This window comes from Oculina patagonica, chromosome 2 (assembly GCF_052425735.1).
Source record: "Oculina patagonica isolate OP01 chromosome 2, crgOcupat, whole genome shotgun sequence".
NCBI lineage: Eukaryota > Metazoa > Cnidaria > Anthozoa > Scleractinia > Oculinidae > Oculina > Oculina patagonica.
In genome coordinates this window covers 26,912,092-26,984,180 of record NC_135759.1, presented here as the reverse complement: position 1 = coordinate 26,984,180, position 72,089 = coordinate 26,912,092, and the positions used below count along the sequence as shown (strand labels likewise).

The 72,089-nt window shown below is 38.7% G+C and overlaps 3 protein-coding genes and 1 long non-coding RNA gene across 4 annotated transcripts in view; all 4 read left to right on the top strand.

Annotated features, from left to right (window-relative positions):
- LOC144638424 (scavenger receptor cysteine-rich domain superfamily protein-like) overlaps positions 1 to 7,865 on the top strand; it is an 87,217-nt gene extending 79,352 nt beyond the window's left edge. The window contains exons 8-10 of the mRNA XM_078497625.1: positions 3,334 to 3,450; positions 5,768 to 5,884; positions 7,612 to 7,865. Of these exons, the coding sequence (XP_078353751.1) occupies positions 3,334 to 3,450; positions 5,768 to 5,884; positions 7,612 to 7,865 (488 nt within the window). The remainder of the gene's footprint in view (positions 1 to 3,333; positions 3,451 to 5,767; positions 5,885 to 7,611) is intronic.
- A 9,066-nt stretch (positions 7,866 to 16,931) lies between these two features.
- LOC144638415 (scavenger receptor cysteine-rich type 1 protein M130-like) lies at positions 16,932 to 42,238 on the top strand. Its single transcript, XM_078497615.1, has 8 exons — positions 16,932 to 16,989; positions 19,847 to 20,203; positions 24,805 to 25,143; positions 32,021 to 32,341; positions 33,001 to 33,366; positions 34,742 to 35,098; positions 40,717 to 41,034; positions 42,234 to 42,238. Exons 1-8 carry the CDS (start codon positions 16,932 to 16,934, stop codon positions 42,236 to 42,238), a joined length of 2,121 nt encoding a protein of 706 aa, XP_078353741.1.
- Positions 42,239 to 47,826: 5,588 nt separating this feature from the next.
- On the top strand, positions 47,827 to 49,249 carry LOC144643880 (uncharacterized). The gene is made up of 3 exons (XR_013568989.1): positions 47,827 to 47,940; positions 48,675 to 48,803; positions 49,153 to 49,249. It is a non-coding gene; the product is annotated as an uncharacterized LOC144643880 (long non-coding RNA).
- Positions 49,250 to 57,997: 8,748 nt separating this feature from the next.
- On the top strand, positions 57,998 to 67,462 carry LOC144643836 (uncharacterized). The gene is made up of 9 exons (XM_078503207.1): positions 57,998 to 58,057; positions 59,652 to 60,629; positions 61,165 to 61,341; positions 61,763 to 61,876; positions 61,955 to 62,095; positions 62,422 to 62,514; positions 62,899 to 63,030; positions 63,956 to 64,107; positions 64,533 to 67,462. Exons 2-9 carry the CDS (start codon positions 60,429 to 60,431, stop codon positions 67,252 to 67,254), a joined length of 3,732 nt encoding a protein of 1,243 aa, XP_078359333.1. The 5' UTR covers positions 57,998 to 58,057; positions 59,652 to 60,428; the 3' UTR covers positions 67,255 to 67,462.
- The last annotated feature ends 4,627 nt before the right edge of the window (positions 67,463 to 72,089 follow it).

Sequence of the window (72,089 nt, the reverse complement as noted above, 5' to 3'; positions counted from 1 at the left end):
TTATTTTACGCATAAATTATACCATCTAAAAAGAAATTCCAAGATATTTCAAAATTCCTCTTGTAGATTTCGATGAAACTCCACTGAGATGAAGGCAAACACCCAAGGAATACGTAGCGTGGAGGATCTCGAGAGAAAATGCGGTTACCACCTAAAAATCGATTCAGAGCAAAACCCTGTGTGACGTCATTGCCACGTGATATTCATTCTGATCGCCAAAACATTTATATCATATTGAAGTTCAGTCTATGTGTAATGCATGTGATATAGTAGTTTTGTCATTGACATCAATCCCTTTAAGTATGGGGGTTTCAAAGTTGTTAGGTATCGCTAGAAAAAAACTGGGTCGAGCCACCTTAAAAGAAAAAGAAAAGTCAACCTCGCTGATTAATCCTAATGCTGGCAACAACAACACAGCTACACCGCTGCGGCAACGCATCAATTGGTCTGAAATACAGGCAGACATTGATGATTGTGCAAGACGCTTACGCCTTAGAGAATTTTTTGACCGTAACGATAACACTACAACTCACTCTAGTAGCCACCCTTTCAGATGTAAAGGGTCGTGGACTCCCCCGTGTGGAAGAGAACCGGCCCTCGACACTTTCATTAACGCCATTAGGTAGGAACTAATGTCTTCACAGCCAACCATCGCCGATGATAATCTACCAAAACAAGGACGTGAGGCAATTACGAAATTACAGAAACGCATAGATATAGTCATTAAGCCTGCAGATAAGGGATCTGGCACTGTTATAATGGACTACAATTGGTACGTGAACGAATGCCTCAGACAGCTGACAATAAATACTACCAAAAACAAACTAAAGACCTTACTAACAAGATACAATAAAGAATAACATAACCCCGTCTTGAAAAGAAATTTGCAAAAATGTCTCAATAATAACGAAAAATTGCTAGGATCTGGGAGTTGCAGATTTGGTGTGCTTGAAAGCTGTGCCTTGACGGACTGATAGGCTCTCTCCTGGGCATCAGCCCACTCCACTCTGTTCACCGCGGCGAAATGTGGGATGAAATCTCGGTAGTATCTGGCCAATCCCATGAACGAACGGATCTGCTTCTTGATGCTAGCTTTCGGGGCGTCTCTAATCTTAGCCACGTTATCCTCATAAAGTCCTACTAGACCACACTGCAACTGATGACCAAGGAACTCAACACTGCCTACGCCAAAAATGCACTTACTCTGTCTCACTGTCATCCCGAATTGTAGCAGTCGCTTGAATAGCTCGCGAAGGGCTTCGAGATGCTCCTCCCACATAATTTTGAAGAAAGTATCGAGTTTACTACCTTGAACTGAAAGGCCTTGACGTATGGCTCAAAAGCAACTGAATGGGGAAGAGAAAAAGCTTTTTTTAATGCTTCATTGCATAAATTAAATTCAGGCTTAAGGTTTTGTGCAATATTAGGAAAGCGTGTCTTTTTACGGACAAAACGAGAGTAATAATCCTTACATTTCTTTTTAGTAACATCGAAAAGGCCACCATCAATCTTAAAAGATGGATTTAGGTCATGGATTTAGGCATTTCTTTAATTGGGCGGTACAGAATGGCGTAGACCAGTCCATTCCAGAAAGTTCGTCTTCTCTATATGTTTCGCAATTAACTCATAAGAATCAATATTGTTAAGATCGAAACGCAGATCTTCCACGGACCGAATTCCATAATTAAAGTACCTTTTATAGAAAACTGGTTTGTTGTTTATTCTTACCGTCTCACCAATATAACAATCTTTAACGTTACCGGTCTCAATAATGTTAAATGATCGACGACCTGTAATGTTTCGTAATTCATTTATTCGTTCGTGCGTTCTATCGTTCGTTTGTTAGTTTGTTTATTTATCTATTTAAATAAAATAATCAAATGTATTTAACTATTGTTCTCATATGACTATATATGGTTTGTTAGATTTAAAAGTAAGGCTGGCTGGCGCACCAATCAGCAATGCTGGACGAGTGGAAGTATTTTACGCAGGAGTCTGGGGCACAGTGAGCGGTTTTTATTTCGAATGGGACATGAATGCTGCTCACGTGGTATGCCGTCAGTTGGGATATCCTGGAGCTGTTTCATTTGGTCCTGGTTATCAGTTATATGACCGTGTTGGAAGGATGTGGTTTGAAAACGTGAGATGTCTAGGGAATGAGTCCAATTTCGGCGAATGTTCAAAAGATGTCGCGGGCTACAGGAATTTTCCGTACGTGAACATCGTAACTGCAACAGTCCTGTGTAAATTACCATATCAATCAGGTAAGAAATAAGTAAGCAATCCACCTTAACAAAAAAGATGGCGGCTGTTCATTTTACCACGCAATACCTTGAGAAACACAGCCAGTAGAAACAGAGAAAGCCATATTTTTTCCTGAAATTTGTCTCTGTACTAACAAAATTGTGTATCCTAAGTTTGAATTTTATTGAATTTTTATGTATGTTTCTATTAAATGTTTTAGGTTTTTCGTACACTTAAAACTATGTAGCCTGCGAACAGGCTTTCCGTAGCGTTCGACCGCTTCGCAGGCTAAGAACTATGGGTACATCTTTTTGCGTACCGTGGGTTGCATTCATTCTTTTTTACTCTTTTTATTGTACAACATAGACAGCTATAGACAGTTATTGCAAGTAAATCCAGATTCTACTAGGCAAGAGTCACTTTGATAATATTTTCTAGCCTGCGAATACAACCAGAGCGAATGAGAGACGGCTGTATTCGCAGGCTAAATATTTTCAAACTATAATAATAATTATTCGTGTTACCTACACCGTAATTTCATTTCATACTCTGCACTTTGAATATTTTCTAATTCCCTGACGAAGCCATGGGTCGGCGAAACCTGGGAATAAAGTACACACAAAACAGCCGCTTAAGGCTTTCCACTACTGACTGATTAAGCTGTCAATTCGTTATGATCTTCTTCCTACTGCCTCCTTATAACGCACGCTAAATGACACTAAATGGCAAATAGCCGGTTTTCGAGCAATGACATAATACATGCACTGACTGGATGACTGAATGTGAAGGCATCTGCGCGGCATCATGGTAGTTGTTTCTAACGATAAGTCCCGACTTTGCAATTTTAAATACATCTTCCGTGATTCCCTGTGCCTGGTACGTCGCAGAAAGGGAACTGGACATTTATGAAGGGATGAATTTCACTGCATATTTGCTCAAATGTTGCTTTGTGCTGTCAGTTTAAGCGAGAAGTTCCTATCCGCACGTGAGGTACGAAAGAGAATAAAACAAACTATTTTCAGGATAAAATACCAGTACATTCGCCTTTTTGCTTTTTATTCTGTTTCGATGGGCAATCTTTAATTTGTTATTACTCGACAGATTGCTCACAAGTCACGTGTGCAAACAGCGGAGCCTGTGTTGAGAATGCAGTTGGTGCTATTTGTAATTGTACAGATGGATTTACGGGTCTCCACTGTGAAATACGTGAGTAAAATAGAATAATGTTACAATTATGGGTATTTATTATAGTCCAATACACGTAATGTACAAGCGTTGAGACACTCTTGATAAAGAATTTCAATTTAAACATTTACGCTTTTTTACCGTTTGGCAACCCAACGTAAGGCAATGCAATTCTTTGCAGTTAACTTCAAATACTGAATTGCAGGGCGTAACATTTTAAATGGGTTTTTTGCAAAAATGCATGCACTTGCGACTAAACTTACGTATCCGTTTGGCCACCCAGCGCAGGTCTGTACGCAGGTTCAACTTGCGACTACTTGCGTCCACTTGCGCTGTCGTTTTGCCAGAGCTTAAGGTGGCTCGACCCAGTTTTTTTCTAGCGATACCTATGAACTTTGAAACCCTCATACTTAAAGGGATTAATGTCAATGACATATCTACTATATCACATGGATTACACATAGACTGAACTGCAATATGTTATAAATTTGTGGGAGATCGGAATGAATATCACGTGACAATGACGTCACACAGGTTTTTGCTCCGAATCGAATTTTAGCTCGTAACCGCATTTTCTCTCGAGATCCTCCACGCTACGTATACCTTGGGTGTTTGCCTTCAGCTCTGCGAAGTTTCATCGAAATCTACAAGAGGAATTTTAAAATATCTTGGTTTTTCTTTTTAGATGGTATAATTTATGCGTAAAATAAAGACAAGACTTCATATAAAGAAATTTGCTTCTTTTTTGATGTTTAATGAGAGGCCCTCACTCCTTTTAAAAATGTCCATATCCGATATCTAAACCGTAAGAAGTAGGTAGACTTGCGCGATTTCGAAAAATATGAAATATATGAATCATAGTGAAGCTCAATGTTTAGCCCTATTTACCAATTTTACGCCTACTTTCGCAAAAAGCGATTATTTCAAAACTCGTCGATGAATTTTCTCCAAAATTTTTCAGAGTGGCAATTGATCAGTACACTACACAATCCCTGAATTTCATGCTCATTGAAAACTTCTAACTTCTAAATTGAACACAACATCGAATTCCTGTGCACCACGCGTAAAATGACTTCGCTTGGCTACCTTCCGAAAGCTTACCGAAATCTTTCCGAAATATGGTCCGTTTTAAAGAAAACAATATAATGGAAAAGAAATTGTCACGCAACAACTTTTCTTGTGTGATCGACGTCTTGGCTGAGTTGAAAGTTAAACATGCCAAGAGCAAGAAATCAAAACAAAAAAGGCCGCCGTACTGAATGCTACGCTAAAGAGATTTTAACATCAAAAGAAAGAAAGTGTAAACGAGGTAAGTTTCTGAGTATGCTGTCAAGTCATTTGTAAATGTCTGGAATGGCGTCAAAACATAACCGACTTTGAGTTTCATTCATTCATTATTGTTTACTTGAACTCGAGAATATTACCATATTTCGAAAGATTTCGGAAAGCTTTCGGAAGGTGGCCAAGCATAGTCATTTCACGCGTGGTGCACAGGAATTCGATGTCGTGCTCAACTCGAAACAATAGGAAATCCCAGAGCACAAAATTATTCAAAACTACGAGATCGCTTCAATATTTACTATATTTTGCGTTTATGTTAGACAACCTTAGAAGTTTTCAATGAGCATGAAATTCAGGGATTGTGTAGTCTACTGATGAATTGTCACTCTGAAAGATTTTGGAGAAAATTCATCGACGAGTTTTGAAATAATCGCTTTTTATGCGAAAGTAGGCGTAAAATTGGTAAATAGAGCTAAACATTGGGCTTCACTATGATTCATATATTTCATATTTTTCGAAATCGCGCAAGTCTACCTACTTCTTACGGTTTGGATATCGGATATGGGACATTTTTAAAAGGAATGGGAGGTAAAGCCTCTCATTAAACATCAAAAAAGAAGCAAATTTCTTTATATGAAGTCTTTTCTTTATTTTACGCATAAATTATACCATCTAAAAAGAAAAAACAAGATATTTCAAAATTCCTCTTGTAGATTTCGATGAAACTTCGCAGAGCTGAAGGCAAACACCCAAGGTATACGTAGCGTGGAGGATCTCAAGAGAAAATGCGGTAACGTGCTAAGATTCGATTCGGAGCAAAAACCTGTGTGACGTCATTGTCACGTGATATTCATTCTGATCTCCCAAAAATTTATATCCTCTTGTAGTTCAGTCTATGTGTAATCCATGTGATATAGAAGATATGTCATTGACATTAATCCTTTTAAGTATGAGGGTTTCAAAGTCGATAGGTATCGCTAGAAAAAAACTGGGTCGAGCCACCTTACGCTCTGTTATAAAGAAAGAAAACTATTTAGTTATTTTTGTTTCATTTCAGCGACATTGAACCCGTGTCAGAGTTCTCCGTGTGAAAATGGCGGTAAATGTTTCAGTAATGGTTCTTCATATCTCTGTGCCTACCCCAAAGGACGATGTGAAGAACCCATCTTAACAGGTAAGATGGATTTGATGACTGAAGTTACGTCAGTACAAAAAAACACCGGTTCGCAAATAAGAAGAGTAACTGGACATTTTTGATTAGGGATAAATTTGTTTAAAATATAAATTTTGTCACAGGCTTCATCAAATTAGACGCAACAGTTTTTTCCGACGTTATAAATGGCCAAAAAGATGTAAGGTTTTCAGAAAAATCTTTCGTCAGCCAAAGAGAACACAACTGATGAAAGATCCTGGGTAACGAAATGAAATTTCATGCGTTATAATTTTAGTGTTAACGATCTGTTAAGTCTATATTAAATGAACTATTCTACAATATTCTATTCCATCAATCCTTTTCTGAGCCGTCCGTGCCCGATCGAAACACATCACTTGTGTATTCCAAATGACAAAGAGAAAACAACCATCGATTATAAAGGTGCTTCTCTAAAAACCAGTGGAAAGATTTTGGGGACGAGCTTGTATTTTGAGCCTCCCATAAATACCGTTTTAGCAAGTTACAAAGTTGTCAACAAAACATTTCATGACTTCTATGTCCCAATGGAGATTACTACACTAGTGGTTTACATGGTTTACTTTCAGCACAAAACAACCAGGGAGTGGGCGTCGAAACGAGCGGGTTCGAGCGGGAAACTGAGCCTTGCAGAAGCTTGTGTACCAGTAATAGATTTTTGAGGGTTTTCCCTTTCCCTAAACAATATGGCGGACGCCGATCTCGATATAAAATTGCATGCCTATAGACGTAACAGATGATTTTCACGGTAAATCATTAACAGAAGCATCTGAGGGAAAGGAGGGTGAAGATGTGAGGTTTGAACATGTGGAGGAAGGGGGACTTGTCTTCTTAAAATGATTTGTCGCGGATAGTAGTCAGCGACTGTAATATTGAGGGTGCAATCTTTTTTGGAAGCATTTTATCCTCTTTGAACAGTCAACAAGCAAAAGTAATGCCGTTTCTATTTGCCTCAGCATTAAAAACCTGGTTTGCACAGGTTTACAAAGGTTGCAAATTTTGCAAACCTGTGAACAGGGCGCTTTTCACCTTGTAACCTCTTTACTCGATCATGCTGAAGTTATGGCGTGTCAACTTGGAAGTTTGCATTCTGACCCTTTTTGATTACCATCGATCACTTTAAGAATTCGTATGCACAATATTGGTACATATTTCTATTTCAAAATACGACAGAAATACGAGATCTTTCGATCAAAGTTATGAGGGTGTCATTTCAGAGAACTGAAAAACGTAAAGGATCACAAAAGATCATTCTACCAACTGATTTGCATACACAATTTAAAAGAAAAAAATAATGTATTTTAATAGGTATTTCAGGTGTTTATTATCATTTTCTTTTCACTGATATGCTAAGATACGACATTCGCACCGGATTGCTGGATCGACGGCCTGTTTAGACACTACATTTATATTAGTGAAAAAAACACAGACACGAAGAAGATCTTATGTAAACGATGGGCTAGATATTGTTAACCAAAAAGCGAGTCAAGAGCGGAAAAGCGGACAAGTACCAGTCCTTCTCCGCATCAAGGCTAAAGCAGAGAGCTTGTATGCCCGATACACCGCCCTCTGACGCCCTGGCTCCCAGGCTGTATGTAAAATCTGACCTCTAATAAGAAAATCCCGTCGTTCGTTCAAGACTAGCATAAATTCAAACCTATGAGGATTTAAATGTTATTAAATTCAATTAGCATTGTATCATTTTCTTTCAGCTAAACCCACAACATCAGAGGACATCTTTAAGACTCCTTTTACTGTGTTACTGTCAGTTTCTGCAGCAGTCGTGGTGCTTCTTATCGCTGCTGTTGTTTATCTGATCTTCCGAATCCGAAGGCTCCTCAGACCACAACCTAATAACACAGAGACGGCTTTAAGCAACTATACTTACAATGCTGATACCGTAAATCTTGTCGAAGAAGAAGCCAACCAGTCCAACGATGTTGACGCTAGAACAGGAACAGCTTGAACGTTCAAGCAAATAAGACAAGACTCTGGCGCTATTTATGAACAGTCTTCCCCACCTCTGCCGTCAATTGCACGTTAACATGAAGTAATATCCTACCCAGATGTTTACTCACTTCGTAGGAAACATCTGGCCAAGTCCGTTAAATTCGACATTCTGATTGGTTGATGAACAGCATTACCATTTGCCCGCAGATGATAGAAATTTTGTCTTGCACGCGCGCACCGTAAGGAAGCTAATAAGAAAATATTTGGATTTAAAGGCTGTTTTTCTAAAAACGCTTTTGTAACGACGTTACTAAAATGAATGAGCTACTAATACAGATCATAGTTTGGCCTTTTTTGCGTCGCCAACTTTATCTCAAGATTATATGTTACTTGTCTTTCCTTGTATAGGATAGTACTTCATGACCTAATTATAATGGCCAAGTAAGCTTTTTATCCACCATATAATTGCCGAGCATGGGTATATTTGCGTCGTGTGTCAGATTTCTGGCACATTTGACGCGTTTAATACCCAATTAGATCATGTTTCTGCAGCACCTGTTGAAATTTCGAAGTTTTAATGATTTCCACTGAATGATTTCCAGTCCGCACTGCGCAATCTCCACCTGCATTTTCCTAAAAATGTGTTAAATTGCTCTAAAAGAAGATTGATTTAGCCAGTTAGAATATGGCATTTACATGCCCCATTAGCGTAGATTCAATATGGAAATAAGTAGTGCAAACAACCACAACGGGACATACGAGTTTTAACCATTTTATAGATGCAGGAAACCGCTTTTGTTAGATATATTATTCAATTTTTAATGATCATAATTTCGATTTTGAATTAATTCTCGTATTGTTAATTGTATTAGTTCTGATAGGGAGGAGTCGAGGTTGCAACTTACAAGAATAAAGGGAAAAAACTAAAGCCTGGTTTTCACTAGCGACGCAAGCACAAGCGCAAGCACAAGCGCGATCACGCAAAAAGGACAAATTTTGATCCATGTGCCGGCAAGCACATGGATCAAAGCCTTCAAAGCCTTTTTTCGCTGAGAAATCAAAGATCGAGTTGTCATCCTTGCGCTTGTGCTTGCGTCGCTAGTGAAAACCAGGCTTAAAGGATTATATGCATGGCGAGTTTTTAAGTCGTGGAATGGAAAATGTATGAGCTTTTGCATGTATATCTATTTTAAGTTTGCTTTGTTTCCAAGCATGTCTTATCTTAATAAACAAAAAGCGTAACCGATGGCCTTTGTACTGAGTTACTTCTAACTTGGTCTGCTCTAACAGTTATCAACTTACACATTTCGATATGTATAACTGTCGGCTACTTGGTTTTTTCCCTTTGTTAGAGTTATCCTATCAAGTACAAATCACAGGGTCGCATCTATTTAATAATGTTTAAGTGGAGCTAACAGATATTTTGAAGTGTGTTTCTGATGATAGCAATTAATATGTATTCTAACAAATCCGATCACGCAAAACAAAACAATCCAAAACACCGAAAATTTCAGTTGTGGCCAAGCCATTAAAAATTATCTTTATTTTTTATTTTAAAGGGACGGTAATTACAACAGGATTCAAATATTCCTTGGTATGGACTTTATAATGAGAAGGTTTGTCAGGTTCATCAACGGCCATGCATGAATGGCCACAAAAATATCCTGTAATCTAGACGCATATAATTATTTTTGACGGTGTGTTATCTGAGTCCAAAAAACAACTTATTTGTAACCTAAACCAGAAGTTTCGAACACTAGTTCTTTTAAAAATAGTCTTCAGATTTGACACATTTTGATACAGCCGAGTGCATTTTACAACAAGTAGCTTCAGAATAGGAGGTGGAGATGATTGACAGCAACCTAAAAAAAACGTTAAAAACGTGCCAGTAGCGATAAGCTAAGCCTCTGACTAACCATACGCAAACAATTGTCCCTGTACTCTCTTCACCCGAGAACGTAGCGTTGCATGACAAAGAGGGAGAGAAAATTCCCTTGAACTGGACTATATTTTTAGTAGAAACAAGAGAAAAAACTTTTGTTTGTAATATTTCTCTGCAAATGTGATCGGTCATGGATGCCGGTATAGATGCAATCTCGTACCCAGAGGCCGTGATCCTTTTGCTCCACACCAAGAATCGCTCTGGACCAGAATGCTCTGGGCGCATTCTCGTCTCCGGAGCCGTTTGTCCCTCTTAGCCGGTTGAGGCTGGGGCACGGGGAACAATTGGCTCTGGGAAAGTGGGAACACATGATCTTCAACAAGGGAAATTAAATTTAGCAAATCAAATCGACCGTTTTAAAATCCCATTGTTGTAAGGGATTTTACTACGATTGATTTGATTGGCTAGATTTTGATTTTTTTCTAGCCAATGAAATTATGTGTCTCCAGAGCCACTTGTTTCTCGTGCCCCAAGGCTCAGCTGGGAACGAGATTGCTTTTGACGGAAAAATCTTGACCGCAGTCAATATCGATTTTAGCAAATGAAAAATCGTGGGTTCGTTAGTTCCCCAGCTCTTGTAAGACACGACCACATAACAACATTACGATATCAGTCAGTGAAACTACAGCAATGGAACGAAGTGAAACGGGAAGTATGTCACCACATGTAAATATGTCGACCGCTAAAAATGCACGTTCTCACCGGAATTTTTAGTGTTTTATAAAACCATACACAACGACGACGGTTTAAAATGTTCAGTTAGACGGGCAACGACATTTATCTTCATTCAAGTCTCTATCAAGAAGTTGTGAAGCACCATAATAATTACTGAGAAATACGTTTTCGTTCTGCGCGTATTAATATAGCTAATCCACTGGCGGTCGGAAGACGTGCAACGCTGCTCAAATCCTTGCATAAACGAGGTAAGATCGTCATAAACAAATAAGACAAAAAGCTACATACTTTTAAAGATAAGAAAAAATCCTTTTCGGAAGTTTTATTTTGTTTCAACAAGAAAGTTGAGAACTTTGCAGCAAACTGGATAGAACTTAGCAAGAGTAACATTTTAAAATCGTTGCCGTGTAAGAAGTACAGCTACCCTTTGGTTCAAACAATTATTCCGCTTGAACAAGCAAAATTAGTGCCAGTTCTTTAACTGGGAGACAAGGGTCTTTTGGGAGCAAAAATATAATTCACGTCAGTTATATCTCTTTTCTTTATCAACTAGTTTATTAGAACTGGAGGTTCAAACATCATACCGGCTTTAAGGCAAATACCGTGAATTTTGAATTGCGTCAAAACTTTTCTCTTCCTCTGGGATGCCATCTTAACTGCCTTAAGTATATCTGTTAGCGATTTGTCACTGCGACTTGTTGCACGACTCGATGAAATTCGTGCAACATGTCGCAGGGAAAAAATGTTGCAGGAATTCGTGTTGCACGCGCACGAAATGATCAGCACACACGAGGGGACATGTCGCTGCGACATGTCCCCCTAAATTTTCTTGCGTGTGTACACATTGTGATTTTGTCGCTGCTACATGTCCCCGGCTACACGTCCCTGCCGTCATGTCCCCTCAGTGTAAGCAACACAAGATTTTGTCGCTGCTACATGTTGCTGCGACATGCCCCTGCGTCTTGACCCCACGTGTGCGGAGACCTTAAGGCCAATTGTTCCACCGATGAAGATTGCTCTACTTGATTTGAAGGAGTAGCGTAATATATGAGGGTTTTAAGAATACTACTGGTGCGAAAGCCTACAATGAACCGTGATCTGGTAAACTAATTGTGAAAGAAAAAACATCTGAAACTTTTAGGGTAAACGAGACCAAAAGTTATAGAATATAAGCCGGAAGTTGAAGCGTATGAGATATTTTGTCATGCACGTAACGACGAGAATAGGTTGGTTTAACATTATGCAAATGTCTTTTAAAAAGCCTTCGTCTGTTTGCACGTAACAAAGAAGTTAGATTTTTTTTCAATTCTGTAAATGTTTGAGTTTCAGAAATGACTCGCTAAGTTTTGGCCAATCAGGTGAGAAGTTACCAAAGGGATGACGTGTTTAAGTTAAAAAACTGTCTTGATTTGGCGAGTTAAAATATGACTTTGAAGCTTAGCGTGACAGGATTTTATATTCTCGCAAATGAAGCGAGACGTTTTGTAACGCACGTAACGACGTCAAAAGAATGAGTTGCATGGTTTCAGGTATTAAATTAAACAAGAAGCTACTGAGTAGCTTGAAACTGGGTGGTTAATGTTTATATTTCCTTTTGTTGCTGTTCAGCAAGAAATGCGTTATGTTGAAGCGTGACATGCGATATACGATACTTGGCCGCCAGTATTAAAGGTCAAAGGCACTTTGATCGATTTTGAAACTTGAAGTAGAGATATCAGAGTTGTTTTCGTTCTACTTATAAAACCAATAAAATAAAAACGTGACTCTTTTCATTTATATCTCGTACTGGTCATTTCTAACTGAGCAGCAATTCTATTTTGCACTGTGGTCTAAGCGATGATTTATTGTTGAGTTAAACACATGGAAAACGCGTATAACGCACATAATTTTAATCCCTCAAGTGGCAAGTTATTTAAAACATTTTCTTCGTCTCATTCCCCTTCCCCCATTGACGCAATTTTAAGTAGGTGATGAAAATTAAATGACCCGGCAGTTTGAAGCCAATCAACATAAGTGACCTTCAATGCCCTACCGACAAAAAAACCCGAAGGTAGATTATGAACCCGGGGGCACCAGACCCCCACCCGGTTAAATAGCGCCCCAATGGGTCCGTGTGTTCTACTAGTATAACGTATCAACATTTATACTAACTGTCTTCAGTTTTTCGGGTGTCCCAAGATGATTCGTCACGAAAGTTATGAACACAACAAAAAACGTTAAGGGTCGCAACACTCGTGCATGCAAAGCAACATGCCACCAGAAAGTGGTCGTAAACAAAAAGGTCCAGATCTAGCGGAATTTAGCTTATAAAAATCATTTTTAATACCGTTCTCTATACAGTTTGTGAGATACGGTACACTAGTATGTGTACAGCGCATTAGAACATATACATATGAAAAATGCACTTTATAAATGCATTATCATTATCATTGTCACGTTAAAACTCCTGGTTAACAAAACTTAAAAATCTCCAGTATCTTTTTTTTGTAATGCCTGATCGCCGGTTCGTGGTTAGCCACCGCTGCGTATGTCACTAGCCACAATAAGGACTGTTTCAGCGCGTATATATATATCAAACGTGCAAAAACAATCCAATATCTTTTTTTGGCGTTTGTTCGTTATGCTTTCCCTTGGACGTATACGGGATATGATCTTCGGTTATTTTTTTATTTCACGTTATCTAACTAGCGATCAGGGATTTTTTTTTACCCGCCACGGAAAAAAGGGTGATCGCACACTCATTGTCAATCCAAGATCTTTTTTTTGGAATGCCTGATCGCAGGTTCGTCGTAGGCGACCGCTGTGTACGTCACGAGCCACAAGTCTGAAAGCAGCTGAAAGCCGTCGTACAAAAAAGTGCAAATAAAGCGGGATATAGAGCTCTTGGCGGGAGCCTTGGTTCCTCATTGTTACACACTCTATTCTTACAAACTTTCTATTTACACACTTTGTTTTATATCAGAGTCCGGGAATGTTTTAGATTTGTTTATTATTATCATACAGACTAGTTGATGGGTTTATTTTTTTACCCGCCACGGAAAAAAGGGTGATCGCACATTCGTTGTCAATCCAATATTTTTTTTTTTTTTTTGGGGGGGGGGGGGGGAATGCCTGATCGCAGGTTCGTCGTAGGCGACCGCTGAGTAAGTCACGAGCCACAAGTCTGAAAGCAGCTTAAAGCCATCGTACACAAACGTGCAAATCTAGCGGGATTTATGGGAGCTCTTGGCAGGAGCTTGAGTTCCTCATTGTTACACACTCTATTCTTACAAAACTTTCTATTTACGCACACTTTTTTATTTCACAGTCCGAGAAATTTTTTTATTTTTTTATTATTATCATATAGACTAGTTAATTGTTAAGATATCAAATTTAAATGATAGATATGCCTTTTTACTTAGTCCACAAATAAGAAAGTACCTGCCATCTTTTGTTACACACATTCCATTCTTTTCCGATAGGTGGTTTCCACTGTCACGCCGCGAAAAAATAAATCCAGAACTATTGAGTAAAAAAAATCAAGAATAATACAGGTTGTAGAAAACTATTATATAAACTACTTGTCCAAGTTTTAGGTCTGTTCGTTATTCCGTACTCGAGTTATCCGTCAAATTGTTTCTCGCAAATTTAGAGAGCACAGTATGGAACCGCCATGTTGGAGCCCAAGCAGTTGGGCTCCAACATGGCGGCCGGAAATCAATGAAAACATCTGGCATTAAATACTGCTACAAAAAGCTTTCGGATCACCCTCATGAACAAGTTAACATTTACATAAACACTTCTCGCTAAACCTCAACTGTTCAGATTGGTACAAATTGCAGGATAAGGTATTTTTTTAACAAAACGTGACAGCCTTCTGGCGGCCATCTTTGATCCCGTGTGGCGTGAAACTCCGAAATTCAAAATGCTCTTTCTTAAAGATGGCGAATGCTATCGAGCTAAAACCCGTCAACAAGATATATATTAAGGACGTCTATTAGGCAGTGAAGGATAAAAACTCAGGGGTCTTGCGATTTTGGGTTTTAGAATTTTGATGACGTCACGTGAAAACCAAGAATAGCAATATGTTCGCCTTGGCATTATGCCAAATGGCATAATAGCAGCAGAACACAAAAATGTTGTACTTTTAGAAATGATTTGCTGGCCAATCAGAAAGAAGGAGTTCAAACGCTTCTGGAACTGGTTCGGTAAAAGAAAGTGCCCAGGGGCTCTCCCGAGCTTGTTGTAAACTTTCGCCCGAAAATCCCGTCGTCTAGGCTTTTATAGATTGTGCTAGCATAATGTTTGGCATAATTGGAGCTAAAAAGCATAATTTGTGAAACGAGCACTGCCACGGCATAATTAGCAATTTTTAGCACTTTTTGGAGCATAAATTCATAAAATGTAGTAAATATGGTGTACTTTCTACAGAAATAAATGAAATTTAGGTAGTTTGTTCTTGCAATGCGTGTTTTAGCTATACAATTGTGATTGTTAAGTCGTTGGAGGCATTTTACAAACGGTTTAGAGATGCGAGCAGCTAATTTGGACAGCTGACGGCCGTGATAAACTGCCATAAACACAAATAAATTTACAACAACAGTTTATTTAAAAAACATCATAATTTGGTGTCGTTATTGCGCACCTCTATGTATAGAATCTACGTCATTTTGTGAGCATAATTTCGGAAATCAGAAGCATAATTTGGGAATTCTGGCATAATTTTTGCATAATTTGGCAAAATTTTGAGCACTGCTAGTAGCATATTATGCCACTTTTAGGAGCACAATCTATAAAAGCCTACCGTCGTCCCGATGAGCTACCCGTCGCCTCGACTAACTGCCCCTGGGTCTCCGAGGATGGGATAAGCCTACCTTTGGATAATTTCGAATAAAAATTAGGTCATGACAGTCCTTGTCGTTGATCCGTTAAAGGTTAAAAAAAATTGACCGGCAAAAGCTGTGTCTAGCTGTTCCTCTATTTTTTCTATTTTTGTACGGCAACTCCACGTAGAAAAAAATGAAATAAGGTAAAACTCTATACGGATGCAGGACACCTTGGCGCGTTGTTTTTCTTTTTCCCCTTGTTTCGCGCTTTATTTTGCATATTTATGTTCATCTCGCATTTGTGAAAAGAATTGTAACATTCTCTTTGGTGGTTCGTTTGTAAACTTTAGAATGAATTATGAACCCTGCTTAGTTAGTCTGTATTGTTTTGGATCACCGAGGCGTAAATTTTCTAACTATAGTTAGAGTGAACAGAGAAGCGGTTACATTACCGAAATAGCTATCCCCGTCTAAACTATAGTTAGTAGCCTAGCATCTACGACGTAACTAAAGTTTAACTTTAGTTGGTCTCAGGTCACGTGACGTCATACCTAACTATATTTAGTGCTTTAGGTCTCTTTGCGGACACACCGATGCAGTTAACTACAGTTAGTTCTGATAAGCGTTTGAATAATTGAATAATAATTAGTTCATGACAGCCCTTGTTGTTGAACTGTGTCTAGTTGTTCCTTTATTTGTTTCTATTATTGCTCGGCATCTCGGTGTTGAGGAAAATAAAATGAAGTAAGGATGCTTGACGCCGAAAAATTCAAGCTTTATTTCTGCTAACATTGGTGATATGTAATTTCTTGACATGTTGCTTTTATTTTTTCCCTTCCCTTCACGCTTTGTTTTGCATATTTATGTTCATCTCGCGCGTGCGAAAAGAATTGTCGCATTCTGATTGGTTTTTCGTTTGTAAACTTAAGACTAACCCATGAACGCTGCTTGGGTATAACTATAGTACAGATGTTCTGAGCCCTGAAGACATTGAAAAAAAAAACAAAAGCATTTTTTGGCAATTTTTTTGCAAAGATTATCCCAAAAATATATTTTTAAGGAAGTAAAATTCGTCGATTGCTCACCTGAAACATACAAGTTATTTCTTTCCTCGAAGTCTGCACAACATTTCTAAGGTCCCGTCCACATTGACCCGGATAAATTTGAAAAGGCATCCTTTTTTCTCCGGTTAGGCCAACCGTCCACACTGAAACGGCGTTTTCGGTCACCGAAAACGGAGCTTTTCAAAAACGCTCACCAATGAGCGTTTGGACTTGGAGCGTGAAATAGTGTATTTTTATATTTTATTGTAAATAATTTTAGAGGGCCACTGGTTTGTTAGTATTTTTATATTATTTTAGTGCTACCCTCGTTAAATAAACCTACTAATGAAGCGTATCGTTTTCAAATTTACCCGGGTTAATGTGGACGGAAAACATTTTACGCGGCGTTTTCAAATTTCTCCGTTTTTAAATTTACCCGGGTCAGTGTGGACGGGGCCTAAGTTTCGAAAATTGAGAAATGTACTGCGCTTTTTCGTTCAATAGTAAACCGTAACTAGGAAGTATTGTTTACGGTATTATGTTAATGTATAGACGTTTATTCAATATCTGTTTCTCAATTTAGATAGAACCTGCACAGGAGTTCACAATTAAATAAAATGATCTCTTTGTCAGCATTGACGTTTATAAGGCTTGTGCTATTCTACTCTGCCAGGGGTGAGTTAAGGTTTTTTTGTTACAATAGTTAGTTAGATAGTTAGGGCGCATTTTTTTTACCCACAATTCTGGAATAAGAATGGTTGGTACAGAATGCTAGGAATAATTCGGATTGCCTGCATTAAAAAAAAACGCCCATGAAGTCGAGATGATATGCGCGGTTCTGGTACGAGTAAACATTGCGCAACAAATATGGCGGACGACGAAGAGGCTGTCCTTGCAGCCATTGTCGCAGCAAATTTTATACTAAATAAAGATGAGGAACAAAGTACGGAGACTGTAATGGATTTGCCGAATGTTCTGGCAGTGTTATTTACAAAGGAGAGGAGTCACATCCCTCGAATCACGGGCTATGCCGTGCGCCATAGGATACTATGGTTCTCATTGTACCTGAGAAGACCAAAGTAAGGGCGACAAAGGGGCGAAGACCAAGCAGCCATGGCAGTGCAAATGTTGAAGATGCATATATGCGATAAGCCGAATCACATGGGAAAAGAATGTCAGGGTTCTCGTAAACATACGTGCTGCAAATGTAGAAATCGTGGGCACATAAATGTCTGTTATCACACGAAACAGGATAAACAGTACAAGGGAAGATGCAAATCCGGAGGAAAACGAGAAGGTGTACGAAACATAGGCGACCAACCTGACCAAGGTGACGAGGAAGGAAGCGAAGTCAATAAGGTTGACGGATTCTATGTCTTCAGCGCTTCAGAGGGTGAGTCAAACACTTTAGCTCTTATGATTGAAAGTGAACCTGTCAATGTCATCATAGACTCAGGTGCTACCTGAGCAAGTGTCCAAAAGAAGGCTAGCGTTGTTGGACACTGACAGAAAAGTTTATGCTTATGCATCTAAGGAGCCTTTCAAGCTTAGTACAAAATGCATTTTGAATATTTGTGTACCTGATACACAAACGTCGTTGAAAGCTGAGTTCTTATTATTTCCGGGCACCGCAGAAACGTTAGTGGACAAAAGCTCTTCTGAAGAATTAAGTGTCCTCAAAGAAGCTGTATCTGTAAATGCTTGTGAATCTTAAAAACGTCACTCTTAAGAAGGCTGCCCTAAAGGGAAAGTACCCACAAGTGTTTACTGGCCTTAAAAAATTGAAAAAATTTTCAACTAAAACTGCATAAGGACGAAAGAGTCACCCTGGTTGCTCAAGCCATGCGAAGAATTCCGTTCATGATCAGCAACGAACAATTAAGGTCTTTGACAAACTAGAGGAACTTGAACTACTTGATGTGATAAAAAACGTTGGTGGGCCAACAAGTTGGATTAACCCGCTTGTGTGCATATGCTTAGACATGAGGCAGGCCAATCGAACAATACTGAGAGAGAAACACCCTGTGCCTACCACTGGAAGTTTCAGGGGCAAAAGTATTCTCCAAGTCAGGATTTGAACATGGCATTTCATCAAGTAGAGCTTGCTCTGGAGACAAACATTTGTTATTTTGTGTCAATATGGCCACTGAAAAAAATTCCAACAACTCATCTGCCAGGTGATCAAAGATTGCTCTGGTGCTCACAATATTCAATGTTCCGTGCAGATGGCGCTTCTGAAGAAGAGCATGATGGAAGGCTGATTCAAGTGATCAAAAAATTATAACAGAGTGGTTTAACACTGAACTACGAAAGTGCCAGATAGGTATGAGTAGCATGGAGTACCTTGGTAACGTGTTAACTGACAAGGGATTTCAAGTATCTGGTGACAACTTTTTGAAGTTATTGTGCAAGCAAAAGGCCAATCCAATCAGATTTGCGAAGCTTCCTTGTTTTGGTACAATATTCTTCAAGGTTATCCCAAACTTCGCGATCATTGGCAGCCCACTGTGGGATCTCACCAAATCAAATGCCAAGTGGAAAAAGGCACTGCTGAAGAGAATGCTTTCCAAGCAGTACAAATGCAGCTGACGCAGGCACCAGTTATGGACAGGCAAGGCCGGAGCAGAGACCCGTGTCACTACAGATGCCTCGCCAGTTGGTGTCGGAGCGGTATTGGAACAAAAGCAAGAGGATTGGCCTGTACAGACCAGTGCACTAAACTAGCAGAAAACTAATTTCACCAGAAAGCAGATGTTCTCAGTTGAGAGGATAGCACTGGCGGTAAAGTAGGGCTGTGAAAAATTCACAGTGGGCATATATAAGACCTCGAAAGTGTCGGGGTAGTTATAACTTTTAGAGCTTTTATGCAATTAATCTGAAACTTTACAACATTATAGAACTTTTGATTTACTACACTGAATCCTATGGTATTAGTTTTTTTCAGATTTCGACATTTTTGGCGGGAAAACGACATCACCAAATTGACGACAAAATGTATTTTTATTACTATGGGATAACTAATAAAGTTTTCTCAAAGGACTTGCCACAAAAAAAGCTACAAATAGAAAAAAGTAATATGTCTAACCATTTAAAAGATATAACCTTTTGAAATTTGAATTTCTCGTCATTTTGGGCTATTTTTAGTAATATCTTAAACACGATTTATTTCTCGGTGTAGGACAACTTTAAGAAAATCAATCCGGCCCTTTTTAACAATGTTATGCAGCGGAGCTTTGCTAGTTAAGGTTGTAAAAACTTGCTAGTTGTAAAACATCAGTTATATTTTAAACGGCCCCCGGGTCACTCAAAAAGAACACGAAAGTTGTTGTTCAAGTTGTTCATTGGTGTACAAGAGATATGTAAGGCTATAGTAAGAGCGCAAAGTATAATTCTGTTATGATAAAATCAGTTGTCTCTTGTTTGATATACGTCGACAAAAAAAGGAAATTAATAACCTCCTGACATAGAGGAACAGACATAAACCCTGAGGTAAACTTTGTACCTAATGACAAGTACCAACTTTACTCTTCAGATACGAAGATCCGTCTTAGTGGCCATAACGCGTCTTACGCTGGCCGCGTTGAAGTATTTTCTCATGGAGTTTGGGGACGGGTCATGCAACATCCACTTTCGCCAAATTGGAAGTGGACTCAAAAAGAGGCTACCGTGGTATGCAGGCAGCTTGGCTTCCCAGGAGCCATTACAGCTTTGAGTTATTCACCGTTTGGAGTCGGTTCGGGACCAGTCCTAATGAATGATGTAAAATGTACGGGTAGTGAGAAGACCATACAACAATGTCGGTATCGTAATTGGGTCAATAGTAGAGTGTATAGCGGTTATGAAGTGGGAGTGATTTGTAAGACAGGCTATTCCGATCCTAGTGACAGCGGTAAGTGCCTCGTGTAAAATGTATTGTTTCTATTTAAAATATAAACTAGAGTGAATTACCAGGATTTCTCTCGCTGCAAAAAATCATATCTTTACACTGTAAAAGATATGATTTCTTTCACATATGAAGATATCGATTTCGAAACGTTTCCTGACATGTTTGCCCTGTTTCAATGCTGACTGTCAAAGTTAATCGATATTAAGTCGAAACATCTTCGGAGGTTCCTCGGCAATCTTTGGCAATGTTCGGAAACCTTTGGAAAAGTTCGGAAATATTCGTACGACCTTAGGACAACATTTTGAAATTTTTTGGAAGTCTTGGGAAAACGTAATTATTGTTGAAAACGTAATTATAAGGTTTATATAATATATAAACAGGATAATATATGGTTGCTTGGAGATATGAAATTTATTTTCTCTTGTTCAAATCGATATCTCACGAGTGAGCGCAGCGAATGAGAGAGATATCGATTTGAACACGAGAAGATAAATTTCGTATCTCCAGGCAACGATGTATATTCCTCTATTTATTCTGTTAATAAATTGCAATTGCAACGAAATCTTAGTTGCACAATAATAATAAGAATGTCAACTTGGTTCAATAGCGTGGTGTAAGCGGTTGTAAAAAGAGAGTAATGAAAGACAGACCGAAAATGCTTCTGGTCATGTACTGTTTGTGAAATGCTGAGTGCTAAAGTCAGAGAAAGAAAAAAATAAGGAAACGAATCTCAAAACTTAATAAAGTAAAAAATCAGTTGTGTAAAGGATCTTAGAAGATTTGGTGTTGGTATATTCAGTAAAGTTAAATTATTTTAAACATTTATTGCCAAGGAGGCAGCCTCGCACGTTTTCTATTTCGGCTGTACTTGGCAATAAATGTTTAAAATAATTTAACTTTACTGAATATACTACACCAAATTTTCTAAGATCCTTTACAGGCAACTGATTTTTTACTTTATTAAAGTTTTGAGATTCGTTTTTTATTTTTCTTTTCTGACTTTAGCATTTCACAACAGTACATGACCAGAAGCATTTTCGGTTCGTCTTTCATTACCTCTTTTACAACCGCTTACACCAATGCTACCGGAATCAGGTTGACATTCTTATTATTATTACCAAGATTGTTGCAATTGCAATTTATCAACAGAATAAATAGAGGAATATACTATCGTCGTTCGGAGATGAAGGAGTCTTCTTGTTCAAATCGATATCTCACGAGTGAGCGCAGCGAATGAGAGAGATATCGATTTGAACACGAGAAGATAAATTTCGTATCTCCAGGCAACGATGTATATTCCTCTATTTATTCTGTTAATAAATTGCAATTGCAACGAAATCTTAGTTGCACAATAATAATAAGAATGTCAACTTGGTTCAATAGCGTGGTGTAAGCGGTTGTAAAAAGAGAGTAATGAAAGACAGACCGAAAATGCTTCTGGTCATGTACTGTTTGTGAAATGCTGAGTGCTAAAGTCAGAGAAAGAAAAAAATAAGGAAACGAATCTCAAAACTTAATAAAGTAAAAAATCAGTTGTGTAAAGGATCTTAGAAGATTTGGTGTTGGTATATTCAGTAAAGTTAAATTATTTTAAACATTTATTGCCAAGGAGGCAGCCGAGCCAAGAGGCGAGGCTGACTCGGGGGCAGAATCATAGAGCCGCGTGTATAGCAGAAAAAATCTCAACTTCTGCGTAAGGGACTTTTTTTAACCATATTTGGGTGTAGGTAAAACCCTATATTTGGGTTGTATTGTTGTTCCAAACTGGTTCCCAGTCTCTCTCTTCTTGCTAAAGAGCAAATGACCAAAATGGCGTCCCTCTCATTTTGAACTTGACAAAACAATTTCAACAACATGGCGGCCAGTGGGAGAGTTCGGTTACTTTTTTATAGCAATAAAAGAAGTTTTGTAAGTTGTGTCTTTAAAACAGCGAAAATTTCTCCGGAAGTAACTAAAAAATGTATCTAGAAAGGTTCGTGTTGTCAACATGTGGTGTTTGTTGTGGAATCCAACCATTACGAAATGGTAATGAAAACATGGCGACCAAATTTTCCTGTGCCGGTCGAGGCTATTGTTCTTGCTTTATTTTTTCGAGGCTGTTTGTTGAATTGGTCGTTCTTTGTTTTAGGTCATTTTTGATCCCTAAGTACTTTGAAAACCGTGGCACAATAATTTGCATTTCAGCGCTAAAAAGTAACGCGACATCACAAAATCCTGCGTTTTTATAACTACACGACGATGACGAAATTTTGGGATAAAAACAGGACATTTTTAGTTTTATAGTCACTGCATCGACGGCATCGTAGTCGCGGTTGCCATATCTTCCATTTTGCGCAGAAGAAAAGATTGCCTGCTGCACCATCGTCCAAAAACCGCTGACTAGATCGTGAAATGATGGCGTTGCAAGTTGTGAGAACATCGCTTTTCGGTCACAGTCCACGTGTCTATGTTTCTGCCCCTTCCCCTCCCCCCTGCCTTTGCGGAACGACTTAGAAGCGCGACATAACGGTGCCGGGCAACCGAGTGTGAGCTTTAGCAATCAAATGGTTCCTAAGGGCATGGTGAATAGCTTAACAGTTCTTTGTTTAGTTCACACAATAGTTGTTTACTTCTGTCTAAGCAACTAACCAAAAGAAACGTCCCTGTTACGTAATTTATGCACGGTGTTTAAAATAAAAGATTGTGCACGGTCGTAAAAACATATTTGCATCTTGTTTGCCCCTTTGAAGTTTACTGACCTTAACAGGCATTTTCCTTTATTAACTATGCTAATGGAAAAAGAAAACCGGGTGATAACGGCTAACGCTCTGGCAAAAGTAGGGTTTTGCAAATTATACTAATAAGGGAATAAAATGAATTTTTGAGGGAATATTGATTATTAGCGCCCGCGTAGTGTCATTTACGGCCCGAGCTCGAAGCGCAAGGGCCACAAATGACACTACAAGAGAGCAAATAAACAATATTCCCGAAAAAAGTCATTTTATTAGTACCGGTACTTCAATTCGTCGGAAAGAAAATTTTACACGATACTACTGAGGCCTATGTTTCACCGCGGTCAAACTTCTCATGCAGCTTTTCTTCCTATTTCGGAGATTTCGTTCATTATGAAGTGTTAGTATGAGCCAGGATATAAAATAGTTATCTAGTGTAAACATATTCCCATTTTCTCAGGTAAACGAGTGTTTTTACTTTTTAAATGTTCCGCATCCGAACCAAAGTGCTTTAACAAAATGGCGCCGACAAGTCCGCATATCGCTACTTTCAAACACGTAGAACTTTTTTTAGTAAAGCTCCAAAAAACTTAGTAAATCGCTAGGATCCCGGTAATGCATCGAACTTTGAACTGTGAAAATTAAAACCGTATCTTTAAAGTACTTTTCTTATTTTTTGCATATTTCTGACGTTTGAACGCGGTTGAGGCCTATGTCTTATTGTATAGTTGTAGTATAAAAGAGCAAGCTACAGTGTCTCTGAAAATAATGAGCAACGGGTTGATTCATGGATAATAATACTTTACAAACTTACATTTTCCAATTGAACTTCGGTGTAAAATTCCTGCAATACTATAGCTAAATTAGCTCGACCGGAGATACATAATTCAAGTCAACTATGTTTTGTTTCTCGCAAGACAACAAAAAGTTGCTCTCTTTGTCTCTTCGCGTTGTGCATTTGCTTCTAAATCCGACTTTTTTGGCTGCATTGTGCTCCATTTACAATAAATAGACATTGATTTTTCTTTCCGATCACAATTCGCTCAGTGAGAAACTGTTCGAGGCTGTGAAAGCCTGCAGTACGCGTACGCACCTGAATGCTTTTCCCGCGGCAGCGAAGCTGATTGGTTAAAAGTAATCGGACGATGAACCGAGAACCAATCAATGCATTAACGGCCCGCTAGGAGTCATTTGCGGCCCGCAAAGCACGTGTTTTCAAGAGGGCGGTTTTCAATTTGGCCGCCTGTATTGATAATAATAAAAGGTATCCCAACGATTCCGAGATGATTTACCATTTTCTCGGTTGTTGAATGTAAACTCTGAAAAATGTTTCGATTGATATTCCACGCCGCCGAATGATTTCTCAGTGAAGTGAAACATCAGTGAAAACATTTGGCTGAAATGCAAAAATAACTCGGTGGCGTGAAATATCAGGCGCAAACTCCTCTGTTCGCATTCCACTCGCGTGCATTAATATAAAAATATCTTTCCCAGAAAAAACTAAGTTTTTGGATACCTATTTCTTAGCCACGGCTTACTTAACGCACGATTTCACCGTTTTCCGGCACTGTTATACCGCCCCCTTCCCCATCACCCCGCCTCTCCTGCTCTGGAACGATCAGAAATGTTCAAATGACAGCGACTAAGAATGCCAAGATCTGAATTCCCGCGAGCCGCCCGCGATTGTTGTTTTGTCCAGACCTTTGGAAAGTCACCTGAATCATGTTATACAGCACACCGTACTGCTGTTTGGAGCCATGAAGTTTCTCTTTGAGTGAACTCTCAAAGATAAATTTCATATCTCTGCGCACACGTGCATCAGTTTCAATTTCTAGCTGTACTCATGCAATATACTAGATATTCTGATAGTTTGTTTTCTTGTCCCTCCGTTAGATATTCCAATTCGGCTTCAAGGATCCTCAGTTCCTAACGCTGGTCGGGTGGAGGTGTTGTACCAAGGGATCTGGGGAGCAATCGGCAGACGCAACTGGGATATTAATGCTTCAACAGTAGCTTGTCGGCAGCTTGGTTACCAAGCTGGCGCAGAAGCAGCTTTGACGAACGTCGTTTATGGTCCTATCAGCGGTCCAGTGTGGCTCACTAATCTACGATGCTCTGGGAACGAGAACAATTTGATGAGTTGCTCTCATGATGGGATTGGATTCAAATCTCAATTGCGAAGCCGTTGGTACGTTGCCGGTGTTATTTGCAAGAGTGGATCCGTTCCAAATGGTAATGTGTGAAATTCGCTCCCATTTATGTTTGATTAGAAAATAGCACAAAGTAAATACGTGCGCTGATTGGTTAAAAATTGTGTTTCTATAACTCGATGGAGACACAGACAGTTGTCGTAGACACGGCAATCAATATTCACGGCGCTAAAATAAGCAATGCAAAAATAACAACTAATAATTGTGCCAAATTTTAATGTCACAGCTGACAAAAACCAGGTTAAGACTAAACAAATATTTGCAAATTTTAAAACAAGCGAGTAAGATGTTTACAGAGCCCGCTACACATTCAAAAATAGTCTGTGAAAGAAATTATCGAAGCGGCTGACCTTTCAAAGAAGTATATGAATTGGCGCAACTTCACTCCATTCTAGGCTTTGCAGCACTTCAGAAGTATTCACAGCTCCTCAACTGGACAAGATATTCGTCCAGAATGCCGAGTCAAACTTCTTTTAACAGAAAAATAATTCACTTTCACCTCCAAGGTTCGAGTCGCTCGATCGTCGGTCGTCAAACCATTCGGTTAATCACATAATAAAGCCAGACGTTTCGGGACTTCTGTCCCTTCATCAGTGAAAAATAGCCGTTAAAGTCGGTTAGTTCGATGAACCGAAATAAAACCACAATTCTTGACTCCTTCCAGTGCTGGACTTCAGTTAAACCATCGACTTAGTTATTTCTCATAATTACGTTAACTTTGGGGCCTGTTTTCTTTGTTTGTTTGGCCAAACAACGGTGAATTTTAGCCTTGAAGCAAATGTTGAACAGTTGATTTATTTCTGTTCATCGACTCCCGTACTATGATTGGTTGATTACTGTTGATGACGTAAAACCGCGAGGTGAAGAGAATCTACGTTTTAATGTTAAATAAAGCGCTAAATATTACTTTGTTGTGCGTTATTTTCTTTGTGCTGTTTTCTAAAAGAAATAGAAAACATGTTTTCCGTGTTTCTATCGAGTTATAGAAACACTCGTGAAAGTTTGGGAGAACTCGAAAAAGCTGTGGAAACACTCGTCTATCGACTCGTGTTCCCACAGCATTTCTCGTTCTCCCAAACTTCCACTCGTGTTTCTATAACTCGATAGAAACACGGAACATGTTTTCTATTTCTTAAATAGTGTATGTAATGCCACGCTATACAGTGGAACCCCGATATCCTCGATATAACGATATTCCCGATATAACGATGAATATTCTATGTCCCGGCAAAAGGTACAGTAAAATGTATGGGACGGAACCCCGATATAACGATCTCCGATATAACGATATTCCCGATATATAACGATGAGAATTTAGCGGACCGAACGTAAAATCCTCCCGATACAATGATATTATCAGTACATCGAATTTAATGCAACGGTAACGGTAATCGAGTCATCTCTAACGTTTCTAAAAGCAGCTTTGTGCGATTATATACGAGTATGATACTGTGTCCTACGCCTTCTTATCAAAACTATTATCTTTATCCTCCTCTAATATGTAGTAAAAAGTACTTTTTAGGTTTACCCCGATATAACGATATTTTCGGTTATTTTACGGCCATATCGTTATATCGGGAGTTTCGATATAACGATTCTTCGATATAACGATATAATTTTACTGCTCCCTTGGCATGTCGTTATATCGGGGTTCCACTGTACTGAGCATGCCTGCAGATGTCTCCTATTTCCTCACGCAGAAAGTCTTCACTTAGGCTTCACTAATTATAAGCTAGAAGCGAAAATATTCGTTAATCTGTTTACGAGATCATTTTATTTGGTGGTATAGTGGTATTCGAATTCAATTCCCTTGCCGTGATGTTCTGTCAGATGAGAGTTTATTTCTTATTGATGTGATATTCCGACTTTCAGCCGCAAATTTTCTCGGCAGAAAAAAAATTAATACAGTTTAAGTGACGTTTCGACAAAGCAGAAAGCTCGAACAAAATTAATTTATTTAAACTAAAGTTGTTCTGAAATTTATGTTTACCCCACCGAGCGCGAGGTGTGAATACAAACTGACTCAGGTTTTTTTTGCCTAAGAAAAGCTCACTTTTACACTGAATAACTACGCTGAATAGAGATGATTTAGTATACGTTAAAATTTGTTTAAACTGTGCACTCGGTAAGAAATAAAAAAAAATAACCACCGATTTATCTCAGATAAGTTTTAAATTTGCGTACGTGAGCAACCCATTTGAGTGCAAATACAGGCAAGAAAGAGACGGGAATATTTGTCTACAAAATATATTGATGTCGATAAGGGGATCGCGAAACTATTTTCTATTCTTAGAAAGCAGAGAATTTTTAATTAATTTTTACGAGGCCTTGAGTTGTTCTGCCTTGAGATTGATATTTTTGTTGTACCGTAAGTCATTCATTTTAACCATTATCGATTTAATTTTGTCTTGCCGGCCAGCATATATATTTCTTTCTTTTCTTAGAAAGCAGAGAATTAATAACTCTTAATTAATTTTTACGAGGCCATGAGTTGTTCTGCCTCGAGATTATTATTTTTGTTGTACCGTAAGAAACTCATTTTAATGATGATCGATTTAAATTTGTCTTGCACCTATGGGCTAGCTTTGACCGCATATTTATCCGAATGGAAACATATTAGCTTTGACCGCATATTTATCCGAATGGAAACATTGTTAAAATATATGGGGAGTTCCGCTTTTAGGCTTGCCTAAATCTATATATTAATAATAGTTATTGATCGCTCTTTAGCCCTTAGTTTCATGTTTGCTTTTGCTGAACTTTTTTTTATTTAATTTTTTTTATACTTTATTGACACACAAAATAATACAAGAGAATTATATAACGGTTAATAAAATAAAAGGTAGCAAAAACAATCTTTAATACACATACAGCTAGACAATATAGGATACAACAGGTGGTTTACGTTTAAAAAGCAGTAGTTTTGGATTAACATTGTATCAGCTAAAAGAAAAAGGAAAAAAAGAACAAGGATCTAAAAGATCTAAACGTAAATAATTAAATAAATAAAATAAATGAAAAAAGTTAAATGAAATTCTTCCACTTCCTATATAATTCCTCCAGTTGTTTATTAATTTTTAATGTCAATTTGCCTAAGGGGAACAATGCTGATACTTAAGAAAGGGGGAAAGCTGTCAAAATTTATAGAATAATCGTCTTGAAAGCAGCAGAATATAAAGTATTTAGCGACAAGTGTGACTTAATTTAAGAGATCTCTGAACTGATTGTTGTTGTACCATCCATATACATAGGCGTACGAGGCGGGGGGGCGAGGGGGGCTGCAGCCCCCCCAGCGCCGAAAATTTTCGGGCAAAATGCTCAGAATTCGGGCAATAAGCCAGAGAAAAAATTGAAAATAAGCCGACAAATCTCAAAGTTATGTTCAAAACGAATTACATCAGCAAAAAAGTATTGGAAATATACCAAACTTTGTGGTTCAGAAGTCTAAATTTCTCATTTCTTGTCTGCTTTCGTTTCCTCTCGCAAATTGCTATAATGATGTTCGATTTTTCTCGAAAATTCTGCCTGACCCCTCAGTTTGATTCAGTAGTAATCATTTTGAAGTGAGTGGGAAATTGACGAGGGCGACCAGAAGTTAGGATTTTCCATAGCTTGAGAGTTTGCGCACGGTGGATCCCGTGTAAGACTTTGAAACAAAGCTGTTACAGATCGCTAGATGTGATGAAGCTAATGCTCTGATAATGCTTTTGACCCAAACGTTTAGTTAGTTCTAATGGCTAGCCTAAAACTTTCAACGAAATGTTTTAACCCATTTACGCCTGAATGTTTCAACCACTTTTCTATAACTTTCAAGTGGGCGAAAACAATGTAAATTGGCTCCCCAAAAATACTTTAATTTTTTTCTGAACTAGAGTGAATAAATAAAATATTTCCGAAGAAAAAGGATTCAGTGCATTGGGGGCGGGAAGATGAGAGACGCTGGGAACGAGGTTGTGCATTGACATCTACGGACAACGCCACGAAATTAATTAGAGAGCTTTAAGAAGGCAAGGTGCACAACTATTTCAATGCACGTTTTGTTGTCCATTCTATATGCCTCTCTAATTCGCTTTCAACGCATGTCATTTTTTTTCGGGCAATAAGGTTTCCGCCCCCCCAGGTCCGAAGGTGCCCGTACGCCTATGTCCATATATTATATTACGTTCATTGAGTTCGAATTCTGACTAGTTTTTCCACACCACCAAATTTGGAAAGCATTCCAAAACGCAGAGACTACATTACTCTGGAAGAGCATATGCGGAAGGGTTTCTGGCACGGCCTGGCAAGTGCGACAAAGATCGGACTCAGACAACCTCTACGAAACAGAAAAATTCTCGTTGGAAGGATGTTTTGTGTAATTTTGTACTGGAACATTTGTAATTTAACCTCTCGCGTTGTTAAGAAAGGCATCATATAGGCATTTGTCAGGCCTCCTTTAGTAAAGCCATAACGTAAAATTTTAGTCTCAGCTGAAGGTGGTTGAAAGAAATGGTCTAGGATGGCCGCAGTAGTGATATTTTTGGCAGGGGGTTCAAACATGTCCATTTGATTAAGGTTGAGAGGATCTGTGGTTTTAAGTTTACGCCTCCAACTAGCGGGGATAGAATTTATCAGTCCATAACATGTGATAAAGGGAACATCTATCAAAAATTTTTGTTGAAATTTGTCAGTGTATAGAAAGGTGGAGTCAACATCAAGCAGGCCCTGCAGGCGTAAGATTCCGTTTTGGAACCAGTTTTTGAAGAAAATTGTTTTTTTTTGTCTATTACTATCCTACTATTGTTCCTAATAATTTCATTATGGATCTGTTCACTGTCATCAGTAAAATCTGATCTGTAATCTTGCAAGTATTTCAGTACCGAGCAATAAAAAGGAGGTAAATTGTGTAACTGAAGTAGCTTTATATCATAACGGCAGTTTGATATAAAAGGCAAGGCCACCGAGGTGGCTCAGCAAATATTCCGGTATGACTTTCCAGCCACCATCAGAGTTTTGTTGTAATTCTTGTAATCCATGCGATTTTTAGGGTAGTTTCCATTATACCATAATCTATCATCTTAAGACCACCATCGCTTTTCTCGCCTATAATTGTGGCTCTTTTTATTTTCGGAGGTTTACCCTCCCAAATAAAATTGAAAAACAAATTGTTGGTTTATCAACAACATGAGGTGGTACGTACAGTTTTGACAGTGCTTAAGTTTTTACAATGTTAATCCTTCCGACTAATGTCAGTTTTCTGCATTTCCATACATTCAAAATTTTTTCCATGTTGCGTATCTTGTCGCCAAAGTTTAATTTGTCTGCTTTGGGTGAGTCGTACGAGAAAAAAACGCCGAGCGCACAAATAAGTTCTTGTGGCCAGTTAAAATTAGATGGGGTGTCTTGTCTGTCTCTCCAACAACCCAACTACATAGCTTCGGCTTTTGACGTATTGACCTGTAAACCGGAAGTAGAAGCGAATTTATTTAGCATATGTAGTAAATGTTCTATTGAGTTGAGGTCGCTCACAAAAACGGTAGTACCGTCTGCATACATGTACATAGTGGTTTTTATTTATTTTTCTCCGATTCTGATACCTTCACGTTCATCACGTTTGATGGCTCTGGCAAAAAGTTCAAAGCCAATAACAGAAAGTAAACCTGATAATGGACAGCCCTGTCTCAAAAGTGTGAAGCGTGCCCGTTGTTTAAAACGCAGCTGGAGATATCAGTGTGAAGAGTTTGAAACCATTGTAAAAAATTAGCGCCAAAATTAAAATGGATAAGGACCTTTTCTAAGTAATGCCACTCAATGGTGTCGAACGCTTTGCGAAAATCAAGAAAGACGGCAATTCCTGGCAGATTTTCTTTGTCGGTGTAGAACATTAGATCTTGTATTTAGTCTAATGTTTTCGCCGATATAACGTCCTTTTACATAGCCTGTTTGGTCAGGATTTGCTAGTTACGGTAGAACGTTTTCTAAGCGTTTAGCTAAAACCTTGGTGAGGATTTTATAATCCACATTTAACAGATCGGTCTAAGATTTTCCAGAATTGTTTTATCCTTATTCTTTTTTGGGATAAGAGAGATAATTGCGCGTCTTTGGGATATCGATAGAGAGCAGTTATGGAAGGCATAATTAAAGCTACCAACATTTGAGCTTTTCAGTTCGGACCAGAAGTTTTTAAAAAATTCAACAGGCAGTCCGTTCGTACCGGGAGTTTTGTTTGCAGAGAAATCTTTAAGAGCAGTTAGCGCTTCTGTTTCTGTAATAACACTTTCGCATAAAGCTTGTTCATCTTCGTTTAAGGAGGGAGTGTTATTTGGATTGAAAAATACATCGTTATCGTGCGCACCTGTGGGGGAGATACATGTGATTTATAAAGGTTCATAGAACTTTTTTTTGTTCCTCTAAGATGTCAAATTGACTGGTTGTGAAAGAGCCGTCGCTCAGCTTCAATTTAGTGACTAATTTTCTTGAGTAATTTCTCTTTTCAAGACCATAAAAATATTTATTGTTACGTTCACCTTCTTCATGCCATTTAGCACGGCTTCTAAGAATTGTTTCGCGAGTTTTGTAAGCTATTATCTTGTCCAGACGAGCTGTGGTCGAGTTGAGCTCGTAAATGATTTGTTTATTGTTACTGTTATTTTCCGCTTTCGCGAACAGATCATTTATTTTATTCTGAAGGAATTTTTCCTCGTCTCGTCCTTTTTGTGCTATAATTTTGGTGTATTTTGGTGCATTACTTGTAAAGACTATACATTTTAATGTAATATTGGTTTTATTTCTTACTGGAGATCACGTTCAAGGGCAGTTATTTCTGAATACGACCAGAACTCGTCTCTTCTCCTTGCTATGAAAACATCAAAACGTTTTATCATTTTCACGATATTTTCAATGCTATATTTTCTTTCTAGGAATGTCCGTTAGACTACGTGGTTCGCACTCAGCAAATATCGGACGAGTGGAGGTTTATTACGCTGGTAAATGGGGAACAATTTGCGGTAGCGGCTGGGACATAAATGATGCAACAGTTGTCTGCAGACAGCTGGGATATTCCACAGGATCTTTGTCAGGATATGGACTTTTCTGCTCCGCTGCTGTTCAACACTGGTTTACGAACTTCAGGTGTTACGGAAATGAATCACATTTGGACCAATGTGCATGGGATTTCTATACCGATCTTTCATATAAAGATTGTGCGAATGTTGTGTGCAAAGACAGAATGGCTGATTTAGGTAAATGTACTGATTGCTGTCAAATTTCTCTCACGCCATCATGTTTGTTTTTGCAAAGCGTGATGGGAGATTATGACGTCAGAACGTGGAGGCGGTATATATTGCGTGAATTAAGATGTATATACGTGTATCTAATTTTTTGACTGCGTATTGTTTGGTTCCACAGTGCGAAATCCTTTTTCTTTGACTTCACAATCCGGCCGTAAGAAAAGAAGATGGCGACTGGTACATTTACCCATAATTCTTCAGTTAGAGCACAAAAACCCTAAAAGCGTTCATAAAAACGCACAGAAATACTTAAAACCTGGCCGATACACAATTTGTTGTTAGTGCCGGGTTGATTTTCGCAACAATATGGCTTTCTAAGTATTTGTTGGCTGCGTTAAGTCAGTTTCAAGATATTGTAAAGCCATCTTTACTCTTACGGAGGATTAGCTTGGAGAGCGCGATGACGTCATGAAGTATCGAGACTTCGAATTAAAAACTCAATACCAGTCAAAGAGAGCGCGCATAAGTATTTTTTTTTTCAGCCAGTTGATTGTTAATAGTCTGACCGTTTGGTATGTTGAAGCGAAGACAACAATATAACTGAACAGCATCAGAGGGGCGTCTGACGGTGTCCGCTCAGAGTGATGGTAAATCTGTTTATATGTCCCTAGGATTTGAAATGAGACTGAGAGGTTCTTCAGTACCTCACGCTGGTAGAGTGGAGCTTCGAATCAATGGTGTTTGGGGAACGATCGGCCACGAATCTATTTTCAATTGGAAACGCCCCGTTGATCCTAAAATAGCTCGTGTAATATGCAGACAGTTAAACTTTACCGACAGTGTCTTCGCTACTACTGCTCACGTGTTTGGCTGGGGAACTGGGCCCCAGTGGTTTTACAGCAATGATCTCTACTGTCTTGGAAACGAGACAAATTTACTGAATTGCAGTCACCGCGAACCTCACTTGACAAGGGATTTAAGCTTTGATTTCTTTGGTATAAGTGTTGTTTGTAAACCCGATGTTCCCCAAACCAATGGTAAGTTATCAGTTTATTTATTTTTTTTTTTTCGTTTGTTCGTTCGTTTAATCCAAACATAATACATGCCTTCATCAACGTAGGTGAGTGAATGCGACTGTTCTTACTCCAAGTTTAATTAATTTAACTGCTTTTTAATTCAGCCTAAATACGTTCATTATAGCAGAAACAATAGGTGCACTCGCCGAATTAAATTTCACAGTCTGTGATCTTATTGCAAGTTCTCAGTACGCTAATTTAGCTGCCCTCTTGGCAAAAGGTCGCTAAATTTTCGTCAATCGTCCAATAATGGAATAGGGGGTATCAAAATAGATAGATAGATAGATAGATAGATAGATAGATAGATAGATAGACAGACAGACAGACAGACAGACAGACAGACAGACAGACAGACAGACAGACAGACAGGCAGACAGACAGACAGACAGACAGACAGACAGACAGACAGACGGATCGCTGTGAAGATCAGAAAAAAATCGCGAAATTTAATACACTCCAACTCTAGTTTCCTTTCGAAAACGCGAAATTTTATACAAATATGGCTCTTGATTTTAATACTCACAAAATTTAGTGAGAATAAGGTATTTGGCTGGACTAAATTTTCGCAATTAGGCCACAAAATACATTAAAAGCGTTAAAAATAGACTATCGAGTTCATCTTCCTGTGCATTTCCGTTACAAATGAGTCAACTGTTATGTTTTCATTTATGAAGACGTTTAACCAATTGCTGTATTTATTTTCACATTTTGTCTTAGTTTTGATTAATTGGTAACACGACTTCGGGTCGTCCAGAATTGTCTGTAATCATACTCGTGATTAAACATATCGGGCTACCGCTACGCAGTTGTCCAAATTGGACTTCACTCATTCCTATAACCATTTTAAACCGCTCAGTCCAATTACTATATAATTAACTTATCAATTTCGTGTATTTGTTGTATTTGATAGTTCCAAGTCATTGTGGGACACAGCAATATAATAAGTACCGGTAATTGATAATCCTACAGATAATTTTCCAAAAAAGCCTGCTAAACAAAAAAGCTTATTTATAAAATGAACAACTAACTGAAAAGACAAGTATCCTTGTCGGAATGAAATGAATGAATGAATCAATCAATCAATCAATCAATCAATCAATCAATCAATCAATCAATCATTCTTTTAAACAATCAATCAATCAATCAATCACTTAATCAATCAATAAGAATTAAACTCCACTCACCTTACGTCAAAGCATAAACACCGTCCAGCGTCACTATAATTAGTGTATGTGTTCATTCAGAGGGCAGACACAGACGTGATTAGCACTACCAGCTAACCATATATGTTTTCAAAATACCTGTAGCTTTGCGTTTAAAGTATTTTGCCTTGCAGATTTTCCTCTTCGTTTAAATGGATCCAGTGTACCCTTTGCGGGTACGATCGAGGTGATGTACCAAGGAGTCTGGGGCGGTATACTAGGTGGTCATGTTGATATTAATGTTGGTCACGTGGTATGCCGTCAGCTGGGGTATTCTGCTGCCGAAGAGATTTTTAATGGAGCAGTGTTTGGAAAAGTAAAGGGACCATTGTGGATTTACAGGATACAATGCAGTGGACACGAAACAAAAATCTCAGATTGTGCAGTGACAACATGGGACAAAGCTACAGACCCACTCCTTGCTTTGTATCAAAATCCAAACGATGCAGCTGGCGTTCTATGCAATGAGGGAAATGCTACCGCATCTAAAGGTAGGCTGTGATTTACAATTTGTCAATACAGAAAAAATTTGAATAGATCTCAATGAACTTTCACTCTTATTTTCAATCTTATATCTTCACGCTTTACTCCGCATTGCGCGCTCGGGGCTTGAAGTCTTTGAGCCCTGACTGGGGTCGTCACTGCGTTATAGTCGGCCACTCTCTACTCAGGCGTATAAATGGGCACTGGAGAATGTTGGGGGTAATGTTCCGTTCGCTTCATTCCACGGAAACCGGGATAAACTCCGACCTAATGGGTCACAAAGCTCGAACATAATAAACTTAAGGCTTGCTGTAAACTTTCCTACCTAAAGATTTGCAGCCACAAATCTACATATCTATCTATAGGCCAAAAATCATGAATAATTTTCCCTTAAAGGAAAATGCAACTGCATTACGTAACGGGTGGAACAAGATAAGTTGAGATTTATTTTGCACCCGATATGCCAAACTCTAATGAACACCTACCGCTACCATTCGGTCTAATCACGTAGGCTTAAATATGACGTGTTTTTGAGAGAGTAATAATTGAAATTGATAGTCAAATCTTTAATGTTGTAGTTGCAATTGAAAAGATATAAGCCACCTTCCTCCATTAAAAGATATTCTCAATATTTCTCCCATGTGCCGGAATTATCGCTAAAGATTCTTTGCATCTAGGAGGGGCGGAGAGATTTGATCGTGCTTTCAATATCAACCATTTTGATTCCTCCTTACTCATAATTATTTATCGCTGATAACCTTGTTACTTTGTCTTTACCTTTCCATAAAAATTTGTATATCAATTGGTTTAGTTCCTTAATTATATTTTCAGGAGTAGGTAACAAAGAGGATATGTAAACAACCTTCGGGAGGAGCAAAGTATTGATAATAGTAACCTTCCCGTAGAGAGATAATCCTCTAAAAGACCAGATATTGATCAAATTTTTTATCTTGTCAAGTTTTCTGAGAAGTTCTTCAGATAGAGCAGTTTTTTATCGTGTGTGAAGAAGATTCCGAGTGCTTTTATAGGATCTTGCGGCAATTTGATTGAAAGCGGTTTCATTTAATTTCCTTTCAAAGAGCCTAGCCACAGTTCCTCTGTCTTTGAACTATTGACCTTTAAACCTGATAGTTTTCTAAATTTGTCCAATAAATGAAAAAGTTTGTGGGTTGACTCTATGTCAGAAAGAACCGCAGTTGTATCGACGGCATATTGCAAAAGTTTAGTTTCTTGACGTTCAATTACAATTCCTTTTATCTCTACGTTTTCCCTAACTGCAATCGCTAAACTCTCGACACCTTGCCTGACTCCACGTGTAAGATTAAAGTATTCTGATGACATTCCATTATTTATCACACAACTTTAAATATCCAGAATATCTAATCGGGCACAAGACCGATTCATATTTTACCTTTTGGTACATACATACATACATACATACTTTATTGCATAGCTCCCCCTTGGGGGCTCTTCCGCCATACAGAAATTAAAAAGATAAAAGATAAAAATATTTACAATAAAGAAGAAAAAAGAAAAAAAATCAGAAAAAAAGGGGTATAGTTGAAATAAAAAATTCGCAATTAAAATTATATACATTACAGTTAAAGGGGCATTTACAAATTTAAAATATGTTTAAAAATTCTCTTTTTAAAAAGGTTCAGGTCATTTGTCTCTCTAATGTTCTTAGGCAAGTTATTAAAGAGCTTCGCTCCACGGTAGGCAAAAGATCTCTGCCCTGTCTTTAGTCTACACTTCGGCAGCTCAAGATCGTTTTTCTGCCTGGTGTTACGTGTGTGTGTTATTGAACGTCGCTGAAAACGAAGATGGCTTGGAGTGGCATTATTTAAACATTTCCTTACCATTACTAGGTCGTTAAAAAGCAATTTATCTTTTACACTAAGCCATTGAAGGGATTTCAGGGTCCCTGAAATGTGATCGTACTTTCTTAAGCCAGCTACGATCCTACAAGTATAGTTTTGAACTGACTGGAGTTTTCCCATATTCGCTTTGGTTGTGTTACTCCAAACCGTCGAACAATAGAACAACTTGCTAAATACAAAGGCATTTATGAGAAAGATCAGGGTTTTCTGGTCCAAAAGGTGCTTTATCCTGTTAACTCTAGTTAGTTTATGAATGCAGTCTGAAACGGTTTTAGTGATATGTTCATTATAATTCAGATGGGAGTCAATATACACTCCTAAATCCTTTGCAACAGTTACTGGCTTGATTTCTGTTCCTAATAATGTCGCGGATGGTAGAGTGGCAGGTATCCGTGGTCGATAGTCTCCTGTCGGCCAAAAACGACGGGGATAGCCTGGGCTTGCTGCAAAACCGCTACGGGTCGAAGACCTACGGGTCACGAATATCGCAATGGGTTTCATTTCAGATTTGACAGTAAATCGTTGCAGGCACACTCGGTCGACTTTTGGGCTAATCTGCAACCAGGCCTTCTTCTTTGCTTGGGTGGGAAGACAGAGAAAAAAGACTAAAGGCAACTAATATTCACAATTGTGAAACTAGAGTAGTTTTGACTGAGTTCAAGCTATTTTTGTAAATAAAGGTAACGTCATTCATGCCACGCAATGCTTTTGTCGCAAACTACACGTTTTGCTGCTTTCTACAAATAGCCGTGTGATTTGTCCTGTCGGTACATTTTTTGAGCCGGACTCCACTTTAAAACTATTTTTTATTTAGCAAGAAATATATCGATTTTCATTTCTGCATAGTTGGCCGTCGAAGTCGCCTGTCACAAAGAGTAGAATGTTTGCATAGACATGTTGGAAATATTTTAGATAAGGCACTTCTCAAGACTTCAGCAAAACGTTGGCAAGGCGGTACGAACTTGAATGGAATTTTTGCTTTACTCCACATGCCTGGATAAATTCCTGCTTATGCTTGCAAAGATTTATTTGGTTCCGAATCTTGAATAAGGGCGTATTTATTTGCAACATACGCGTATAGCCGTCGCATTTGCCCGTTGGAGTTTTCTAAACTGACAACTGCGAGGCTATACGTGCCTGTTGTCATGATAAATACAAATAAAGAGAAGGCTAGAGCCATCGATCCGGTTGTATTTCTCCGTTTAGTATCATCCGATGACTCAAGTCCGAGGTTTACATGAGTCACGCGGTTTGCGTGAACTGTAGCAGTGAGCGAAAATTTCCCTTACTAACGTCATCCCTTTCCTTGACCCACTTGCATAAACAAATTCCTGCCTAGGCTCGCAAATATTTATTTTGTTCAGAATCTCAGATAAAATACACTCGAGCGCTAACCACTTAATCAGGCCCGCTGTACAGTAAAAAACGTTTTGGGAACAAACCATTGTGAAATTACTTTCTATGCTTATTGTAGTAAAATCCTTAGTAAGGCATAGTACGTTAGTACTGCACAGTGCATAACCTTAGAGAATTACTTTCTATGCTTATTGTAGTAAAATCCTTAGTAAGGCGTGGTGTTTGTTATCAAGTACGTTTATAGTACGTTAGTTAGTACTGCACAGTGTATAACCTTAGAGAATTATTATCAAGTGTGTTCTATTTTATTAGCGGTTTATAAGCTAAGGGCATATCGTACTTGGTATGGTATTATAAATAAGGCAAATTTCCCTTATTCTCTAATTGCTTGGTACGTATTAGTACGTCTACTAACGAAAAACCAAGAAAAAAGGATACTGAAACGGGCAGCAAATGTATACAAACATTAAATGAAAAATGATGAAAATAGCATTTCCAAGTATCTTTCACTGGCTTTCACTGTCACGCGCTTGTAAAAAATAAATCCAAAGCTATCGAGTCCAAAAAATTAAGAATATTACAGGTTAAAGAAAATTACTAGATAGTAAAGGTGTCCAAGTCTCAGGTCTGTACGGTATTCCGTACTTGAGTTATCCGTCAAAATGTTTTACACAAACTTAGAGAGCTCAGTATGGAAATGCCATGTTGGAGTCCGTGTGAAGGGGTTCCAACATGGCCGCCGAAAATCAATGAAAACATCTGGCATTTACTTCTGCTATAAAAGCGGCCAGTTCACCTTCATGAACACGTAAACATTCACATAAACTCTTCTCGTAAAACCCCAACTGTTTAGATTGTTAAAAATAACAGGATGAGGCATTTTCTTTAAGCATACGTGGCGCGAAACTCCGAAATTCAAAATGATATATCTTAAAGACGGCGGATGCTATCGAGCTGAAAACCTTCAATAAGATATATATTAAGGACTTCAGGGATCTCGAGATTCTGGATTTTAGAATTTTGATGACGTCATGTGAAAACCAAGAATATTTCAATTTTTTCTTGTGCGGGAAAGGCCCCCTAGTGGGCTCGCGCCTTTGGCGCTCAAAAAGTACTCTGCCGCCTACTTTCCAAGTCACGAAGGCAACTTGAAAACTTATTGACAGCCATGATTTGCGAAAGCTTTTACGCTTCTTTATTATATACAGGTAGGGTGAAAGGCTAAGGAGAGGGAAAGGAAGGGAAAATTAAAATCTATGCTTGGTTATATCACGCAACCTTTGACTTATATTGTTTTCTCGCAAGAATAAAACTTAAACGGAAATACCTCGTTCGTGTTTCAAGGAATCAAAGAAAGCTGCACCCATGCCATATATCCACGTATTGACGTATTTTGTAATTTTTTGGGTCATTTTTGGAGATGTTTGGGAGGCGATAGTTTTTCTCAAAGGATTAGTAAAATTTAGACAAATAAGAAATGTTGAAAATTTAATGTGGTTTTAAAATTAGAATTTGAAGTTGAAAATTTGTAGACAGACACCAAACAATCCCCTGACAACCTGGAGTGCTGTTGCGTGGGGGTCAACTGTCTGATGATGTCCCATCAAAGTGTAATGGCTGGATAATACCGGAAAGCGTACGGCCTTCAGGTGAAACCCGCCTTAAAGTATTGCGAATAGGCTGCACTTTGCTAAGTGCTGAAAATTTATATTTTCTAGTCGTCTAGTTCAATCGTTTATTTGTATTGTGCGAAATACATTTATTAATTGAGACCATTATGTCATTAAGTAACAATGCAGTCTTGACAACATTCTAGATATTATGTTATGCGCACTAATACAGCTCATGCAAACTGTGTGACTTAGGCAAACCCAGTCGGACTGAGTGCTACTTAAGTAACTGCTTCGTGGTTTTTGCTGTACTGAACCCTGCCTTTCAAGTCAAAGCGGATAGTTAATTATTAACCGCCCGATTTTAAGCTTCTCATGCTTCTTGTCTTATAAAAAGTACTTATCCAACTCTTAAATTCAGGGTCAAAATTGAAAGCATCCAGGCATTTAAACAAAAAGTTCTATTCTAAAGTATCAAAAGCCTTTCAAAAATCTATAAATATCAACAGACCAGGTATATTTTCTCTTTCCGCGAACTCCATGGTGTCAAGAATCGATCTTACCGCTTCACCAATATAACGATCTTTAACTTAACCGGTCTCAGTAATGTTAAATGATCGACGAACCAAACTAACTAACTAAAATAATGTTTCGTAATTCATTTATCCGTTCGTGCGTTCGATCGTTCGTTTGTTTGTTTGTTTGTTTGTTTATCTATTTAAATTAAATAATCAAAGGTATTTAATTATTGTTCTGATATGACTATATATGGTTTCTTAGATTTAAAAGTAAGGCTAGCTGGCGCACCAATCAACAATGCTGGACAAGTGGAAGTATTTTACGCAGGAATTTGGGGCACAGTACGCAACTCAGGATGGGACATGAATGCTGCTCACGTGGTGTGCCGTCAGTTGGGATATCCTGGAGCTATTTTAATTGGTTACAGTGACCAGTTTGGTGACGGTACTGGACCGGTGTGGTTTGAAAACGTGAGATGTCTAGGGAATGAGTCCAATTTCGGCGAATGTTCAAAAGATGTTTTGGGCATAATTTATTACCCCTCTGCAACAGTCCTGTGTAAATTACCATATCAATCAGGTAAGAAATAATAAGTAATCCATCGTAAGAGGGTCTGAATGGGGGTACCTCGACAACACTTAATTTTTTCCTCTGTAATATGAAACAGTTAAATTTTAGGCATTTTAACACTAACAGTAAAAAAACACTGTAACAGTAAATTTTATCCAGAAAGAAACAAACACGGCTCCAAAAGGGCCAATGTTATTTTGTTTAGTATATCAAGAAGTTTTCGGCCATTTTCCAACGATTCCCAATCATTTCGGAAGATTTCCCGAAGACTATCGAAGATCAGTTCCCGAAGGGTGCCGAAGAACTACCAAGAGTAACGACGATGTCCGGAGACTATCCGAAAATGTTCGACAATATTTTCGTCGTGATATTAACATGTGAAAGACATATTTTTTACAGTGTAAAGGTATGAATTCTTCAGTAAGAAAAATCCTTGTAATTCACTCTTCAAGAAGTTTCACTTCAAGATGTTTCTTGAGGGCTGCCACGCCGTATTGCTTTGAAAGGTCAAAGGTGACCCTGCTTCTATGCCTTTCAAAAGCCGAATCCTCCCCGCATCTATAGAAGCTCACTAGAACTTGCACAACACCGAAAGGAAAACCTCTCAATGCCGCCATGATGTTTCGACTTCGCCTCTTTGCTGGCCAAAGGATCGCAGACTCTTGATACGAGATTGGTCCCCATTATTCACCAGGTTTCCCAGAATACTGTTTATGAGTGATTTTATTACCGCTTTTCGAAGAGCAGATAACAATTTACAATGCTAAGGGACTATCAGTTTTTCACGAAAAACCCTAAAACACTTAACAGTATTTTCTCCGGAAACAGTAAACATTAAAAAATTGGCCAATTTAACAGCAAACACTAAAAATTATGGGCAAATAACGCTAAACGCTAAACCCCATTCAGATCCTCCCGTAAGAAATAGATGGCGGCTGTTCATTTTACCACAATACCTTGCGAACCTAACACAGCCAGTACAAACAAAGAAAGCCATTTTTTATTTTCTGAAATTTGTCCCTGTACTTAAAACATTGTGTATCCTAAGTTTGAATTTTATTGAATTTTTATGGGCGTTTCTATTTTAAGTTTTTAGGTTTTTTGCGCACTTAGAACTGTGGGTACATGTACCAGCCGCCACCGGGCAGCCGCCATCTTTTTGCGTACCATGGTTGCATTCATATTTTTACTTCTTTTTTATTGTACAGCATAGACTGACTACACTGGGCAGTTATTGCAGGTCGATCCAAGTCCCACTAGGCAAAAGTTACTTTGATATAATATTTTGAAACTATAATAATAACAAGAACATTGAGAAGCTTGAGAAGCTTAAAATCGGGCGCTTTGCCTTGAAAGGCAGGGTTCAGTACAGCAGAAACCACGAAGCAGTTACTTAAGTAGCACTCAGTCCGACTGTGTTTGTGTAAGTCACAGGGCTTGCATGAGCTGTATTAGTGTGCATAATATAATATCTAGAACGTTGTCGAGATTGCATTATTACTTAATGACATGATGGTTTCAATTTATAAATGTATCTCACACAATACAAATAAACGATTGAAGTAGACGACTAGACAATGTAAAGTTTTAAGACTTAGCAAAGTGCAGTGTATTGGTAATACTGTAAGGTGCGGTTTCACCTGAAGGTCGTGTGCTTTTCGGTATTTTCCAGGCATTGCACTTTGATGGGACAGTACTACAACTGTTTACCGGGGAACTACTATTGTCAAGAAAATGATCACAACTTGTTGATGAATGATTGAACATTTGTTTCATACCATTACTGTAGTAGCAATTGATGAAGGCTTTTAGTCCTGAACCAAAGTATAAGGACTGGGAAATACTGAAACCCATTATCAGCCACCTTAAACGGAAATATCTTGTTGGTGTTTCAAGGAATCCAAGGAAACTTCACTCATCCCATGTATCTATGTATTGCGGTATTTTGTAATTTTTTGAGTGATTTTTGGGGATGTTTGGCAGGTGATAGTTTTTTTAAAAGAATTAGTAAAATTTAGACAACTAAGAAATATTGAAAATTTAATGTGAAGTTAAAAATTGGCAGACGGACACCAAACAGTCCCGTGACATCCTGGAGTGTTTTTGCATGGGGGTCAACTGTGTGATGATGTTTCCATTTTTTTCTTCAATCCCCACTGATAAAGAACTGTTGTTGGTGTTATGTTGGTGTTATCACATGTCAAGCCTTTAACAAGGTATGAAAGAACACAAGGATTTAAATTATTCTGGTGCTCAATTTTTGCGTAACTAAAATTAATGTTACTCAAATTCCTGATGGATTCTGTCTTAAACTGTTACGAGCTTAGTATTTCCAAATTATTGCATGTCAATGTAAGGCAAGACAAGACATGCCTTGGTTCTTATGTAATTCTCTTAAAAACACATAAGATATTGACTATAATTTTGTCTGTGCTATGGCAATTCACAGTGGGGTGGTCTTGATGTGTCTTTAACTTGTAGACTGGACTGGACTAGTAAAACGCGGACTAGTAAAACGCGGACTTGTAAAACGCCTCTAGACACTTCGAATTCCTTGGCCACAATCATCTTACGGCTCTCTTCAATACATAATGTCTCAAAAAAAAAGTAACCTCAGAAAGAAGTCAGAAGCAAATAAGGTCGAAAGACCGAATTTGAACATATAACGGCAAATGTTCTAATGTCACGAACGTAGGAGTCGTGTAGGTCCGTCACCTTTATTTACCACATACTGCCCCCAAATTAAAACAGTACCCTCAGAAAGAAGTCAGAAGCAAATGAGGTCGAAAGACCGAATTTAAACATTTAACGGCAAATATTCTAATGTCACGAACGTGGGAGTCGTGTAGGCCCGTCACCTTTATTTACGATTGACTGTTGATTTCTGGACGGGCCCCGTTCTACCTCGTGCGAGCAATACAAACGACTGCACTCAACAGACGTCAAGTAGTGGAAAGAAAGAAACATATGCACACAACTCATAGCATCAATCCCGTTGTTTTAGTAGGGGTTTGCAGAACGAACATGTGCTATACTGCAAAAACATCTCCACGCTAAAACAGACCATAGAGTGCTCAAAAAAGCTAGAAATATGCCGTCGAAGAAACACACAAGAGCTTCAAACACAAATTGTTTCGCTCGCTAAACCGTTTAGTTTTATCCGATTTACAAGCGCTTGTTTTGCAAGTCCGCGTTCTACAAGTCCGTGCTTAACAAGCCCTCGTTTTACAAGTCCTCGTTTTACAAGTCCGCGTTTTACTAGTCCTCGTTTTACAAGTCCGCGTTTTACTAGTCCGCGTTTTACTAGTCCGCCTTTTACAAGTCCGCGTTTTACCTGAGTCCGCGTTTTACTAGTCCGCATTTTACAAGTCCGCGTTTTACTAGTCCGCGTTATACTAGTCCGCGTTTTACAAGTCCGCGTTTTACTAGTCCGCGTTTTACTAGTCTAGTCCAGTCCTCAAAATACAGTATGCCAAAACTCCCCGCCCTCTAAAGATAAGTCCTTGACGGTTCTTGTCGTTTTTCGGTGCCTATTCATCTTCGGCATCTTTCTCATCCACCTCTCGTTCTGTCCTGTGTCTGTCATCACACGAAAGAAAAGCTGATTCTCAAAAAATCTGCCACAAAAGGAAATTGACAAAAACAATATGAAAACCATATATCGAAAGTTTCTTATTCTAAAATTTTATCATACGTCTTAATTCAGAGCTACAAAGAAGTTCCTCCTTTTGAGTTATTGATACTGTTCTTACAGTACCTCTTTCCACTAGCGAAATTTTACAAAATTCCTTCGCGGCGAAAAGGTAGCGCGAATCCAGAACAGACTCCAATCGAGAGTGGGTTAATTCTAGATTACTATTAATTAACTATTACAACATTCATTTTTAAAATAGTTTCCCAAGCCGACTAAGCTAACTAAACGTCGAGTGTATCTTTCAGTAAACAAAACATGCCGTTATGACGCCGGAAATCCAGCTCACGCATACTATACCCCGTGACTCACGCAAACCTCCGACTTACGTGCTACTACAGTCATTCCTTTCTAAACATTTTTTTTTTTTGACCACCACCGTACCTTTCTACCCAAAAAACTCATGAAACCGCCCGGTTTTAACCTGTTTTAACCTTTCAAAAATTAGAGCGTTCGAAACTAAATAAGATCCGTAATCACAAACAACATACAGCTGTTAACCAGCACTCTTTAAAACTCCTGAAACCCTTCAAAATCAGGCAAAATAAATCTTTGAAATAACCTTTATCAATGTTTCTTATTTTTTATTCAGTTCTATAAAATGCCTTCATACACTACTGTCAAACAAAAATTTCAATTTCCTCAAAGTTTCAAGACAAAAGAATAACAAATATTTCGTGCACAATGTAATTCGATTAAGCCAATATTATCACGTCTAAAAATACTTCAAGCAATTCAGTGAAAACCCGTTTTTTTTTTTCGTATCAACGAAAACCACTTTCGAATAATCAATACATGAAAATAACAATAAGATCAAAAGGAAGAAAGGAACCTTTCTAATTATTTGAAGACTTTCAAAGCCGTGATATTATGCATCCAATCCGCGATAAAATTTAATTACAACAAAATCCAAGTTCTCATTTTGAATTCCATTTTTTTCAGTTGATACCTTTATCCAACTTGTGAAAAATTCCATTCAAGTTCCTATTAATACTGTACATTCCCAATGTTTTGCTCAGGTCTTCAGAAGCGTCTTACTAACCAAATCTAAAATAATTCCAAAACATGCTGTACAAACATTCTACTCTTTGTGACAAACGACTTGACGACCAATTGTTCAGAAATGAAAATCGACACAGTTCTTGCTAAATAAAAAAAAATTTTACGGCGGAGTCAGGCTCAAAAAATATACCGCAAGATCACACCCCCATTCATAGTCAGAAACCAGCAAACCATCTAGTTTGCTAAAAAAAAACACTGCGTGACATCAATGACGTTACCTTTTTCATTTACAAAAATAACTTTAACTTGTCAAAGTAAGTGCAATTTCACAATGGTGAATATCAGTACAGTATGGGGCCCAGTTCTCGGCCGGGTCCAGTTCTCGGCCACTTTGTGTTTAACGCGTTTTTTCACACTCCAGTTGAATCAAAAGAAAAAGGTATTTCCTTCAAACGATAGACTGATTCATGTGCTTTAAGTATCTTGAGTTTGATCGTTCAATTCGATATAGAAAGCTCACACGTCGAGTTTACGCGGAGGTAGGTGAATTTGCATTCCCGAAAAAGTTGTTTGTTTACGGCTCCAAATTCATGGATGTAGTTAAATTCGTATTTTATCCAAAAGCCCCCACCATACGAGCTAATTTTTGGCATGTGAAACGTAGAATAATTCAGCTTTCTGCTTTAGTTAACTTTTCGTTGAACCGTTGTATTTTTTGGTCTTAATTTACTTCGAAATTTTTTCTTGCGACGTTTGCGGATTTGCCAGTTCTCGGCCACCCTGCTCGCTATCACAGCTTAGCGCTTGGTTTTTAATATAATTTCATCTGCTGCTGCCAGAATGAAAGAAATAAATGTTTTAAAAATAAAGTTCAATCTTATCTCTAAGTTTTGAGCTGACTCTTGTCTTGTCTATTATTTCTACAACACCTAAATCTTTCAAGACCTTTTCACTGCAAAATAAACCATCTAAATGCACGGGTCACACAATGCGGTTGTGCCAGAACCTGCACATAGGCAACTTGGCGCGTTAAAATCCTTCTTTTCTAAAGTAAAACAAAGCATCATAAAAATAATTTGGGATCGATATAGTATAAATAGGTTTACAGAGTGATTTTATGACTGTGAAAATTAATTGAGCATTTTTTTTTACAGATAATTACGCACAAGCTTTTTAGTGGCCGAGAACTGGGCCCACAAATGGAGCTTTTATTTTTATTATTGCTCGGGCAAATTAATTTTTGACCGGTCGATAGCTTTACACCAAAAAGCTGAATAATGTAGCTAGCTCTGGGAGAAATTTCAAGTTCCTGCGGTTCTTCTGAGGTAAGAAATACAAGTTTACGTCAAAAGTGGCCGAGAACTGGGCCCCATACTGTACTTTGCCCCGTAAGCTTTTTTCTCTGTCCTTCCGCCGAAGCAAAAAAACACAACCTGATTACACATTAACCCAAAAGTCGACCAAGTGTGCCTGCAACGATTTCCTGTCAAAACTAAAATGAAAACCATTGCGGTATGCGTCACCCGTAGCGGTTTTGTAGCAACCCCAAGCTATCCCCGTCTTTTTGGCCGCGCCAGGAGACTACGCTCTAGGACGACCAAAGGGTAAACTATAAATCGGCCACGCCCGATTAATTATTCGTGTTACCTACATCACAATTTCATATATATTTTCTAATTCCCTGACGAAGCCATTGGTCGGCGAAAGCTGGGAATAAAGTACACAAAAGACAGCCGCTTAAGGCTTTCCACTACTGACTGATTAAGCTGTCAATTCGTTGTGATCTTCTTCCTACTGCCTCCTATATAAACGCACGCTAAATGGCATTAAATGGCAAATAGCCGGTTTTCGAGCAATGACATAATACAGACACTGACTGGATGACTGAATGAAAAGGCATCTGCGCGGCATCATGGTAGTTGTATCTAACAATAAGTCCCGACTTTGCAATGTTAAATACATGTACCGTGATTCCCTGCGCCTGGTACGTCGCATAAAGGGAACTGGACGGTTAATAAAACAAACTATTTCCAGGATAAAATACCAGTGCATTCTCCTTTTTGCTTTTTATTCTGTTTCGATGGGCAATCTTTTTTTTTTTTTTTTTTACTCGTCAGATTGCTCGCAAGTCACGTGCGCAAACAACGGAACGTGCTTTGAGACTGCAGTTGGTGCTATTTGTAACTGTACAGATGGATTTACGGGTCTCCACTGTGAAATACGTGAGTAAAATAGAATAATGTTACAATTATGGGTATTTGTTTTAGTCCAATACACGCAATGTTCAAGGGTTGAGACACTCTTGATCAATAACTCCAATTTAAACATTTACACAATCACGTTCTGTGTCTCTTACAGATTTTCCTAAAAATTTGTGTACAGGTGGTCAATCTACTATACTTGAACATATCAAAAAATGAATACCAAGAGTCAATCTAGATTTCGAGAAAATCAAGCTTGTTTGAGAACAAAAGAAAACGTCAATGGTTGCTATGGTAATCTTTGTGACAAAGTGACGGGTAAAAAATTAAAATTTGGTCATATTTGATCATTATGGTGTATTTTTGGTAGAAATCGAACATTGGCTTCCTAGATAATTTTAATTTTCAAAACAACCACCCTTCGGCTAAAAAAACTACATCGAGCCTCCTTAACTTAAGTCAACGTTTTTTTTTTTTTTTTTTTTTACCGTTTGGCCACCCAACGCAAGGCAATGCAATTTTGCAGTTAACTTCAAATACTGAATTGCAGCGCGTGGCATTTTGAATGGCAAAACTTGCAAACTTGTGAATTGCGACTAAACTTGCGTGTCCATTTGGCCACCCAACGCAGGTCTGTACGCAAGTTCAACTTGCGACTACTTGCGTCCACTTGCGCTGCCGTTTTGCCAGGGCTTAACGCTCTTTAATAAAGAAAGAAAGTATGAGCGGTAATTGCTATTTTTGTTTCATTTCAGCGACATTGAACCCGTGTCAGAGTTCTCCGTGTGAAAATGGCGGTAAATGTTTCAGTAATGATTCTTTATATCTCTGTGCCTGCCCCAAAGGACTCACGGGTCGACGATGTGAAGAACCGATCATAGCAGGTAAAATGAATTTGATGAATAAAGTTACGTCAGTAATCGCAAAGGTACTGTCTTAAAAAACGGTATTAAAACACCGATTCTCAAAGAAGAGTTACTAGACTTATTTTTACCTAGGGGTAAATTTGTTGAAAACGTAAAGGGGCCAAATTACTAATTAAAAGAACGAAGACCTAAAAATGTAAATTCTATCACAGGCTTCATCAAATCGGACGTATCTGTTTTCTCCGACATTATAAATGAGAACACATCCGATAAAAAATCCTGGGTAACGACTTAAAAAGAATTACACGTGTTATAATTTTAGTGTTAATGATCAATTTAAGTCTATATTAAATGAATTATTTCACAGCCATCAATCCTTGCCAGAGCCGCCCGTGCCCAAACAACACATCTTGTCGTCACAACAAAACACATTACTCGTGTGTTTTAAATGACATAGAGACCACAACCATCGATCATAAAGGCGCTCCTCTAAAGAACAGTGGAAAGATATTTTTTTGACCTTTGCCTAGCACAACGACGCGACATTAATTTGTATTTTTCCAACAAAGTTTTGCCCCGCTTGCCGACCACTCAGGTCTTAGTCATGTTGCCTAGGACTTTCATATTCCTGTCAGTGGCTTCCTTGTGGATTTCACCACTGCCATTCATCCGTGTCATTTGAGGTGACTCCGAAAGGCCACGGCACACAGTTTGGCTGTATCCTCTGTTGCTGTTTCCGTAAAAGAATGTTTTTTTTTTCAGGACAGGGTTGTTGGCCCTGTGCCAAATTCCCAACCTAGAGGACCAGGGGATCACTTTTTGTCAGGTCCCTACCCCTTGACCTGTCCAGAAAGGGTGGCCCTACCAGGAGTACAATACTCCAGCCGGCACAGCTCTCGGGGTTGTTGGGACACGCAAACCATCCTACCACGATAGTGTAGTGGCAGGGTGGTAGAGTAGTGATTCCATGAGGGACCAGGCACCAAATATTTGTTTGTGTATTTGAAGTTGAAGTCCATTAGAATTTTTTTTATATACAATCTCGTGTTGAAGCAACAAAAAAGTATGAAAAATATTTTGAATTCAACCAGAAACATAAACCAGATTCCTTGTTTTCGGTTTAACCCACTGGCATCTGTGCCAGCCAAAAACGGCGTGAACGTTGCCATTTGTTCCACTTTTGATGTCATCATCTTTGACATCATCTCTGCAAGTGGAAACCATCATTATAATGATATCCAGATAAGAGTGAATGATTCAGTTAAGCTTAACATACCCCAAAAATGCTTAGAAATTTGAGTGAAAAATTAAAGGTAAAATTTGCCTCAACCACCCTGGGCTTCTCAGTGGCAAGATTTTCTTGTTTGGATGCTGCTTTCTCGGGATCTCTTGAACTGCAGGCAAGCGTAACGGAAGGCCAAGAACTACAGCAAACAGATAAGAAAAGAAAAGTTGGAAAAAGCGAGCGCCTTGCTAGTTTGTCTTGGTTGTCAGGGAGAGAGATCGAAGCGATGGCGAAACGCTTTGCGACAGTAGGACTAACGGAAAGCAATTTAGAAAAAATTACTAAATGATAAGGAAGCCAAAAACACAAAACAAGTAACGAAGACAGCTCAAACAGTTCTTAGCGACTACCTGAAAGAGAAGAAGTTAAGCGAACCTCAAGAGGCAAACTTATTTTCGCCGAAGCTCGGAAGGCAGCCGGAACTTCTTATTCCATGTGCACATTGAACAGCACCAGATTTGGACTTAACAGACACCTTTTAGTTCACTCAAGGCTTCGATATTATAAACGACCCGGAATTTACCGAGGCTAACAAAGTTTTTAGCGCAAAGTGTGTTGAGTTGAAACGACAAGAACGCGCCAAAGTTGAACACACGCCGCCGATATGCGGAGAAGATCTTCCAAGCTGTACGAAAGCGGCGTATTCGACGTTAACAGTCTTGCAACGCTGCAAAGAAAGTTTTTTTCGAGGTGATGCTGTACATTTTACCTGTTAAAAATTTTATAAATTACTTTCATGAGTTTTGAAAAGTTTTCAAGCCAGTGTGTGGTTGTTGTTAAAGTTGATTACAAACGTGTCTTAAAGTGGCTTTTCTTGTGTCACCATCAAAAGAAATTTTTAGTGTGCATTTGTGCTGGGCACTAACAATATCTAATAAAACAATTATTAGATTCGGTTTTCGCATGATAGCGAAATTATCAAGGCCTCGGTTTGTATTATCCGCCTCAGCCTTCGGCATCGGCAGATAATACAAACCTCGGCCTTGATAATTCTCGCTATCATGCTCAACCTCATCCAATACTTGTCAATTGTTTCGTTAAAGCCGCTGTTACGTGACGTCAATCGTCCAATAATAGAAACGTCTTCCAAGTTTGGTCGGCGCTAGCCGGTTAGCAGGTATTAAACAGGAATTGTAAACCAATCAAAAATGAAAAAATATTTTGAATGAATAATAGTGGTAATGAAACTGCAGTCAGTAAAATATAACAGAAAGACACCAATTTTTATACTTCATACGTCAGAATTTCGAATAATTTCGTCCTCAAGGGACGAGCTCGAATTTTAAACCCCTATAAATACCGTTTTAGCAAGTTGCAAAGTTGTCACCAAAACTTTTCATGACTACTATCAAGGGAATGTCCCAATAGAAATTTCTACAGTAGTGGTTTACTTTCAGCACAAAACAACCACGGGAGTGCACTTGCCCCCAGACTGTATGTACACTCTGATCTCTAACAAGAAAATCCCGTCGTAGCATAAATAGAGAAATTCACTCTAGAATGGCCATATTTTTTTTCTTTACGCCAATAGTTTATACAAAGATATGTTATTCACCAAAATTTCAGCTTCCAACGAGCGCTAAAACCCTACGAAATCCTTCTCTGAAGTGGCTGGTAATGTATGCGTGACGTCAGAGCTCAGCTGAAGTTTGTCGAGACTCGAAATTCCTTGTTCCTTTGTAGTGGATTTTGTTTGTCAAAATGCCTGTTTGTGCAGCTCCATTTTGCCCAAACAGAGCTCTAAATGAGTGACTTCTTTTCACCTTTTTTCAATATCTAAAATAACAATTGCTCAAGAATGGCAATTGCTCAAGAATAACAATTGCTCAAGAATGACGTATTTTGGAGCCTCTGACGTCATTTTCTCCCTATTTGCAACCAAGCCTTGGAACAAGGTTGTTTAATGGCGGCCGTAAATTATCGTAAATAAACGTTTAAATAAAACGACTTCTGAAGTTCGTAATGGATTGAAAATTGGCAAGGTGAGTAAGAAAGTCTTATTGTACACGAAAATGTAAACAAATGGAAATCGAAAATTTGATCATAGTGGCACTTTAAGAATGGGCAGGAAAGAAACATTCCTGCCAAAAAGGACGCAAATGTTTGCGTGTTCCGAACACTTTACGGAAGACTGCTTCGAATTGAAGCTAATAGTTTTTTAAGGAGCTGCGTAAACAGGCATTTTGACAAACAAAAGCTACTTCAAAGAAACAAGGAGTTTCGAGTATTTAAATTTTCCCACCAAACTTCAAGTTGAGCTCTTTGACGTCACGCATACATTACCAGCTCCAAGATGGCGGCGTTCAGTTCTCGAGGTTTGGGCCACTTCAGGGAAGGATTTCGTAGGGTTTTAGCGCTCGTTGGAAGCTGAAACGTTGGTGAATAGCATACCTTTGTATAAATGTTTTATAGGCGTTAAGAAAAAATATGGCCATTTTGGAGTGAACCTCTCCTTTAATTAAAAAATATGAGGGTTTATATGTAAATGTTATGAAAATTAATTAGCATCGCATCATTTTCTTTCAGATAAATCCACAGCAGCAGAAGACATCTTTTCCACTCCCTTCATTGTGTTACTGTCAGTTTCTGCAGCAGCCGTGATGCTTCTTATCGGTGCTGTTATTTATCTGATCTGTCGAATCCGAAGGCTCCTCAGACCACAACCCAGTAACACAGAGATGGCTTTAAGCAACTTTACTTACAATGCTGATTCCGTAATTCTTGACGAAGAAGGAGCCAACCAGTGCAACGATGTTGACCTTAGCACAGGAACAGCTTGAATGTTAAAGCAAAAGAGAATACTAATAATAATAATAATAATAATTTATACTTTAACAGGGTGACCCCTTCAGTCGCAGGACTGGTATCAACGGGGGCCCTGTATATCAAAAAATAAATTTAAATAAAAGAGAGTATGTATAAAATATATATCTATAAAAAACTAACTGCGTTAAAAAGATATCGCTAAAATGCTTAAGAACTTAAAAAGCTTAAAAAATAATAGTGTTCTCATAAAAAATTGAATTGCGAATTTAAAATGTTCTAAAAATAACCTAAGAATAAAAAACTGAAATAGCCTGGAAACGTTCATTTGGTTGTAAAATCTTAATCTTAATGTCTAGTGCATTTATTAAAACATGTTGGTTGTCGTTCTGTCTTCGTAGCATGAAATAGTCTTTAAAATAACAAGGAACGTCTCCGACCAAGCACTTGTTAACTAACACTGCACAGTCAGTGCTTTTCCATAGTTTTTGTAATAGGCGGCCAGCGTAGGCTCTCGAGTATTGTTTCCGTTATTTATGAACAGTCTTCCCCACCTCTGCCGTCAATTGCATGAATAACACACATTACATGAAGTAATCTCGTACCCAGATGGCCAAGTTCGTTTAATTTGACATTCTGATTGGTTGATGAACAGCAACACCATTTGCGCGCGGACGATGGAAATTTTGTCTTGCCCGCGCGCACCGTAAGGACGATACGAAGCTAATAAGAAAATATTTGGATTTAAACGCTTTTATAAAACGCCGTTAATAAAGTGAATTAGCTACTAATACAGACTGCAGTTCAAGTTTGTTGGTACAAAATGTTTTAAAATGACCAAGTCCGTGAGTAAAAAGAGTTGTGAAAATCTTGGCAAATCTGACGCGCCCAACTAGCTTGTACGCGTCAAACATACCGCGCCCGTTTTTTTTTTGTTTTTTTTTCTTTCACCGCCATTGACAGCTGGGTTGAAGGTTTGAATTTATCAGCAGAACATGAGTTGCGGCTTTTTTTCTTGTCCGACTCTATCTCAAGATTATGTTACTTGTCTTTCCTTTTATAAAAAAGTCGTTCATGACCTACTTATAACGGTCAAGTGAGCTTTTTATCCACCTAATTGCCGAACGTGTCTAGTTGAAGGTTAAGAAAAATTTTAGGTACGATATTAAACAAGAAGAGATAAGAAAGAGCCGGCAAGGAGGATTTAACAGCGACAGCAGAGAGGGCCAACATAACTCCAGCATCAATGACACGAGCCAGTGAAGAGCATAACATGGATTTAAGACGGAATCCGCCAGGACTTAATTAATTGGACAAAATCATGTACCAAAAGTTTCTACATCTTATTGCAAACCTGTGTGTTACTGTTTCGAATATCTTATCAAAAGAAATCATTTCTTACAACACTAAACATCGAAAGCAAATTTCGAAATTTTAAGAAATTCCACTGAATCGCTTAAAGATGATTTCCAATCCGCACTGCGCAGTCTTCGCCTGAAATGTTTATGTATACACTGAGCACCGAATGTAATTTTCGTAAAAATAAAGTTAATGTATGTAATGTGTTAAATTGCGCAAAAGGAATTTTAAGCTAATGAGAATACGGCATTTACATGCCACAACAGGGTAGTTTTAATGAACGTTTTATAAATGCAGGAAACTGCTTTTGTTAAATATATTACTGTATTTGATTTTAACTCATAATTTCGTGTTTGAGTAATTTCTTGTATTGTTAATCGTATTTAGTTTAGACCGGGAAGAGTCGAGGTTGCAAGTTGCAAGAATAAAAAGTAAAAACTAAAGAAGAATATGTTCAGTTTGAAAGTCGTGGAATGGAAAATGTATGAGCTTGTGCATGTATAACTATTTTAAGTTTGCTTTGTTTCCAAGCATGTCTTATCTTAATAAACAAAAAATGTAACCAATGGCCTTTGTACTGAGTTACTTTTAATTTGGTCTGCTCTAACAGTTACCAAATGTATAACTGTCGGCTACTTCCATTTCGGGTCGTCGACCCTTAAAACACTGTACAAAACTTTTCGCTTACCTTCCTTTCCGTTTTTTCAAGGCAAGGGCTGGTTTCCGCCCTTCTGACGTTTAAAGTGAAGAAACAAACTGATTACCTTAAAGGGGATATGTCGCGGCTTTTAACAAGATGTTTGAACAAGCAAAATATATATTTGTGTCGCAAAAAACCTAAAAATAATAGTCAATTTTTGTTAAATATTGCTATATTGGAGCACTGAAACTGTTAACGAACGTCGTATGGCTTGGATCGAAATCAATTGCAACTAGAAAACTTGAGGCTTAACTTTTCAAGTTGTTTCCACGCATCTTCAAAAATTCTATATTTATAGCCGTAGCTTGATTTCTATCTGCGAACGTATAGTATATCTTCCTTAACGTGTTGAAAGATAATGTTTTTCACGGGTCAAGATGCCTACCACTAATCAGTTCCGAGCAAAGAAATTTCAAAATTTTCTGGGGGAGCATGCCCCCAGACCCCCTACAGTCGAACATCTCCTGCCCTCAATTTCTAGTTTCATAAAAGCAAATTGCATTCTGCGTGGCCTCCCGACAAGCAAAACTTTTCTTCCCATACGCCGGTGGTTATAGAAAATTCCCTTTCAAGTCTTGCCTCATTCTGGCTTTAATATAAAAACTTTGACACGAACATTTGTTCTTTGTAAAACATTCGATATAAAGTGCTGTTAACAAGTGCATAGGGTGAAGAAAAGAATTAGTATAACATGGTATAAAACAGCAGTACATGGCATTTGATTGTAGCCATCCTTAATATTTTTTTTTTTTAATGTAAGATGGACTGGTCAATAAGTAGGGGTGGGTGGGTTTGAGTAGAAAGGGGGTGGATCATGTAGTTCTTACTGAGTTTTTGAGGGGGTGGGACATCTTGGTGACTTCAAACTGTTATAGTTACAAAAAAATCCCCAGTGGCATTCATCAGTATAAATGTCTTGATGTGAGCAGTTTTAGATGTATTTCTAGGCATTTCAGAAGGCCCTAATATAAAAATTTTCCTTGGAAAGCATAGACCCCCGGACAACCCTAGATGGCTTTAGATGGCTTGTGATTGTAACATCGGTTTTGGTAAACTCTTTCCAGCCGCCACTTTTACAATTGCTCCGGTCCACCCCCCAGTACGTATTGACCAGTCCCTAAAGGATAAAATCAATGAATTAAAACAATTTTTTTGGAAATATTTACGCTATTTAGCAAATCGTCGACAAAGCATCATCTGTCGAAAGCATGGTATAACAAGAAGCTTAGGAAGCTTGAGAAGCTTAAAATCGGGCGGTTAATAATAATATTTAGAAAGGGGGGTACAGTACAGTAAACATCACTGGAAAAAACAGTCACTTTAGTAACACTCAGTGGGAGGTTTGCGTAAGTCACAGTCTGCATGAGCTGTATTAGTGTGTAGAACCCTAGTAGAACGTAATATCTGGAATGTTTTCAAGATTGCATTATTACTAAATGACATAATGTTCTCAATTTATAAATATATTTCGCACAATACATGTAAAAATAAACGATTGAGCTAGACGACTAGAAAATAAAATTTTTCAACACTAAGCAAAGTGCAGTCTTTTCGCAATACTCTTTATCAGGTAACTACTATTGTCAAGAAAATGGGCACAACTAGTTGTCCAATGATTAGGTATTTGTTTCATACCATTACTGTAATAGCAACTGATGAAGAATAGTAGTACTGACCCAAAGTATAAGGGCTGGAAAATACTGAAAACCATTTCAGCTGCGTTTCAAGAAATCCAAAAAAGCTTATGTTTTGTAGTATTTTGTTAATTTTGGGCGATTTTGTCGGGGAGGCGATAGATTTTCTCAAAGGATTAGTTAAATTTAGACAAATAAGAAATATTAGAATTTGAAGTTAAAAATTGGCCGACGGACACCAAACAGTCCCCTGACAACCTGGAGTGCGCTTTCGAGGGGGTCAACTGTTTGATGGTGTTTCCATTTTTTTCTTCAATCCCTTCTTTAAATCTCTTAAAATTTCATTCAAATTCAGGTAGAAGTCGTAGAACCCCACCTTAAGTTTTGTTCTTGTGAGAAAACAACAGAAGTCAAAAAGTTGCGTGATATAACCTAGCATAGATTTTAATTCTCCCTCCCTTTCCCTCTCCTTAGCCTTTTACCCCCACCTGTCCCTCCCTTTCTACTTCCATCCTTCCCCTCCCTCCCCTCTCCTGCAGTATTTTACTCCACCCTATCCCATCGAGCTTTCTACTCCAATTACCTCCATCCTCACCAGCGTTTTGGGTGAATTTAGATGCTTGAAAATGCTTTTTTCGGCCTTTTTCATTCAATTCAATGTTTGCATACATTTCCTGACCGTTTCAGTACCCTTTTTTCTTGGTTTTTCGTTTGTGCGCGTACTAATCTGTGCCAAGCAATTAGAGAATAACAGAAATTTGCCTTAATTTTGATCTCCTATACCAAGACCATAGAGTATAAACCGCTAATAAAACAAAACACACTTGATAATAATTCTCTGAGGTTATACACCTTGCAGTATTAACGTACTTACGAACTTGATAACAAGGCCCATGTCGTAGTAAGGATTTTTTGAAATAAGTTCACAATGGTTTGTTCCCAAAACGTTTTTTACTTTACAGAGGGTCTGTATATTGACCTGTAACTTATATATCGTATTGAAAAATTCAGAACGAACCGACTTCTGCCCGCTACCATATGTTGAAAAACTTAGCTTGTTCGAAACCGCAGCAAAATCGTTAGAGACAGAAAAGATACAGCCGTTTACTGGCAGTCTTTGAAAATCCTGAATTTCGTCGAAATGAGCCAAAATAAAGTTTTCAAATGTCCTTTATCAATATGGTTCTTATCTTCTTATTCAATCAGTCTATGTCCTGCTTTTATGCAGTACTGTCCAACAAAGATTTCAATTTCCTCAAAGTTTCGGGACGATTTCGTGCAGAATGTAATTTGATTAAGTGAATGTTTTCACGTCTATGAATACTTCAAACAGTGAATGAAAATGAGAACCACTTTCAAATAGTTAATGCATAAAAAATAACAATCAGATCAGAATACAATGATTATTAATGCAAGGTCTTCGCTATTATGTCTCGGCAGAGAGTTTCCCTAATGGTCGCGGGTTTCAAGTCGCGTGTCGCGGGTTTTAAATAAGTCGCGGGTTTTGAAAAAGTCGCGGGTTTTGAAAAAAGTCGCGTGTTTTTAAAAAGTTGCGAGTTTTCGATAGAAACCAATTATTTCTCAGTAAATTTCATTCAAACAAATTTAAACTCGTTTTCTTGGGAACTACGTTACAAAGGAGCCAATTACTTTGCGGGTTAAACAATCAAATTACGAACTTCGGAACAAACTCCCCAACTTTGGTCCGGCTAAACTTCCCAAGTTTGCAAGTTGAGGAGGAACAAGACATGTTGCTCGAAGGTCATGTTCATGTCGGAAATTCAGGTGAAGAAAACATGGCAGCAGCGGTAATGTTTCAGCGATTCCAGTGGCTAGAGTTACAAAATATTTGGTTCAGTGAAGTTGAAGAGCCTGACGACGTTTCGCATGACGGATCTGCCGATAAATAAATTTTACGTCGGCTGAAATTTGGTCAAATTTAACTTTTTATATACAGCAAATACATCTTTAAAATTTTTGTGAGGCTTTAACTTCAATGTCAAGTCTTCTGCGTTTGTAAACCGAATGAAACTGGACGGCTTTACCGATCTTCACGTGAAATTAATTTTATACAAATGCGAAAGAGTCAGACAAATTTGAATTAAAAGTCGCGACACGTTTACGGCTCAATTCTATTTTTATGGTACGTGTTTTCTTCCGATGGTTTAGCGAAGCAAAACCATTTCTGTCAACATAACTACAGAAGGGTTTTTAAAATTTGCGCCAGTTAAAAATATTTTAAAGAGTTTTTGCCACAGAATACTAGTAAAATATATTTATCAACCATACGCGTTCAATCATGAATACTTTGGTTCAACTTCATGATCGCTCGCGCGCAACGTTGTTTTCAAACTTAAAAGCTTGATTGCAAATCATGCAATGTTTGATACCCAATTTGAACATGTTTTTTTTTTCAGGACGTGATGCAACGGACGGTATATGTAATCCTTATCCTTATACTTACTGTAGGTCAGAACGTTGATACCGACGCCGTGCTTGTTCAAACAACTATTTTGAAACTCGAACAGCTAGAATCGCTGAAATATTTCTGCCACCACTTTGTAACGTGTCTCGTTCCTCCTCAACTTGAAAACTTGGGAAGTTCAGAAGTTCAGTCGGCAAAGTTTGGGAAGTTTGTTCCGAAGTTCGCAATTTGATTGTCTAACTCTGAACTCGCAACGTTACTTCGTAACGTAGTTCCGAAGAAAACGCGATCATTTTAAAACCGGCGTCTTTACAACCGGTTTAAATTTGTTTGAATGAATTCTACTGAGAAATAAATGCATTCTATTGAAAACTCGCAACTTTTTAAAAACACGCGACTTTTTTCAAAACCCGCGACTTTTTCAAAACCCGCGACTTATTTAAAACCCGCGACACGCGACTTGAAACCCGTGACCCGCGACCCGCGACCCGCGACCCGCGACCATTAGGGAAACTCCTCGGCAGAGATACTTCTTTTTTGCGAGTTGCCCTAATGGTCGCGTGTCGCGGGTCGCGGGTTTCAAGTCGCGTGTCGCGGGTTTTCAATAAGTCGCGGGTTTTCAATAAGTCGCGGGTTTTGAAAAAGTCGCGGGTTTTGAAAAAGTCGCGGGTTTTGAAAAAAGTCGCGGGTTTTGAAAAAGTCGCGGGTTTTGAAAAAAACACGCGTGATTTTTTAAAAAATGCGAGTTTTCAATAGAATGCTTTTATTTCTTAGTAAAATTCATTCAAACAAATAATCCAGATGCAAAGACGCCGGATTTAAAAATGATCGCGTTTTCATGCTACGGGGAGGGGGATGGTTGAGGGAAGTCGAAGTCTTATTTCTTGTTTGCTTTAATAGGTTGTCTAGCATATCTTTAGTCTGAAGTATTCGATGATATCTTGTATTTATTTAATTGTTTATTTATTCAGTCATTTATTTATTTATCTATTTAATTACAGTAGTTAAACTGAACTTTCTCTAATGTTTGAAAAGACTGCATTATAGTGAATATAACGAAGAATAATATCTACACGTTGTAAAATTAATGCGAATTTTCGCAAAGTTTAGTTTACATTTATATTAACGCGAATTTTATTTCGTTGTGAATTTCAAGTTTGTGCATTAAAACATTTCTTTGCGCAGCCTGCACATCTCACGTAATAAAACAACCACGTTCAGCACCGTTACATTCAAGAATCGAAAAAGATATTTTTAAATCAACTGAATGGCAAAATGTAAACCGACTCTGACGGAGAGGCCGATTTCCTCGAAGTAAAGGCATCTTTAAAAAACGATGCTGTAAAAAAACCTTTAAATGCATCGTTTGTAAAAATGGGAAGCACCTTCGGTTTTCCCGCCTTTCGATCTGAAAGCAAGAGCCCGGATGATAGTGTGCGCCGGTGCATTGTAAAATTACGCATTCTAGATTTCTAGAATGGAGAGAATGGAGATTCAGCAGAGTCAACAAGGAATGTTTAAGCTTCATCAGCGACTGAAGAAATGGGGTTTTTGCATTTCCTTCGATCCGAGAGGGGATGGCGATTGCTTTTATACGGCGGCAGCCCACCAACTAAGTCTGGAGAGAGAGCAAGTCAAGAGGCTCGTTTTCCAACACCTCGAGAACCATCAAATTGACGTAAGTAGGGCTTTAATACGTAAAGCTTGTACTCCGCTGGTAAAAAGTATAGGATACTTATAGAAATACAGCTTCGTAAGGGCTCCCAAAAGTTCCGAAACGCGTTATACGCTCACTTCTGGACAAGAAACGAACGAGCAAACAAGTCAAACATGTGAGCGCCAAGACAGCGGTGGTGTACAAATTTGTGGAGAATTTTCTAGACGGTTCAAAACTTAGCTTTGCCGACTCCAGTTGAGAAAATTTTACACTAAGTTTACAAAAAAAGCATATAATTGTAATTATGTGAAAAACTCTTTATTGAAAGCAACGACAAGAGCACTGTACGTCGCGTTGAAAATTTATTTTGTTAGTTAAGTCTTATCACTTCTCAATAAGCGGCAGTATTTGAAAGCGGTAATAAGCTTAAACTTTCTTATTATTTTACGAAAACGATGAATGAAACTTAGATCTCCCTTAGATGATCTAGGGTAGCCCTTTTACAGCCTTTTGTAATTGATGTTCTTTCTCTCACATTATGAATGTAATTTGGCAGGAAAATGGACTGGACAGATTTGATTTCTTGTGTGAGGTCGACTTCCAGGATACAGTGAAACCGAAAACCTGGCTGGAAGCACTGGAAAAGCTAAAGAATAATTATGTGACCGACATGGTGATTTCTGCTTTGGCTAACGTACTTAACTACAAGATAGTTATTGTAACAGTACATGGGGTAAGTTGTCGTCATTATTGCACAGTGCTTTTACAAATTTATAACAATTTGTGCAAAACATGTAGCAAACTTGTTAAATGTGGGTCTACGACACTTGTTGCATTTATTTGAGTTTCAAACAAAGATTACATTTCAAATAGAAAACCATTTTCATTTATTATTATATTTGTGATTTTTTTGGTGGCAACAAGGCAGAGTGGTTTAATTCTAATTTGAAAAGCTCTGGTTGCCTGTAAAATCAGACATATTTATAATCTGGTTGGCCAAGATATCGATGTTTTCGTGTGGTTGCCATTAGAGACAGCACCAAAATGTATTGTTTCTTTAACTTTTCTGACCCCTCTTCAACCTGTCCACCCCCTACCCTCAGCACCACCACTACAAAAAAGTGTTTGAGGTCCACACTTTGACTCTTTTTCAGAATGACAGCAAAGATTGTATTAAGAACATTGAACCACAATCAGGAGTCAGCATTGGTACTCTTTTCTTTGGCCATAGTGGCGACCACTATGTTGTTATCAAGCCTTGGAAAAAGGTACAAAAAATAGCCTCAGCATTTTTAAAGCATTCTGCAGATTGTAGTGTAGCTTTTATTTTATTTTTTTTTTTCTAGAATGGTGGTAGTAGCTATGCAGATATGGCAAGGTCATCCCCTGACACTCAAAGCATTAAAGTTAAAATGACAGAAGAACCATCACCTCCAAAGAAGAATTATCAGCATTCTTTTGGTCGACAACACTTTGTTAAAGAAAAGGTTTGCCTGCTTTGAGTCTTAAATAAATTTAAAACATTCTTGTATCTTTTGATATTGGTGAGTTAGCAGAAAAGAACTGGATTAATACAGTTATACTTTCAGAGTTACAATAGTAAACAAACACAATTTAAACCCAATAATATGATCACTGGATCACAGTATTGGCAAGGCCAAGCCACAGAGACTTTTTTGAGTGTTTGCTTCTATAGAGATTATGTTATATACAATTTACTACCTTGTTTCTGATATAGGACAAATCTATGGCAAAACAATTATCTTGCCAGATTTTTTCCCTCTTACCAAATATTTGCATGTTTTAAACACAGACCCAGAACAGGCAAAGTAAGGCTCCTAAGATGGAATGGTGGGACGAAGAAGAATATGGTGCTGGGATACCTATATGGAAAGGTCAACCACTGGTATGTGCTACCTCTTTCATTAGTTAACTTTCATCAAAAAAACTTCTGTTGTGAAATTGGAGTTCAAGGCAGCATAATTGCTTAGCTGTGGTCACCCTGACAGACAAACACACAGACATATACAGTCAATATTTTTATTTTATTTTAGTGTATTTCTGGTACTTCAACATATTTTTATTGGGCAAATGTACTATTCAACTTTCTTGGCTTTTTATTTGGCCCCTAATCTAAACATTTTACATCAGAGATAATATATATATAGCATTTTAAATGCTAATTAACAAAACAGAATCTGTAAAAGAGATAATATATTCTCACATCTTCACTTGGAGGAGTTAATACAACTCTGAAATCAACATAATTTGCTACCTGTTTGTGTCATAGTTTCAGCTATTTTGTAAGGATGACAGCACAGTATCAAGTAAAGCTCAGGTCATTTCCATCTCGTCTGATGAGGATTCCTCTCCTGTGCATGTAGCATCTGTCAAGAAATCCAAAAAGAAGCAAGCATTATTGGTAAGTTGTCACAAGATGAAGAGAGTAAAGACTCATGTTTAATTGGTACCAAATTTATGAACTAGCATATCACAGTTTTTTAATCTCTGTCATTTACAGCAAGAAAAAGTTCCTGAAAGAAAGAAAGAATCCTGAAATCAATGTCCAATACCCCGAGTCAATATGCGGGTGTATAGATAAAATTGCGTGACATTTTTGTGCGTGCAGCGCGGAAATGAAGAAGTCACTCGCGAAGAGAATCTCAATAGAATCTTTGTAAATCAGTCTGAATCAAATAAACAGCGAACACAACAATCACATAACACGTTACAGAATATTTTGGATCAGCAAAAGGATGAAATTAGAAACTGTTCTACCACAATTCTTACCATCAAACCCTCAACGAATAGCAATTTGAAACCCGCATATAATTATAACTTCAATCAGATGACTTACCTTACAGCTTTTTGGCGCTCTCGCACTGTCTTCAAAATTACTGACCGTCTATCAGTATCTGCACTCCTCTTGAATCACCTATCGTGTCGATTTCGTGTCTACAACGATTGCAGCTGATTGTAAACACGTAAGGACTATTTTACAAGACTCATTTTAGTTAGCTCAAACTCAGCCGATATACTGTCTAAGTAAACACAACATGCTTAACAAACGCGTTTTTCCCAATACTTTAAGCCGTTTCACGGCAAGTTTGAACGCAGATAATCTTTTTCGTAACAGCAACTTAGAGCTTAGGCTCGATTTCCAGCCGCTTTTCGGAAAAATGGGACAAAGACCGGACTCGAGGAGGCGGCGGAAATCGAGCCTACTTAGAACTTGAAACACTTTTTAGTCGATTTAATCAGGGATTAGTTTCCAGTGCTTTTCGGCTCGATTGAAGGGAATTACAAGGTACGCTTACAAATGTTATATGAATTTGCCTTCTTTACAGGAGGAGACACGAAAAGATACAGATGTTATTGATCTGACAGTATCACTAGGTCAACTAAGTTCTACAGAAAACACACCAACAAAGCCGGAGCAAGGCAAAGATCTGTCACATAAACCTAAATGCAGTAAGGCTCTCTTCGAAGACAACTTAAGGTAGAGAATTGGTTCCCAGTAAGAAAATATTAGAACCCAGTCCACTGTTCCCTTTAATATTTTCCCTGACATGATATTGGCTAGTTCCCGGATACGCTAGCCCAATAGCAGTTTTCAGTGTATTTTATTTTATTTAGCATAAAAGAGCTTGCTGTATGACCCATATGACAAATATATAAAGAGAACATGCAGCACAATAGGAATTGGCCAATTACAAATGAGAAGATGGCTGCATGGAACTGTTTCGCTCAGAGTGGGTTCACTTAACTTCGGGGTTGCCTGCTTAGTTAACTAAATTATTTTAGCCAAACCAGTCAATTGTTTTTCTGCCTCACTATCGAAAACGGCAAGAAATCGCTACATGTAGCTGCAGTTTTGGAATGTTCAACTTATTTATCTATTGTAAATTGCATTCTTTAAAACAGAAGCGATGGCGGGGGCAAGGACATCAACAGTGACGAGGAGTTAAGCCACAGTATCTATTCTCCTAGCAGTGCCAAACTCCCGCGGAATAATCACACTACTGGCGGCAGCAGCAGCAACAGCGACGAAGAGTCAACCAATTACGAGGCTGACACCGTCAAAGCCAAAAAGGTTAAAAGGTTTGATCCTAGTTTATGGGAAGGAGTGGATTCAGTAAAGGTTTCCTATCTTCCGGCGGGCATCGATGGCCTCTGCGCTTATACCGTAGTCGAGGGCGCTTCCAAAAAAGTGAAAGTGCTACAAACGGATGGACGAAAATGGAAAAAAAGCTCTGAAAGTAGTTGGAAAGACCTAGGCGTGATGAGATATGCGGACTGTCAAGGCTCATTTACATGTGAGAACGACAAGTGCCCATACAGGATTCAGTACGGGGTAATTAACAGAACGCAAGTAAAGAAACAAGGCGATATGGCTTCCTGTAAAGTATGTGAAGAAGAAATGGTTTTTGTGGCATGTCCTGCACGACGATACCTTAAAATAGGTAAAAGGAACATAAAAGTTTTCCACTGTGGAGAACACACGTGCCCGATACAAGAGAAAGCTTCCAAGCCAACCGAACGGGTGGAAGACATATTAAGAAAAAATCCCGAAATGAAACCTTCCCAGGTACAGTCTGCGTTTGTCCTATCAGCGTTGAGAAGCGGCGAAGGTTGGAATAAAGTAGTAAATGAGGCATCGCAAATCTTAGATAAAAAATGGATTGAAAACCGGAAGCAAGGGCTCAAGAAAACAGCAAACCCTGCGGGAGAAAACTTCGAAGCTGTAGCAACGTTCAAAGAATATTGTGATAAAGAGGACCAGCTATTAGTTTTCAGAATAAATGATCGGCGATGTAATCCAAACTTACCGTCTTATGTCTTTAAAACTAGCAATGTTCGAATGCTGATCGCTGACAATATGAACAAAGAAGGTGACCACTTCATGAAAGACGAGTATTGTTACTTCGATGGTAAAGTAAAGAGATGCAAGAACTTTGTTACGCTTACTGCCAGCACGTACCATCCACTCCTAAAGCGACAGGTTGTACTGGCAGTAATGGAAGCTGAACGCGAAGATTCTGAAAACATTGCGTTATTTTGGAAACTATTTAATGAAGCTCTCAGTCAGGCGACAGGAACAAAAGATACCGTATTTACTCCAATCGGATGGTGTACGGATATGGCCGGGGCAAATATGAACGGCCTGGAGAGAGTCTATGGTAAGGAGGTTCTGGAAAGAGTTAAAAGTTGTGAATTTCACTTCAAAGAAAATCGTAACAAAATGGCACATAAATTAAAGGACAATGAAGATGCTCAACAGTTTAAAGGACTGTGCGATGCCCTACTGGTGGCACGAATGGTGGAGACGTATGGCTTGGCGAAGGATTCCCTGGACAGTTTTATACAAAACAAACCTGAAAGGTCGTTCCTGTCTTCATGGGTCGACTGGTGGCACAGTCGAAGACAGTTCATTTTCCGTGCTTTCTCTCCAAGTGAAGCAGCTCCGAGAATGAATCAAGCGGAGGTCATACACGCTAGTTGGTCTCACCGGGATCGAAGTAATTTATCTCTGCTCGATGCAGTTCAAGCGGACGTGCGAGACAGTGTCATGCTGGAAGCAGAACTCAAGGCATTTAAGTCAGGGAACACAAAAGGTGGGAGCGGCCCAAGCTATGGAGAACGAAGGAAAAAGAGTCACCAACAAGAGATCTCGCGAGCTACTCAGCTGGGCAAAGAGATATCAAAGCTAAGAGGTAATTTGGTGGATCCTTCTTCTGGACATCGGCCACCACAAGAAAAAGCCGGAAAAGGAAAAAAAGGTACTTCTCGATCTGTTCCAAAACGAATTAATAAACCAGGTCCTGCTCGTCAGTTGCACGCCAATGCTTCGCAAAAGGACACCGACCCATCACCGCCACATACGTTTCTGTCACATTCCTATACCAATCAGCCGCAACAGTGCACAAATCCACTGCAGACTTACCCCAACCAATCGCAACAACACGCCAGTTCGTCGCAACAGTGCGCCCATCCGTCGCAACGGTATGCTAGTCTAGCGCAACAGTATGATAACCCACCGCAACAGTACGGCAATCCACCGCAACAGTACGGTAATCCATCGCAACAGTACGCCAATCCACCGCAACAGTACGGTAATCCATCGCAACAGTACTCCAACCAACCGCAACAGTACGGCAGTCTACAGCAACAGTACTCCAACCAACCGCAACAGTACGGCAGTCTACCGCAACAGTACTCCAACCAACCGCACCAGTACGGCAATCCACCGCAAATGACTGCTTCCCCTCAAGCTGCTTTTCAGTCTAATTTGTGGCATTCTGGCTTATCACCACATCCTTATGAACTTATAGTTTTACCCAACAACGTACGAGTGTGCTACGGTTGTGGCTCTCTGTTTAAAGAAGAAGAGAGGAGTTCCCCGAACAATGTGGTGATTAGACATTTTGACCGCAGATTCATCCGGCGTAACGAGACAACGGGACAACCTGTTTTCTCTGTTGACTTTAAAAACACTTATTACCATCTAGATGTCTCACATGTTCGTCGAAAAAACCCCTATTTTGATGGCAAAGTCAATGTATCTATCGAACAATACCAGTCATTCGACTCTGCTCAAAGTGCACGCATTTCGTCAGGTAGTGGTTTACAAATTATGCTAACGTAGACAGTCGTCATTGGCATTAAGGTCCGGTAATACGGGAAACATTTTAGTCGAACTTGTCTCGCAACATTGTTTCGTTTTTTCTATTTCTAATGCTTTTCTAGTGCTTTAACTTTATTTCATAGCCTTGTTGTTGTTGTTGTTCAAACATTAGAGAAAGTTCAGTTTAACTACTGTAATTAAATAGATAAATAAATAAATGACTGAATAAATAAACAATTAAATAAATACAAGATATCATCGAATACTTCAGACTAAAGATATGCTAGACAACCTATTAAAGCAAACAAGAAATAAGACTTCGACTTCCCTCAACCATCCCCCTCCCCGTAGCATGAAAACGCGATCATTTTTAAATCCGGCGTCTTTGCATCTGGATTATTTGTTTGAATGAATTTTACTAAGAAATAAAAGCATTCTATTGAAAACTCGCATTTTTTAAAAAATCACGCGTGTTTTTTTCAAAACCCGCGACTTTTTCAAAACCCGCGACTTTTTTCAAAACCCGCGACTTTTTCAAAACCCGCGACTTTTTCAAAACCCGCGACTTATTGAAAACCCGCGACTTATTGAAAACCCGCGACACGCGACTTGAAACCCGCGACCCGCGACACGCGACCATTAGGGCAACTCCTTTTTTGCAAGTTCAAATGTATGCAAATTTCGTGTGAAATGTAATTTGATTCCACTGTCTTATTTACAAACTCTTTCTGAAGAAAGTTGTATCTTCGTGAATAAAACCCATTGGCCTGTTTTATTTTCCTGATCATGCTTGTCTGTAATTTTTACAAAACATGTGGTCTCTTTTTCGGAACTTTAAGTTGTGCAAAAATTCCTGTTTTGAACACAGATGTCACTTCCGGAATTTCTCATCAAAAGATGTAGATTTCACCGCATTGCGTTTCGCCTCTTTATTTTAAAGGTGAAAATATTAAAAACTCTTGCTATGCGTTTACAATTCGACTCAGACATTAGACACGGATGTCGTGCAGTATTTTTGCGGCATCTTTCCATTATTTTATTTATTTTTTGTCAAAGCTTAGGGTAAAGAGAGACAAAAGTAGACGGCCAAAGTTTGGCAAGTAGCCGGTTGTTTCGGCCGGCTACCAGCCCTATTCAAGTTCCACTCTTATTCTGCCATGTCGGGTCATCCCTCAACGGGAAATAAATTTCCCCGATTCCAAAACTAAACTCAAAACGCTTGAATGACGAGCCAAAAAATAATTCATGTCTCGAATAAAAGATCGGAATATCCAGAAAATAACAGTACTAGTTCCTCATCAATTAAATCTTTCTTCGCAAGAGTTACATAATAGTCAAGAATAAAATCTTAAAAACACAATTTCAAACTATTCAAAACCAGATTAACGTACGTCACACGACAGGCAAAATGTTTCAGATGAATTTTTTTATCGAAAACGAGACCAAGCAACCTTTTGAAATCGAAGACTTTCAAAGCCATGACATGCATTCAGGCCGTGATAAAATTTAATTAAAATAAAATTCAATTGGTATTTAATTGGTATGAAGTCATCTTTTCATTCGATAGCTTTACCGATCTCGTAAAAAAAATTCCATTCAAGTTTACACCAATACTGTACATTGCCAATGTTTTGCTGACGTCTTGAGAAGTGCCTTACTAACGTCACCTGTCAAATCTAAAATATATTCAAAACATGTTGTGCAAACATTCTACTCTTTGTGACAGGCGACTTTGACGCCCAACTGTGCGGAAATGAAAATCGACATACTTCTTGCTAAATATATAAAAAAAGTTTTAAAGTGGAGTCCGCCTCAAAAAAATGTACCGCCAGATCACACTGCTATTTGTAGAAACCAGCAAAGCGTCTAGTTTCAAAGTTTCCCACAAAAACATTGCGTGACATGGATGACGTTACCCCTTTTATTTACAAGAATAGCTTCAACTTGTCAAAGCAACTACAGTTTCACAATGGTGATAATTAGTACTTTAACCCTTAAGCTTTTTTCTCTGTCCTCCCACCGAAGCAAAGAAGAGAACCAGATTGCAGATTAGTGTGCCTACAAAGATTTACTTTCAAAACTGAAATGAAACCGATTGGCCCAGGCTATCTCCGTCGTTTTTGGCCGGCAGGAGACTATCGTCTAGGACGACCAAAGGGTAAATTATAAATCGGCCACGCCCGATTAATAAGTCCTTGACGGTTCTTGTCGTTTTTCGGTGCCTATTCATCTTCGGCATCTTTCTCATCCACCTCTCGTTCTGTCCTGTGTCTGTCATCACACGAAAGAAAAGCTGATTCTCAAAAAAATCTGCCACAAAAGGAAATTGACAAAAACAATATGAAAACCATATATCGAAAGTTTCTTATTCTAAAATTTTATCATACGTCTTAATTCGGAGCTACAAAGAAGTTCCTCCTTTTGAGTTATTGATACTTGTTGACAGGGGTCCTCTGTCCAGTAATGTAAGGGGTCAGCGGTATCGCCAGAGAGTGTGTAGAAAGCCAACATGGCCGTGTGTTGGTTGTCGAGTCGGCTGTGAATAAAGTGTTGCGTTTGAGTTGTGTTCTCAAGAGTTGTACGTTGTCAACATGGTGTCAGAAGTTGACGAACACACGCCTGAAGTCAAGTAACGTAAAGTTGTTCTGTGATTAAGCGTTTGAAAGTGAACAGTCGAAGTTGCGTTGTTCGCCACGTTCCCACCATTTTATGTTCTTGTCAACCTGGTGCCCGCGAAAACTGTTCGTTTGTGTTTTCCTCATGGCGGCAGCACCGGCAGGGTTTCCTGTTCCTCAATGGCAAGAAGGACTAGATGAAAGAGAGGCCTTGGACTGTTTCGTTTTAGATTATGTGGATTATTGTACAGTTATGGGATGGTTTGAGGCGAAAGCCGAGTGTAAATACGACGATCAAAGCGAGGATGGCAAGAAACAGTGGAAGAAACCGAGCCATTGTATGTCGACATTACGAGCAACATTGCCTTCAAAGATGAAGAGACTGATTAATCCCAACAACAAAACGCTGGGACTGTCTGCTAAGGATCAAAACGACCCTGTGAAAGTTATTAAAGCCCTCATTAAGCGGTTTGGAGGCAGTGTGAGTGTGCAAGCGGAGCGAACGAAGATGGGTCGCATGCTTCAGTCTGAAGGAGAATCCATCAGTGCCTGGGAGTGCCGAGTGGTTGAACGAGCTAAATATTGTGGATACGGAGACTTTGAAGATCAGGCATGCCGTGACCGTTTCATTGCTGGTTTGGTAGACGAAAACTTACAAGGAAAGCTGAACACCAATGGTCATCGTGACAAGGAAGGTAACATTGTTGAGTTTCGTGCTGTGGTTGAAATAGCTAAGAATTATGAATCCTCAACTGATGCTCGACGTCTTATGAGGCAAGTCCGTGGAGATCAGGAGCAGGTCAACTGGACAGCAAAAGGGCCCCCCTCAAAGTCAAAAAGTCATCAGCCTCCAAGTGGAAGTCATAGTAAAGGGTTCTCCCCAAAGCAGTCTGATTGTCACTACTGTGGAGCAATACCCAGTCACCCAAAAGAGAAGTGTCGTGCAATTCTTCTTAAGTATGTTTGTAGAAAGTGTGGCAAAGTGGGGCATGTGGCCCGAAAATGTATTAGCAACCCTCAATATGTGAATGCAATGGAGGAGTCAGTGTCAGCTGGTGAACATGAAACCCATCATTTGTTTACTGTGGACATCCACTCAGTGAGAACTGTATCAGTGCAGAAAGGGAAAAAATTCTTCGCAGCAATCAAATTATCGGCAACTGGAAACTGTTTTGTTTGGAAAACTTTGCAATTAGATACAGCCTCAACAATAAACACACTTGCAGTGGATGACCTCTCGAGCATGTGTCCACCAGACTGTGACATAGGTAGCCTAATTAAACCTTCTTCTGCCATCCTGCATACCTATGGTGGAGGTGTAATTAAGCCAGTGGGGCAAATCCAGTTAGTCTGCGAGACTCAAGGAAAGTTTCACACTCTTCAATTTCAGCTGTTAAGTAAAGATGCCATGGGTTCGCAACCGCCCCTTTTGAGCGGATCGGATTGCATTAGGCTTGGCCTGATCGAGATCAGGGGAAACTCTCCACCTTTGCATCAGACTAATCACAAAGAGACTGACAAAAGTTTAGAAGTGTGCCAACTTGAATCAGGACATCAGCAAGGAAAAGAGGAGGACAGTGGAGTGTCTGATAAAGAGGTCAGGCCAACCTCACTGAATGGCAGCCCCACAGAGGAGCTTAACCAAGCTGATTCACCTGACGCCATGTCTCCAGTGAAAGTTGTGGGTGCAGAGATTAGTGCAGTTCACAGTACTGCAGCCAGTGGAGCTCAAGTCAAGCCAACCGTGAGTACGATTAGTGATGCGGGTGTGTCCCGTGTGCCTGTTCCTTGGGGAAAATTGACCAAGGCCATTGTGTTAGAGACATTCAAAGATGTCCATACAGGGTTGGGAACTTTAGGTCCACCCCTACACATCCGCATGAACCCTAATGTGGCTCCAGTCCAAGCTCATCCCCATCGGTGCCCAGTGGTAAAAGAAGCAAAAGCAGCTGACGCAGTACGTGACCTTGAAAAGCAAGGTATCCTGAAAAAAGTCACTGAACCAACTGCATGGATCTCTAACAGTGTTTACAGAGAGAAACCCGATGGAAGCCTACGGGTGTGTATTGACCCCAGCCAGACAATTAATAAGGCCATCGAAGTCCCAAAATATCCCATCCCTACAGTTGATGAGTTATTGCCAAAGTTGAACAATGCTAAAAATTTTTCCTGTGTGGATGTGTACAAGGGGTTCACGAACATTGAGCTAGACGAAAGTTCCTCACTCTTGACAACCATGCA

Excerpts from the sequence above, each read along its gene's own strand:
- LOC144638415 (XM_078497615.1), top strand. The coding sequence starts at position 16,932 with ATGATCTCTTTGTCAGCATTGACGTTTATAAGGCTTGTGCTATTCTAC. Across the intron at positions 20,204-24,804 it reads TTCCGATCCTAGTGACAGCG|ATATTCCAATTCGGCTTCAA; the intron begins GTAAGTGCCTCG and ends TCCCTCCGTTAG. Across the intron at positions 25,144-32,020 it reads GAGTGGATCCGTTCCAAATG|GAATGTCCGTTAGACTACGT; the intron begins GTAATGTGTGAA and ends TTTTCTTTCTAG.
- LOC144643836 (XM_078503207.1), top strand. The coding sequence starts at position 60,429 with ATGGAGAGAATGGAGATTCAGCAGAGTCAACAAGGAATGTTTAAGCTT. Across the intron at positions 60,630-61,164 it reads TCGAGAACCATCAAATTGAC|GAAAATGGACTGGACAGATT; the intron begins GTAAGTAGGGCT and ends GTAATTTGGCAG. Across the intron at positions 61,877-61,954 it reads TTATCAAGCCTTGGAAAAAG|AATGGTGGTAGTAGCTATGC; the intron begins GTACAAAAAATA and ends TTTTTTTTCTAG.